Source organism: Orbicella franksi, chromosome 10 (assembly GCF_964199315.1).
Source record: "Orbicella franksi chromosome 10, jaOrbFran1.1, whole genome shotgun sequence".
Lineage (NCBI taxonomy): Eukaryota > Metazoa > Cnidaria > Anthozoa > Scleractinia > Merulinidae > Orbicella > Orbicella franksi.
In genome coordinates, this window is record NC_138154.1 from 20803969 (window position 1) to 20874606 (window position 70638).

Genomic DNA, 70638 nt, shown 5'->3' on the forward strand with positions numbered 1-70638 from the left:
AGCTGTTTCAACTTAGACACGAACTTCGACAACGCCGGTTACTTGTATACAACAAACATTATCACAGCTGTCGTGAATTCTTTTTTCGCGCTGACCGCCGTGCTGGGAAATTTCTTCATCATTCTCGCTTATCAAAGAACGCTTTCGCTTCATTGCCCAGCTAATACTCTTGTGTGTTGCCTAGCATTGTCCGATTTCACTGTCGGTTTAGTGGCGCAACCGAGTTTCGTGGCGCACAAAATTGGAGAGGTGCAACATAACCTCAGTATGTATTGTGTGACTAGGATAGTAACAGAAACGTCTGGGTACATTGCTTGCGGTGTCTCAATTTTGACGCTAACAGCCATAAGCATTGAGCGGTACCTCGCGGTTCATCTTCATCTTCGTTACAACGAAATTGTGACGAATTTTCGAGCTCTGGTGACAGTGGGAATCCTTTGGTCCATACTTGGTTTGGCAGCGGGCTCGAGATTCTTCGTCAGAGACGGGAAAAACTTCAACGCTATAACAGCTCCCATTTTGTTCTCCAGTTTAATCGTCACTGTTTGGGCGTATTCTAGGATTTATAAGCAAGTCAAACGACATCAACGCTCCATCCAAGACCAGGAAAAATCGGCCAGGGTTATCGGCATTGCGAAATACAAGAAGTCAACAGTAACGATGGTGTACATTCTTGGTTTGTTTGTTCTGTCAAATGCGCCTTATCTCAGTGTAGTAGTTGCTCACCGAATTCAGGGTTACACGTATTCGGTGAAAGTGGCTTACATCTTTGCTTCTACGATTGTCTTCATGAGCAGCTCTGTAAATCCCTTGATTTATTGTTGCAGAATCAAAGAGATTCGACAAGCTGTTGTTAAAGTTACAAAAACACTGTGCCGGTTATAAGAAGGAATTCAGAATATTATTCAATAATTTTATTTTGTGTAAAGTACCGTAATTGTAGATGAATAATCGTGCCTGTTTTACCAGCCGTAATTGTAGATGAATAATCGTGCCTGTTATACCAGCGAGTGGTCAAGATCTGCCATCTTCTTACACGTTTACATTGTTGACCGCGCCTTAAAACAAACCTAAGTAGAACAAAGAAATCAAGCCGGGGGGGGGGGGAGACTCCCATGTTGATGTAGCGGGGGTGCCTGTAGGGGAATATGAACTGACGAGAGAGTCCAACGTGCGTGTGACTCAGACAAACTTTACTCAGTCTTGACTACAAACTGATTAAGACCTGCCATGCATTATTATCTTAATACTGAGAAAGAGAAACTAGAGCTATTTAATGATGGTAGAGAGATTGCCATCACGCGAGAGTGCAGTCATCAACACATTACGAAGAGTCCCGTTTTACTTTCTTGAAACAACGGAAGATACCTAGTTATATCTTTATTGGTAACTTGGCTCAGCTAATCCCTGGACGAACTTTCCCGCTGCCCCTTCTGATCACTTAGGAGTTCCGCCCTGGGAAAAGCAACAACCGAGAAATAGCATCTTGACATTGATCATTACTGAAACATAAACAACTGCGCAATAATAAATAAATTGTGCGGAAATTAATATGAAACTTTGTCACGTGTGGCGACTTCAACCTTTCAGACGCTAAGATAAGGAAAGACGGTAAAACTGAAGAGGAAAAAATGTAAAGATCACTCAGCGGAAACAGATCACATCCTTCATGGTGCTGCTTGTGGAATATATCTTCTTAGCTTCCTTCCGTAGTCCGTACCTCCCAAGTTCTAATCCATCTTTACTCAACTTCCTTGCTGAATGGATTAAATTTCGTGTTTTGAAGTGTAAATCTAGTCCTCTCACTCACAGATCAGAATTCTACTAAGTTATCTCCTGTCGGCTGAACCACGTTAACGTTTAGCATCTTTGTTATCTTTTACTTACTTCCTCAGTGGGTGAAAACGGTTAGTTTAACTACTTGGAAAAATAATTTGAAGGACTACATCCTATACTGGGAGTGTGCAGCATCAATGTATAATGGCTAAACAGTTATAACTTTTTTTCATCTGAACACATGAACATGCTATCTCTGACAAAGCAAGTGCAAACATTTAAAATTGTAATTTTCATACGCAGATGATGATGTAATCTACCGGATACCTTGGATTCTGACAACTTTCCGCTTAAGTTTTCTTGTAACAAAAAATTTCTCCCACAATTAGTCAGTATTAGACTGCGACAGCAATTGGAGTGTTCTCCTGTAAGAAGATGTACATTATATTCTGTCTATGTACGCGTTGCGGGCGCACTCTTCTAGATGGCTTTGTTCCCAGACTTAACGCGTAGTGCGTTGCCAACGGTTTCAGAAAGTTCGTCGCACGCTATTTCAAGAGAGAGTTTTTCCTTCAGCGTTTCCTTCGACAAGGTGAGGGAAGTTAGCTTAAAGGAATGTATATTTGCACTAATTATGAGGGTTAAACACAGCTGATAAAACTCTAAATTACTATGCTTCGAAGGGAATATGTCACGATTAAATAAACTAGCTTTTAAGTAATTAGCTCACCCGAATTTTTCCGTGAATGTTAAGTTAGTTAAATTCACTAAATTATGCACTTAATGGTTCTCCTGGTATTCACAAATATTCAGTAAGCGTATTGTATTATATCTCGTCTCCGACAAATGTGTTACTTTATTTTAGTTCGCTTTGTTTGTAATAGAACGTGCAAATTTAACCCCGGTCGGCGCTCGGTTGTTCCTACAGGTCGATTCTATTCGATTCGGTTCGTTTGACTAATAATTTACACTACCCAACAGCCTGTACAGGAATAAAGCTAGAACCAAACGTGTTCGGATCGCTCGAACACAGCTTGCGCGATACCCTTTGATTTGATATTAGGCTAAATTCTTAGCAAGTTTGCTTTTACTGAAGACGTGTTGAGCCCTTAAGAAAACATCGACAATAACATATTCCCGGTTCATTGTTTGTGTTTGATGACGCTTCGAAATGATTATTTCCGTTTGTCAAACACCGCACGTACCGGGTTCGCTTTTGTTTTGTTTCGTTAACTAAATATTTTTTCAACACAGGATGATTTCTTCGAATACAGTATGGCTTTCGTCGGGCTTTAGTCAGTGGAATAGACGGTGGAAATGTATTATAACCGTCTTACTCGATGACAATTGCAAAACCACAGTACATAGTGCAGTCTGTGGATTTAAAATTTAATGATTCCAGAACTTTTTTAAAATAGCACAATTTTAAAGGCGACGATAACTGGAGAGCATTAACTATCGACCTCATTCGCTGGCGGGAATATTTAGAGATTATCCATTGCATTTTGCCGCATTTTGTGTTTGTTCTTGTTTTGTGAGTAGTTTTGTTTTGTCCTGTATGTTTCTTTTAGGTATAAAAGGACAAATCATTCGTTTAATTTACGTTTTTTGGAAACTCCAGACTTAACTCTAAAGGTAACTCTTCGTTTTTTTCGAAAAATACCCTAAATTTTCATGTGGATTATCTGCTTTCTTCTTCATGTTTACAATTGTTTACAATTGTTTACAATTAAACTTTCATTGTGTCCAGGCCCCCAACTATCACAAATGTACATATTTAACAATTTTAAAGACAGTAAGCTTACTAGACAACAGACAACTGTGGGGTGATAGTTGCTGAAAAAAAGTTTTTGTCTTCTTATTTAACAAATAAAGAAGCCTCAGCCGTGTACTACATCGTGATAAAACACAATGGGCATTTGAAAACATGAGGGAAATGTAGAAAACACGAGCCATAGGCAAGTGTTTTCTACATTTCTTGAGTGTTCTCAAATGTCCGGAGTGTTATATCACAGTGTAATACATGGCTTAGGCTTCTTCATTTGCTTTATGATATAGAGATAATGGGGCAAAAAACAATAAAACACCCTTTTCTATGTTTTATACTCTGATAAAACATGGGTTTTTGAACAATCAGAGCATGGGGAGGATCCTATCTATATGATAAAAGCAAACATAAAGCCCAAGTTAAGTTCAAGAGCTTTAGGATATCTTTACATGCAGATTTTAAGAACATAAAATTTCCTGGGCACCTATGAGCCCAATTTTAGGCCGTCATGAACTCTGTTGTCTTAATTGTTCACCACTAAATTTTTCTGTAGTATGCAAGGGCTGATAACTACATAGCATTGTACACATTGTAACTGTTTGGAAATAAAGAAAAAAAACTTTGTCAAATTACATAATTGTAATACTAAAATTTCAATTAACAAATCTCAGTAAAGAGTCTTTCCATACTGCTGGAAATTTAGAAACCTTGATCAAATCATTCAGTTTATGGATTCATTTCAATGTGAGCACTAAAATATCATTTAATGGAGTTAAGCACCATTACAGTATGTATTAGACAATCATGGCTAGTTAGACTTTGCATTTTCTCGTTTGCAGTGCAAGACATCTACATACTAAAACTGACTTTGAATATTTGTCTTCTTCATGTATCACACATAATTTGGCCAGCTGCTAGATGAGAGCAACATGTAGAATACCAACAACAGTAATCTTCATCTTACTGATGAATGTTGTTAGAAATGGCATCTTGTGATGTAAGCGCTGCTACTCTGGAGAATCTTGGTCAAGGCCTCTTTGGCATTCAATTGGAGGTAAGGGAATTGAGCAGTCCCCCATCCATCCCCTTAAAATCTTATTCAGCCAATTAACCAGAAGTCAGTTATTTGTTCAAGTTTACTATTAATATACCATGTACAGTGTTCAGTTCATGCAAGGACTTGTGCTGTTCAATCGCTCATGACTATATTACTTAATTGTCCCCAGTCATGAGACTTTGAAAATGTGACCTTTTTCAGGTGACTGAAAAATTACTGGAGGCAGAAAAGAAGAAACTGACTCAGTTAGAGTTACAGCTTGATGAAGAGACAGGGCGTGGAATAAGTAGTGTAGAGAAGGTCAGTTTAAGTGCATTGACAATTTTATTACAGCTGTGTTAGTATTATAGTATAGGTATAAAATAAAATCTGTCACATTTAAATGCTGTAAAATAAGGAAAGGGTCAGTATTTCCGTTTAATCATCAAAATTGTTGTTGTTGTTCTTTTTAAATTGAAAGAGATTTTCAGCAATACTTTATGACAAATATTTATAGTTAAATTGCTTTCAATTTTCAATGTTTTACTTATTTGATTTTCCAGTGTTAGCTGACACAACAAATTTAATGTCCTGAAACTTTTATTATGACACTGTAGTAATTAAAAGTGTGTACCAATTTTTCCTAGCAAGTAAGCTCAAATAGGGATGCTATGAATGCCATACATCAAAATAATCCAATAACTAAGTATTTGCAAATTCTTGTCTTATATTAAAATTCTTGTAGATCATAGGAGTGAAAGAACCAACACCTGCATGAATGTCTCCTAAATGGCTAAATTTTGAACTCAGTAGCCTAGAATAATTAAAAATGTAGGATTTGAACAGATTAAAAGAGGGCAAGTCTACGGTTTTGTTTAATTAATGTATGTATTCACTTGAATTTTTCCAGGCAAAGGAGTTGACGCGTCAAAAATCAAACTATACGTAAGTATTATTAAGTGCTACATGTATGCTTTTGTACCAGACTGAAGGAGTAATTTTTTTTTAAACAAATTATACAATTATATCTATTTTGAAAAAATATTAGTCAGAGCCATTAGTTATCTTAAGTTGGAGAGAACAATATTCAATGAGTAAAATAAACAACTCTTCACTGTCACTGGACTGTGTGTAAATGTTTGAAATTACATAGACCAGGCTGATTTTATTTTCATTTACAACTAATATACACAGATGAAACTTTAAAAAAAGGACCAGAGAGATATAAACTGCTATCTGCATAATTAGGAAGGTACATGCAATTTACACAGAATGTCATATGCTCAAAATTGAATTATAATTATTAAGACTAAATAAAAGATGGTTTGTTTCAGTTAATGGCAATAAATGCATACATGTACAAAACAATGGAAAAATCATCTTTAATTTAATTTCCAATTATTTCACATTTTAATATAAATATCATGGTTACAGACGTCTTTCAATACAGCATCACCAGCTGGCTAAAGAATATGAAGAAGCTGCAAGAGGATTGTTGAGAAGATCAACCAAGCAAAGGAGGGTAAGCTTAATTCTCTTGCAGACCTCAGATTTGCATAATTTATTTTTCTCAATTTACTTTTTCACAGATTTTCAATTTTGTGATGTAACCTTATAATTATAAAAATTTGAAGTACAGTCTGTTGCTATATTTTTACTCTACATGTACACTGTCTTATTATGAGTTTTAGAAATTAAATAATTATCTAATAATAATTACAGTATTGTTGAAACACTGATGATTAAGATTTCAGAGCTATTATCCTTGTAGCATGTAGACTAGTCCTTTTTCACAAAGGAATTAAAACTAATTTAATAAAAATTATATACATGTACATCTTGGATGGAACAAAATTTATTGAACAAAAGAGCAGAATGATGTGGCAATACATCAGCAAATTGTGCAAAGGTTTATTTGCACATAATATGATTTAATTACTTTCTTACACTTGTCTTCTGTACCTGTGTCCAACTCCACAAGTTTTAAATAATAACCGTTCACAACAACCATCTATTTTGTTACCTGCCGCTTCTTGTAAAATAAAGTGTTAAATTTGATGTACAATCAGATTTTGATTAGTCACTACATTGGTTGTTTGCTTGTACATGTAATCACAAGCAAGCACTTCAAGTTTAAGAAAATGATTTTGTCTTTCTTATAGTCCACTAGAAGTCTTCCATCACTTGGATTTAAGCAGACTGTCAAAGCAAGGGTAACTGTAATAAACTCGTTTTTACATAAGTTGTACAACTGAGTTGTTTAATTAGAGACTATGAGTTTATTTAAATTGTCTCATTGATTCTCACATTTTCCTGAAGTCACAAAAGGTACTGCATGTGCACAATATTGTTGGAAATTGCATCTTATTGAACATTATTTTGTATTCTAATTAAGTTATTCTTAATTTATCCATTTCCATTGATTGTGTAGATAAATATTATTGTTTGAATTTAAGTTGTAGTGCATTGAGATAAAAGTGATAATTTATGATCTGTAGCTCATCTCTGCTTGTTTGACAGCCCACCATCTTTGGAAATCTTGTACAAGAAGATTGGGAAAACCATAATAGCAATGTAAGAGTTGAACAAGATTGAATAGAAGTACACATACAGTCTTTTATTTGAATTTAGTAGCCACTCAGGTGTGATATATTGGAAATCTGTGAATCTGATTCAGTTGATTCTCTCATCATTTTCTATTCATTGATAGACAATGATTGGGTGTACACTGATCTTGAAACTGAAAATTATTCTTCATTGTAGGCTTAAAAATATGTTAAATGTAGGTTTTGTGCTGTAATCCTTTAGAGTGTTTACTTAAACCATTGGACTACTTGCTGTCATTTCCTATGAGTGATAGTCAACTCAGCACACCTCATTGACAATTAATTCACTCATAGAAAACTTAGGCTCCTAGCTCAATTCTTGATTTGATTGAAATGGTTTTGACTGTACTTATTGAAAAAAGGACTTGACATCATGAGGTAACCTTAATATAATTTGTTGTTCCAGAAAATATCCATACCGCTCCCATGGAAGGATTTTATTCTGAACCTCCATACACCCCCCTGGAAATTCCGTTTTAGCTTTATACTTTCCTTATTGATGATTGTTGTTTATGAAACCCCCTTGGAATTTCCAGTGACCTTCAAAAAACTGTGACAATGACCACAAGAGTAATAGACCTTAACTAAGCTATTTGAAAATAGTGGTGTTATTTAGAGTACCACTGTACTGTCTCTCATAATTTTGATGCTTTTAATTAGTCAAGTGAAACTGATCAGAAATAGTTTAAGGTGGCTTTGTTTTTGTTTTCCGTGCCGTAGTCTGTGAAAAAGAATACCACCTTACTTCCATCAAGAAATCCGGCTCATCCATCAGACTTCACAGGGGTATGTAACTGCAGCTAAATGAATAATTATGTCCTCATTATATTGCAGATATGGCAAAATAAAATTTACAGCTTCGCTTATTCACGATTGTAATACATGTAAAGTGTTAACACTAAAAGTAATCATATGATCCAAACCAGTATAACATTTAACCAGTAAAGAAGAGTATGTGATGGAAACCATATGCATGCCCATCCTACATGTAAATTATCGATGTTGCTTAAAATTACATGTACATCAATTGTAAATCTGTATTGTTCAAGTTGTTAAATGAGAGAAAAATTTGTTTGCAGGATGTGGTATTTAAGGATGGACATGTGACTTCCGGTACACTGAGTGGTCTTATTGAACGCTTGGTTCCTCTTCCAAATTATTACCCTGATGTAAGCTAGATTTCTGAAGATATAGTTTATTTTTTTTGTTTCTGGTAGCTACTTGTATAACAATAGATTAATGATCAGTATTAAATATATTGCTACCCTCTCATTAATAGTTGTACAATGTATAATATTATGTATTAGATATTATGTATATTATATACATGTACTATACACTATACACTATATACCATATACCATATACCATATGCCATATGCCATATACTATATACTATATACTTTCTATTAATTTATATTTAACAATTATTCCACAAACACACATTGGATATGGGTTGATAGCTGTGTGCTAGCTATAGTCATCTCACGTACTTAACAAGCAAGTGAATACACAATGTAATTGTTTTATCAAAAAATGCTACTATAATAGAGAAATTAAATTAGACCAGACCTGATGGTTATTTAATTGCTCAGTATACCATGATGGCTAAGCCATTGAAAACTCCTGGATTTAATAACAGTAGTATTTAATAATACTCTGGTATTATCTTTGGATTAACAGTGAAAACCACTTGTCCATGATATTTGAGAGGCCCTACACTTTATAAATTTTAACTCATAGTTGACTGAAAGGTTTTTCTATCAAATTTATTTAGTAGCCAAAAAAAGGATGGGATGAAATACATCTTATTGTTCATCGTGCAAACAGAGCTCTTTTAAGAGGAATTAGAAATCACAAGAAACAGTTTGTGCATGTTGTGGCATTGTAACACAGACAGACTGCTCTACTTCTAGTATGTAGTTCCAGCTTAATCATTTTGGGAGAAAATGTGTTCTGTAATAGGCAATTAGTGAATCTGGACACATGAAATACAATATGTGCATTTTTAAAAATATGTCATCATTGCCTCACCGAGCAGAATAGTAGTTTTAAAACAACAATACTACTAATTGTTGTGATAGTGCAAGTATTAATTGTAATCAAATATAAAAAGTAACAAGACTTAAATAGGCTTGTGCTAACCTTAATATCTATTAATTTTCAGTTGATAGATCACATATCATTGTTTTATTAATAATACTAATATTGCAGTGTTGTCTTCCTATTTCCAGAGAACATATGTGTTTGCATTTCTTCTTTGTTCAAGACTGTTTATACTTCCCAGTGACCTGCTTTCGAGAATCTCAAAGGTTTGATTAATTGTTTATAAATTATTAATTATTGATGAAGTCTCGTTAAAATAGTGTTTGTTTTCTAGCGCTGTACTAAATTGCCTTATACTTGTAAACAATCAATTGATTTCACGTGGTCTGACTACTATAGCAAGTTGTAAATGTTATTACATTTATTGTAAATGCAAATGACAAAATTATAAAAACTTAAGCTACTTTTATTGACATTTGGTAGCAGTTAACAAATGGTTTGAGATAATAATAATAATAGTAATAATAATAATAATTATAATGATGATGATAATAGTCGTTTATATATTAGAACTTTTTCCATAAATGTCCAAAAGTGCTTTACAGTGTGTGTAGTAAAATATTGCATGCATATTTACTTCCTTTTTAATGCTTGATACAATATTGTAAGTAACATACAGTTTTCTAACAAGTGTAAAATATATGTAAGGTAGGTAAAGAAGTAGTGCAATTTTAGTTATTAATTTAGCTTAGTAATTTTAGTTAGTAGCACAACTAGCACAAGTAATTTTAATACTTGTTACAAATGCAGTACTTTTGTTAGTTTCTTTGCCAGTTCGATTGTCATAATTATGTATATACCTATACATGTACATTTATATACTCATTTTTTGTTACTTACTATAGATTCTCAGCCACTGTTCATTGTTTTGTTTATATATTTGAATCTCAGGCTTGTGCTGAGCAATTGAAAAGTGCAACTCCCGAGAAGGTTAGTGGTAGCAACTGTGGTCCCTGAAGTGTTTTAACTGATAAATGATGTAATGGATATTTGTAATCACTTTTTGATGCAGAAATGGAAGTTTAAAGGGTAATTAAACAAGTGGAGGGAAACAATGAACGCTTGAATGAGAGACACTGAGATAGCCTGTAATCAGCAAACTTGAAAATGTAGACTAATTTTTACAAGATGAGCAATCCATAACATATACATTTCCATTTAGCTTTTGGCCCACATGCATGACATGATCATCAGTCTGTAATACTTTGGTGGACTTCTTTAAATTTGGTTGCTGAAGGAACAACATTTTAAGCTACTTTTCAATTTACTGGTGAGGAATTAATCTACCAATATATGAATATATTGAAATGCTTTTACAAATTATAAGTCTTTAATTTAACTCTTATTTTTTTAGGCTAAGGTGCTAGCCTGTAATTTGGTTCAACTTTTGAGGTACGTCATAATACAATTTTTTAAACGGGCTGACTTATTTCAGTGCATTGAACATTTATACTTATATCACCTAGCCCCTATGGTTATTCCAGTCAGCCTGAGTACTCTACGTTTACTCTTGGAACTCTCTGTATGCAATTATTAATTGAAGGGAAGAAGAAGTACAAATAAAGATTGTTGTTGTTTTACAATCCATACACAAATGCACTGTGGTCGGTGTTTGAATCCTTAAGCCAGATCAGGACGTTAAAATCAGTGATTTTGCTTGGTATATGTGCCTTTGCTAAATGCTTGGAAATAGTGACTTTGTTTATCATAGTATTTTATTGTAACTTTGTTTCATGCAGCGAATGGACGGAGACGTTTCCAAATGACTTTAAGGATGAAGTGATGATGATGCATATCAAAGATATTACCAGTTATTGTGCATCACTCACTCTGGTATGTGCAGACCTTGTGATATTTTTCTACCGTGAAAAGTAAATAATTAATTGTTTTCACGGACTAAAAATTTATAAAATGGGACGTATCGTTTGAAATACTGTAGCCTTTGGCGAAAACGCAAAACAGAATCCAGATGTATGTGAACTCAAGTTATTATCTTATTATTATATACTCTTACGATTTTGTCTTAGTTGCTAATGAGACGTGATTCTGTTGTGTAGAAAATTCATGGTAAAAGAAGGAATTCATAAACTTACTGGAAGTGATGATGTGAAAATTTGAGTTGATTAGGATATTATGGCTATCTTTTTTTTATCAACTTTTTATTATATTAATTTGTCCCATTCCTATTTTGCCCCAAGGATTTAAGAAACATGGTTGGCCAGATGACTCAGTCGTTATTCAAAAAAGTATGTGTAGTAAAGACCATTTCTCTTTTCAGTAATAGCTCTTTTTTTCCAATAGAATTTTTTAACGTAAAGCCTTTCTTAGTTGCAAACCTTATGAAAATTGATTTTACCTGTGGAAGTTACTAGTGTTTGCTAAGGAACATTTCTTGTCGTCATGGCAAATGACGTGTCAACTTTCCAAGGGAAAACTCTTTTGCCACAACGTCTATCTGATCAGAAAATATATACAATGTAGCAATAGAATTGGCTCTTTACCATAAGGAAAGCAGCTATATATGTCCATGGATGTAATGAATTTGACTATCTTGTCCAGAAACTAGGACAAATTTTAAAGAAACAGCGTGCCAAACTTCATTTACTTTACTTCCGTTGATCTACTGCTGGCATTTTTTGAGAACGTAGATTAATAAACTTATTTGAAAAATTACTATTTCTAGCTTTCTTGTAATTCTTCTTTCGTAAGATTATATTAACGGTCAAAATTGCGCGTAGTGTTGTAAATGATTTTTCCAACGTTATATGTTCATTTAATTGTTGATAAGACTGTTCCAACTAAATTACAACACATAAAGACTTGCAGTATCAATATTTTGTCTTTGTAGCTAGCTTTATTGGATAAGTATGAGGAGATTTTGTTGAAGGCAACAGCAGCTGCAGAAGATAGAAAACTGACTGGTTCAACAAAATACAAAGTATGTCTGGAAGTAGCGATAACTTGTTTCTAACCTGTGTTATTTGCTTATTCCTTCGACCCGTAGTTCATTCGTTTGTTCAGCTGTACGTTCTTTGGTACAATGTACGTCCGTTCGATCGCTCGTCTTTTCTTTTGTACTTTTGCTTGTCTGTGAATCATCCATTCGTTTCGTGCATTCGTTCACTCCTTCGTTTGTACGTTCATTCTCAGCCACGTACGTTCGTTCGCTGGTATGCCTTGTTTGGTTCGTCCGAGTATTCTAGCACCCTTTTAGACCCATTTTTATGTCAAAACCCGTTGTCCGTTATAAACAGCATAAACCTACGGCATTAGCCAATAAAAATGTGAACGATTTGTAATTATACTGGAATTCTCCTGTTGATCTTTCATACGTTATTTTAATGTATTGATATTTTTGTTGCCAGTGTTGTCTGGAGGTTTGCCCTAATCCTGTGATACTTGCCCAACAGCTATGTCACATTGAGATGGTAATACTACATGTATCTTATCAACATCATGTAAATAACTAACTTCCCTTCCTTATGGGGTTCCCTTAAATTAGTCTCTGGCCGTTTCCTAATATGTACTCTTAGCAGTTCGGAAATCTCCATAGCAAACAGAAGGAGGCCAAAAAAAAATTGCCTGTTTTGTTGTACTTTAACGCAGCTCCATTTCCCATAACATCTAGCTGAAACGGACAAGATGAACTTAGCATACTGACTTTACTATACAGATAAGAAACCTTTCAATCAACCTACTTGTACATGTTTTTTACCAGGAAAGACTTGCCAACATAGGACCAGAGGAGTTTGTGCAAACTTTCATTCCAAGAGATGAAGCGGATTTGAGAGTAAGATCAATCGACTTAAAAATATTAAAATGTTTGTTGTTCTATAGTTGGCGTTTTTCCCGCTACAGCGCGCTCATTCATCGGCTAGTTCATGGTAACATGACATCTAACAATGAAACTGTTTACCGCCAAATGCCATGAGCGGGCAACTTTGCGAAAACTTTCACGTCAAACGGGAAACAGTTCACTGTTACCCGCGAAATGTTGACCGCTGTTGCACGTGATCCGAGCGTGCAGTTGAAGGTGGCCTGATGCTGTCGCTGGAATCCCAGCGCGTTTTTCGAATCTCAGTGTTTCCCTCGCCTTCCTCTCGGGAAACATTGAGATTCTCGGGAAACAAAATTCACTGTTCCCCTCTGGACCACTCATTAAGTGTTAATTTTTACATTGACACATTGACATGAAACAATGTAAAAAAGAGCAGCGATTTCGTCGAGAAGGTCTCCTCTAACACCATCTACCCGCAGGAGATCATGGTTTCCTTTGATGTCATTTCACTCTTTACATCAGTACCGACGACCCTAACACTGCAGGTTACTAGGAACAGGCTGGAAACCGATCCGACCATCTCTGAAAGAATCAATCTGTCAGTGAACAACAACACGAAATGTATTTTGTCACTAATTTGATCTCGATGATGTACAGATAGTGGACCGCTGTTCGCAGTGGTCGCGAAGGTTGTTTCTAGAAGCTTGGCATTTGATGCGTTACCAGAATTATATTAATGAGCACATCCAGATTCCAGTCAAGTACACTATTTTGGCCAATCCCAACTGGGAATCTCGCTCATTTCTGAAGACCTCAATTACATCTTGACGCCGTTTTTAACGCATATTTTTTTATGCTGAAGAAGCATATGTCCAAAATGTCCAAATCAAACCTTTTTTAGTCAGTGACAGCAAATATTTTAATATTTTTATCATGCCTGACTACACATTTACAGTATTTTTAAGATCAAACGACTTGTTTCTTTCGTTGTCACGAAGCTTGAACTCACAGTCCAGGAACAAATACGTACATTCGTAATGTCTCGAAACTGCTTCTAATTATTTCATGAAATGAAACGAAATGAAAGACTTTATTTAAGTGTCAATGGTATTTAGCTTGAAAAAGTAACTGGGGACACTCTTTACATATTAAAATATACCTTAGCGACATAAAGTTAAAATTATTTACAATCTGATTCCAAACAAAAACGCTCAATAGATGAATATTCTGTATGCATCTTCCAACTTCGTTTTTCACTAACGCATAGCCGAGTTGATTATCACTTATAGAAATCTGGACCGAGTTGTGTAATTGCAGCCTTTGGTAAGATTATATCGAGTAAAAGTTTAGAGACCTAAATTTTGGTATTTTTACTTGTAGGCTAAAAATCAAGAAGAATTTCGCTTTCCTTTCAGCGAATAGACAAGGATGGCAGAACCAACCAATGTGTTAATGTTTTGACTCCATGGTGATTTATTTTATTTACAGTCTACACTTAGCTATATCAAGAGAACAAGTAGCTTAGAGGCCTACATCGAATGGTTCAACCGACTGGGTTATCTTGTGGCAACTGAAGTTTGTCTGGTAAGTTGAGAGACAGACTGTATTTATCACATTAGGTACATGTCTTTTTTAGTCACTCACGAGTTGCTAATTAGTGATTAATATGCTTTTTGTTTAGGGAAACAAGAAAAAACACCGGGCAAAAATCGTTGAATATTATGTTGAGGTCGCGACCGAGTGTTATGACAAAGGGAATTTCAACTCAGCAATGGCTATTATTGGTAAGACAAGGTTTGGCGTATATTTCGCGTTTACTATCACTGAATGGTTTGAAACCATGGTTAAACAGAAAGGCAATGAGGAAACCAATTAGGGGTGAAAATTATAGAAGACTGCGGCAGGGATTGCATTGATCGTTTTGCCGGAAATCAAGCTGAGGTGATTCTTCCTCCATTGCCCAGCCACCCAAATCTTCCACGAAAATGGAAGATTACATTTGAATGGTTTCATTGATAGCATATTTATGTTTTATCAGTTAAGTAACCAGCAACAGCTACTTGGCTGAAGTAGCATAATTCTAAAATAAGCTATAAAATACCTGATTATTTAAACATTTGGTTTTAATTACAGCTGGGTTAAACATGAGTCCTGTGGCCAGATTAAAGAAAACGGTAAGTTTCATTCTTATATTTGTATCTAAACCAGGTTTTCTTCGCTTAATCCTTGTTCAAAGTGCAGTAGAAATTTCTCATGAGTTAATCGCTTACCCCTGAGGCTATGTTGAAGTAAACACGTTCCAATTTATGTTGTTTTGTTTTTTATTCCCTACTTTGTTATAAAGGTTATTATATTGCTGTATTGTTGTGTGTATGAACGTTTTACAATGTAACAAAATCTAATCAGAGTGCCCTGTGGGAGACTTGGGTGCCTGAACTTGCCAAGGATTACTGCGTTGTATTGTTGATGAAGACACTTTTCTCCCACGGTGCCTCTGTCCACCCAGGATTATAAGTATTTTCTGATCATTTTCAGTGGTCCAGAGTAAAATGCAGAAAGTTTGACCGACTTGAACGAGAGATGAATCCAGCCTCAAACTTTGCTTGCTATCGAACAATGTTCAAAGTGGCTACCGAAAGCAAGGGGGGAAGGGTAAGTATTATCCTGCGTCCTTAATCTCCCGCTTCGATTCAAAAGAGTGCATGACACTCACTCACTCACTCACTCAATCCTCTTCGTTCCTGATGGAACTTAGTTCATCCACTAGTGCCCGCCACCTGACCCTATTTTGAGCAGTGCGTTTCGCCACGTGAGCTTCTCTCATCTAACGCTGCCATTTTTGTGCGCCTCCAGGTGTGCTGGGGTCTGCGTCTCTTACGCTTCCCTGTGGTAAGACAATGGTGTGCTAATTGTTATTGTTATTTTACTTTCAGTTTGAATTCACGATCCCTTTCTTCAGCTTGTTTGTCAAAGATGTTTATTTTCTTAACGAGGGTCACTCCAACAGGTTGATATATTTTTTCAGTTGTTGTTGCCGTTGTTGTTGCTTTTTCAGGTATGTGATTTCATGTGTATCTTATTTAATCTTTTTTTTTTGGTTTTCTTTTCGCAGACTTCCGAATGGACACATAAACTTCGAGGTAGGTGGTCCTTTATACTATTTTGTTTATTTCAGGTCTGTTGTCTTCAAGGCAGTAAGCATTTTCTAGTGGTTTGCTCAAACGTCACTGCGTTACTGTTAACTTGTCTTGTAGAAATTTTGGCGGCTCTCAAAGTTGATAACAGATTTTGTCACATGGAAGGAAGTAGCTGTAAGTTTTGATTGAGCATGGCCTTTTTTCGTATGTATAAATTTACGTTTCTTTGTCGTTGTTATGGGTAGTTCGTCCTTCCCCATGGTAGTATATACAATGTACCATTGACATAGAGTTGCGTTTTTTTTTTGTTTTTTGTTTTGCTTGTCGTCATGTTATTGTATATCAATTGTACTCAGCGTAACAGCTTACGTAAAACCAGGGTTGCATAGTGCCATTTCTCAAGTTCGTAAACAAGTGAAAAAATTTTGGATAGATAATCTCGAGAGATTCGTTGGTTACCAGGAATGCAGTCATGTCTTTTGTAACCTAGTACCACTGGTTTTTGTTGTTGTTGTTCTGTTTAGCTTTCGTTTTTATTTGTTTTTGTTTTGTTTTGTTTTGTTTTTTTCAAAGTGCAAGTATGATCGCAACCGGACTGTGTTGAATTACTTGATGACTGTACCAGTCTTGTCCGAAAAAAGTAAGTTATCACCGTACGCGTCATACTTTTATTTGCCTGTTCAATGTAATATCAAAATAAAAAATTGTAGTATTTGGACTTTGCTGCCACAAAACATGTACTTTGGTCAGTCAGAAGAATTAAAACGGGCTGAGACACGTCATTTGAGTTCGTACGGATCATGGAAACCTGGTATGTGACAGAATATTATAATTTCATTTTCAAGACCTGGAAAGTCATGAAATTGAAGTGTGAGATATGGAAAGTCATGGAAAAGCAATATACTTTCTGAGAATAAAAAGGGAAAAAGATCAAAAGTTGAAAAAATAACAGACGACACAGAAAACCAGTATTAATTCCAGTAAACAATAAACAATAGCACGCATTCTGTGCATCATAATGTGGGAAAATACCGTAAATAATAGATTGTTTTGACAATACTTTGAGATCAACTGCTTAACATAGGTCGTGGAATACGCCGAAAGCTCGAAAGAGTACGAACCTTGTATTAATCAAGTTGGGTATTTTATTATTATTATTATTATTATTATTATTTAAAATTCATCATAACATTAATTAACATATTCCATACAAATTGGTATACACAAGGTAAAAGTAAGTAAAAGAAATAAACTATTAAAACCTATTTCAACAGTGTTTACATAATGGCTTCCTCCTGGGTTTCAACGTCAATATCGGTATATTACAAGGTAATATTATTATTATTATTATTATTATTATTATTATTATTATTATTATTATTATAAGCTTGTGCTCGAAGGACAAATCAATTCAGCGCTGCGTTTCCTTAGTGAAACATCAACAGGGGGCGTGCTGGAGCTAACGGATGACGTCATGGCCCAGTTGAAAGAGAAACATCCAAACCCACAACCAACAACGTTGGGCTCACTTCTCTTCGGGCCGATTAATGATGATATCCCTGAATCGGTGTACTCAGAGATAAATGGTGAGATGATAAGGGAGGCTGCGTTAAGAACAAAGGGATCAGGGGGACCATGCGGGGTTGACGCTAATGGTTTTAGAAGAATGATGGCTTGCAAATCCTTTAAACAGTCGTCTACAAAATTATGCGAGGCGTTAGCCACAATGACAAGGACTCTATGTACTACTTATATCGACCCTGCAACCATAGAGCCACTGGTGGCAAGCCGATTGATTCCCCTGGATAAAGGTGAAGGTGCAGTGAGGCCTATAGGGGTCGGCGAGGTGATACGAAGGATTATTGGAAAGTGTGTAATGAACGTTTTTAAGGGAGACGTGGTTGAGGCGAGTGGTTCACTCCAGCTATGCGCAGGTCAAAAGTCCGGCAGCGAGGCTGCTATACATGCTATGCGTGCCATATTTGAAGCAGATGACACGGACGCGGTACTGCTCATCGATGCTTCTAATGCATTCAATGCACTTAACAGAGCAACTTCACTGCATAATATCCGGGTTCTCTGCCCTGTAATTGCAGCATATGCCATCAATACTTACAGGAAGTCGGCACGCTTGTTTATTACCGGCGGCAAAGAGATCATGTCAGCTGAAGGAACAACACAGGGTGACCCATTTGCTATGGCCCTCTACGCCCTAAGTGTGCAGCCGCTGATCACAAGCCTGCAGGCAGCTTCCAGTACTAAACAGTGCTGGTTTGCTGACGATGCCTGTGGAGCTGGCTCTGTACTGGAAATCAAGAAATGGTGGGATGTCCTCAACAGCCTCGGCCCAGTCTTTGGCTATTTTCCCAACCCCAAGAAATGTTGGATTATCTCAAAGCCAGATAAAGAGGCAAGCGTGAAAGAAGTGTTCAAGGACACGGCTGTCAATGTGACGGTAGAGGGACAAAAACATCTGGGTGCGGTGATAGGTTCACGGGAATATCTAGAGGAATACGTTAGCGAGAAGGTGACCAACTGGGTCAGCGAGATTACCAAGCTGGCAGAGTTTGCTCTTTCTCAGCCTCAAGCGTGTTATGCTGCTTACACCTTTGGCCTCAAGCACCGATGGACCTATTTTTTGAGAACTTTGCCTGATATTCAAGAATTATTGGAGCCTTTGGAGAATGCCATATCTAAGGTGCTCATCCCTGCAATTACGGAGCATAGGTGCACTCGGCTGGACAGGGACATTCTAGCACTGCCAGTCCGTCTAGGGGGGCTTGGCATGACAAACCCGTGTCTTGACGCAAATCTTGAGCAATCCTCCTCCGTCAAAGTTACTATCCCGCTGGTCCAACAGATCGTGGCTCAATCCCATCAGATGCCGGATGATTCTTTGGTCAAGCCACTACAACAGGCAATGAGGAGTGAAAGAGCAACGGTGCTCCAAGACAGGGCAGAGCATATCAGAGGGGTAGCCCCACAGAAAGTCCAACGGGCACTTGACCTTGCTGCGGAAAAAGGGTCATCTGTTTGGCTGACGGTACTCCCCCTTCGTGAAATGGGTTTCAATCTAAATAAGAGAGAGTTCCGCGATGCAATCAAACTGCGCTACGATTGGCCGGTTGATGATATCCCCTCCACCTGTGTATGCGGTGATGCTTTTACAGTGGACCACGCAATGATATGCAAGAGAGGTGGGTTCGTTACCCAACGTCACAATGAGCTGAGGGACTAAGAAGCCGAACTCCTGAATATGGTTTGTACCGATGTTGAGATTGAGCCTGTCCTACAAGACATCTCGGGTGAACAGCTGGAAAGAGGTTCTAATCGAGCTCCAGATGCGAGATTAGATATTCATGCGCGCGGGTTCTGGGAGAACCAACGATCAGCATTCTTTGACGTGAGGGTTTGTCACCCTAATGCTGATTCGTATAGGGACCTAGAGCTCCAACAGATATACCGCAATCATGAGAACGAGAAGAAGCGTCTTTACGCGAGGAGGGTCTTGGATATCGAACGAGGAACTTTTACACCCCTTCTTTTCACGTCAACAGGCGGCATGGGAAACGAATGCTTGCAATACCATTCCAGACTGGCGCAGCTGATCTCCATCAAGAAAGGAGAACATTATGCTAAAACAATCTCCTGGATAAGAGCAAGGACATCCTTCGCTTTACTAAGATCCGCACTAATCAGCCTAAGAGGTTCAAGAGCTAGAAGGAAAGCCTTTTGTGACTTTAAGAACATTGATATTGACGTTGAAACCCAGGAGGGAGCCATTATGTAAACACTGTTGAAATAGGTCTTAATAGTTTATTTCTTTTATTTACTTTTACCTTGTAATATACCGATATTGACGTTGAAACCCAGGAGGGAGCCATTATGTAAACACTGTTGAAATAGGTTTTAATAGTTTATTTCTTTTACTTATTTTTACCTTGTATATACCAATTTGTATGGAATATGTTAATTAATGTTATGATGATGATAGTAGTATTAGTATATTGATAATAGTAGTATTAGTTATTATTATTATTAAAGATTCGCACAGCTATTGATGATATTGAAGCTGGTTTCGTCATTGGCTCCGGGCAACAACAAGTTGCCTAGGGAGGCCAAGAAACACCCCTTGTTTGCTTTTTCTCTTCTTTCTACATCTCCAGCACCTTTCTAAGAATTCTTGCCGACCCCAACAATGCACATCGCTGGATCAGTCCAACAGGAATGCCCACCTCAATGGCTCTCAGATTGTCCTTCAATCTCAGTGGTATTGATCCCAATGCTCCCACTACCACTGGAATAACCTTTGTCCTCACACCCCACATTTTTCGAACTTCTCTTGCTAGATCTTGATACTTTTCAACTTTTTCATCTTTCTTCTCTCTCACCCCATTATCCTCTGGAATTGCCACATCTATAATCTGACAGCTCTTGTCTCTCTTGTCAATGATCACCAAATCTGGTCTCCTAGCCCCTATTTCATGGTCTGTTCGTACACTGAAGTCCCATAGAAGTTTGTAATCCTCATTTTCAAGCACACTGTCTGGAACATGGTCATACCATCTCTCCTTTCGTTCAAACCCACATTTTCCTGACAGGTCCCAATGGATTGCTCTAGCCACGTTATCATGTCTCCTTTTGTATTCTTTTTGTGCCAGTTTCGAGCACGAATTTACAATATGGCTAATGGTCTCATTACCCTGCTTACAGATCCTACATTATTATTATTATTATTATTATTATTATTATTATTATTATTATTATTATTATTATTATTATTATTATTATTATTATCTGACTGCTAGAGTTTTTGTTCTGTATTTTGTCAGATCTGGCTTTAATGTCGTATGAATGCGAGGCGCCTGAAACTCAGTTTGAGAAAGAAAGACGGAAATCTCTGAGGTGAGTGACTGTTTGTATTATTTTTAGCCAATCACAGCGTATATTAAGGCAGAAACCAAAGATATTTCGTGACGGGCAACAGTTGTTAACGGGTAGAAACAGCTATTTTTGCACTTTGTCTGTTTGTTTTGTCTTTTTGTTTTGGTGAGAACTGCTCAGTATATCATTCTGAAGATTTAAACTGTGGTGACTTTATTGATAGACTCCTTTCTTCTTCTTATTAACAGTTCTGAAATTGCTTTGTTTCTCAGAGCTGAAAGAAATGCTGAAAAGAGATGACACATTATCAACAGAACATCATGATCTACTTGATTAGCCCTCTCTATCAGTCCGGGCTCATTAAAAAGAGTGAAATATAGCACTTGGTGCTGGTTTCTCAATCCCCGTAATGAGAAACGAGGGCGGTTGTGCATTATACGTCAATGCCATGTGAACCCTACACAGCCGATCAAACACAAGGAATGTCATTTTTGCAACATTTGTCCCTGTGCTATACATATTGTATGCTAGGTTTGAAGATGGTAGATTTTTTCTGTGCGTTTTTATGAGCGTTGTTTAAGTTTTCGCGCGCTTAGAATCATGGGTATAGTATCACGGAGGATTGTGATAATCTCGTATGTTATGGTCCAACAGGTTAATACATATTTGTCGATTTTTCTAACGGACTTTTTCTAAAAAGGTCAAGAAAATTTACAATATGTCGTAGTTTTAACAATTTTAGTATTTTTCATATAAACAAGAAACTACCCATAGATTAATTTATCATACCGAATTTAGTAATATGCGAAGTTTCATATGAGTCTGTTGCAAACTCATGAAAATATGGGACCCAAAAACTTGCCAATTTTACAAAGAAATGTATGCCAGGACGACACAGGCGTCGCACATTTACAAAACTTGGCATGATCATTCGACCGGTAGGGCTATTTTTCTTTGAAGGAAAAAAATCGAGAAAGCTTGGCATCGTCAAACAGGCCCATTTCCTGAATCTAGGGGATAAAAATTAGTTTCAAAAAATGTATATTAATATAATTACATTAAATGGCATCTGGAGAATATTCGATAATAAGCTTTCGAGAGATCATTCTTACGGAAAAATACATGCATTCTTGCTGCATGTAGAGTTGAGTGAAAGCGCCAGCCATTGCGTTTTGTGTGAAGCTGCATTGCATCGTCTGGTTTGGCAGCATTTTTGAGCGAACGTGTATCGTTTTGCTACCCAGGGATTGCCGTGTGTACAATCCTATGGACTGTGTTAGATCCAGTGTGTAAAATAATAAACATAATACAAACAAGAAACGACGAGTGAAATTAATTGGAAACAACGAACGTGAGATTCTTGGGGTGATGTTGTTCAAAACGCGACGTATGCGAATTGGCCTCTTTCATTTTCCTCAGTTTTGTTGTTGTTGTTGTTGTTGTAATTAATGCAGAGGTTTTCCACTGCCTTTTTTCATTAATAAAATAGAACAAATAATAATATATTCTTTATCAGACAGTTGGAGCAGGGTTAGCTTGTTTTTGCTGTAAATTTTCATGAATGAATTAATGAATGTTTTTACAAGGTTATAGTGTTTTATAGAGATCTTGTTGCTGTTTTTATGCTTTGGAAGTGTCGAGAGCGAATTCAACTTTTGGTTAAAATTAAAATTTAGGTGAAGAAGAATTTAAGTGAGTTGTGTTGTGCACCTGACTGCGAAGATCATTCTTGTCTTCACAAGAATTTAAGTTTTTCAATTTTTGAAAGAAGTGGCAACGACTTGTTTACCTTGTAAGTATTATTTATTGGTGGACAATTGTTGTTGAATGTTGTTTTATTTATGTTAAATCATTTTTGTAGTAAAGAATTTACCATAGATGCTCGTCTTCTGTTAAAATCCACTGGTTATTTTTAGATGGGCGTTTCTAACTTTTTGTTTCAGTACTTATTTCAGTATTTATTGTAGTGATTTATTTCAACATTAGAGCACTTAATGCAGTTTCCTTTTTCCGCCACAACCAACGTTACTTTTTTTCATTGAAGGATTTTTGAATTAAAAGTGTGAGCAAATATTGATTGTACTTGTGTTTTCTGCAGTTAGCACTGTCTCATTAGTCAATAGTCTGAAAATCAAACCTCTGTCGTTGCGCGATTGTTTTAGCTGAAGTACATTTATTCTGGTCAAAGGCACACTATCATGGCAAGCAAACAGTGTTCGTATTATGAAGTATCTTCGCTCGAGCACGAGATGCTCCACACGAAGACACGACGACAGAATTTGAAAACGTCTACGAGACTTTTTCAACTTGACATCACTACTTTATACATGCCTAGCCCATTGTAACACTCCTTTTATATAGTGTAGCTTCATTGCGCTTGTAAGCTGAAAGAAGGAGGTTTACGCTTCCTTGACTTCAAGAACTCGAAATGTTGGAAAAACCGATGAGCGCGCGTACGTAAATTTCAAATGGCAATTCACTCGGCGTGAAGTTTAATACTCCGTAAAGAAATTACTGGAAACCATTGTTTGTAGCAAATCTCAGTTAGAATTCGGCCTCCTCAAACACAAGATTCCATGTTGAAGTCCTGGAACTACAAACTTAAAGACTTTGGTTAAAATAAAATCCAAAGGCCACTCTTACGAAGATAGACGCAAATCAAAGTCTGCATTGATTCTTCTTTTTTTCCCTCTTCTGAATGCCTTTTGCCTCTAGTTTCCCCACGTATTCGCTCTGTAGTATACCTTACTTGACTTCACGTGCAGCAAATAATCTGACAACACCCTTAAAACGCCAAGATAGAGCGTTTTCACGAGACGTCATCAAATTCTTAAATCCAAAACTAAAGAGCCACTTAAGTTTTTATCCTCATCAGGCATAAGAGGTACTAATTTTATATCTATTTACAACTTTCCGGTTCAATAGCGTCCATCGTTTGGAAACTAGGACATTTTGAATTTCAGAGTTATGGCGGTGCATGACGTAAAGCTACGATCGCGTTTGTCGAAAAATATATATTTATCTCGTGATTTTTAGCCATTTAAGACGTTAAAGTATTTTGAAAAGTACTTATTTAAATGTTTGTTTGTTCAGTGCAGTTAATCAGTGTCCTAGATAGCCAAAGTAAGTTCCAGATGTTAACACTATTTTTCGACCGCCATATTGGTATACCACAGAGGAACACCAACATGGCGGCTCCATACTAGGCTCTGTAAATTTGCGCGGAACATTTCGACGAATATCTCAACTTTGGGACAACGTACACTCCTTAAACTTGGAGAACTGTCTTCTTTATTTACCTTCTATGATATCACAATTTCTTGACTTTATCCACTGAATGGTTTTTGATTTTATCTGTTTTGCACGAAGTTATATAAGTCCTTGCGGGATTATGTAAGGTCCCTAGGGACACATGCCTCTATAAAAGGGAACGTTATTTCATTAAAAAACACTAAGCCGGACAGAGAGAGTATCATAACTTGCGCAAGGTTTACGGCCGGGAAAAGTTTACAAGAATTGTAACTAGAATTATGACATAATTTTCAGGTTGTACTTTTGTATTAGTTCAAGGTCAATTACGATAATTACGGCACAGAGCCTCAAAGTAATTGTAATTCATTTCTTTCAGTTTGACTCTATACTTCTAGACAGAAGGAGTGCAAAAATGAAACTATTTCAAGTCCAAACCATTATCTTTTACTTCATGACAGTGAAAACGCTCTACAGTCATCAAGATCAGTTCACTCTAACAAGGCTTAGTAATCCAGTGCGCCCCTCTCTCCCCGCCCTGAACTTATTCTCATTAACTCCTAAATTATTTTTAAATTAGTGGGGCCTGTAATGAAACTTGAACTTCTTCAATCACGTTACAGGTGATTGTTTCGGTGCGAATGGGTGAGTGTTATTCATTAACTTTAACATCATTTCATCATCATTCACAATTTATTATCGACTAAATTCTAATTTAGACTAAATCCTACACATCACACTGCACTTACTTTTGAAGACTGGTTCCCACTCCCCCTGCTAAATGTTAAAAATCGTTGAACTCATAGGGATGGGAGACAATGATTATTTTGTTAGAATTTGATATTTTGTGCTAGGAATAGACACGTGATCTGAAACGTCGAGACCGTGCATTTGTCCGGACGGGATGACGACCGTTATGATGGTTGTTGATGAAAAGGAAGAGGAACCAGTCTGATTAGTTGTCCCGTTTATAGATGAAGGACCAAAAAGTCCTGGACACGAATTTAAAATTTGCTACCAAATGGCTTGTAGAACTGGACCTTTTTAAGTCAAGCTACACAAAAGCGTTTGCTTTGGATCAGAATGAAAAAACCGAAACATCTGCGTTTACCTGTACCCGCAGAGATTAAATAAAAAGTTTTAAAGTACAAATGTTCTCAGGGATTCTCAAAGATATTTTGGACACGCACCTACAGACTCTAGCCAAGCGTCTATGCATCGACCGGAGGCTTGGTAGCTGAGGTCCGTAACTTGAATGTTAATAAACTATGATAAATAAAAAAATGTGCTTTTCATTGCAAACTGATTCATTCACATGGAGAGGGAAGAGATTGGTCAGTTCCTACATCCTGACACCGTAAATATAAAACTTTTCCTGCTGCTAAATGATTGATATGACTACGCACGGAAAACTTCATACCATTGATGATAATAAATAGCTGACTTAACGAGTTTTAACACTTAACAGAGATTACTACTAAACTGAACGAGCGGCTTTGAAATGACTATGGTAGAACCAAAACCAAAACAATTACATTCAGTTAGAATACTCAATAAATCAGAAACCGTACAAAACCAAAACAAAAACCAAAGAAAATGCCTGATTACTTTCGAAACTCAATTGAAAACCGCTCTAATAATCCATTGCACAAAAACATTCAAAAGAAGCGACTTTTTAAAGTCGCATAAAACAAAAATTCCTAGGCTCGTTGTAATAGTTTGGAATTTTGTACAGAGACCAGACCGATTATATCAAAGAATGGATAGTAGAGTGTCTTTGGCACCGATCATAAAAGAAGGTTGTAATGGGGGATTCCGTTGACATAAAAAGCTAGAAATTTTGTTAAGCAGCAGGTTAGATTGTCATGCTTTGGAACTAACCCATGAACAGGTACTAGGCTTTCGTCACAAAACGAATGTGTTTTTTTGTGTGTTTGTAATCAAAAACAAGAGTACATTTTGCAGAATCATTTCATCGGAATAGCTGCAGTCTTCGTATTCTTCTTCCCCAACTGCAAGCGGACCTCCATCGCCAGGTACAAAATTACAAAGGTTCCAAGCAGAGCGAACCAAACCGCCCACGCTGCCACTGGGGCCACGGCAAGGAAAAGACCAAGGGTGATGTTAATGAGAGCCAGAATAAGACCAAGACGGCCCACATTTTTGTGGAACAACTCCCAGATTAATCGGCCTGTTGTCCTGGTGCCATCAGGGTGTTTATGAGGACGACTGAAAAAAACATACATAAATTAGTGAAGACTCCGCGTGCTCTATCAAAAATACGGGAATCTGATTGGCTCTGTTGCTCCACTGTCATCTACCCTCTGACAGAACACAATCGCGCGCAGGCGTCTTTTGAAAACGTTCAAACTATTCTTAATTTTTGGCTTCAAATTACAATTTGTCGACAATGTACATTAAAAAATCTACTGAAACAACACTACTCGCCCTCGTTTTCCATGAACGATGGACAAAGCGGTTGTGCCTCGTTGGATATTCGCTCACAGAAAACTCGGCTCGCAGTTTTATTTGTCAATTAGCTCGGCCAAGCAGTGTTATCAGTCTTCAAACGAGAGAAAGTTCATTTTTGAGGAGGCCATTTGGAACATCCTTAAAGTTATTTGAATTTTAAGGAACGAGTCATTTTTACCAAAGATACTCCGATTATAAAATCGTAAAACGGCAATCAAAGACTTTTCTGACTTTTGATCAACAAATCAGTGCTTGGCCCCCACGAGGTATATAATATCGGAATAAAGGCTGTTTTAAGAGGTGAAACGCTGTTGTACAGGCTAGGAATATAGCATTCTAAAGAAACGACGAGACCAGTGAATTATCTGTGGAAAATTGGAGATTCGATACCTATTTCAAGTCACTGAGTTGAGTAACTAATTACTGTGTTGTAGACTCAGCTTTAAACCAAACGTTCTCTGGAACAAGGGCGCCCTAGTTGGTGGTTTCCCTCGCCCATTTTACTCTTCGCTAAAAACTTAATCCGTAAAATTACAATCAGATTTCCCCAGGAAAAGCACAATTGCACGACCTTCGGTTTAACATAAAACTGAGTCAACTGTTGAACACTTACACAAGGGCATTGAGAGGTTGTGTCACACCAATGATCATGATGGCTACGCCCAGTCCTCCATGAGCAAACTTCAAATGATCAAACGGAACTGACATTATGGCACAAATAAAGCCTGCAATCGCCAATAGCAGACCCGACACCTGCAAAAGGAAGAAATGCCCATCAATACTTTTTTTTTTTAAATTCACATTTTTAATTAACACAGCCTGGTAGAAGGCTAAGAATACATTATTACATTGGATAGTTTCGTCTGTATTATTTTAGGGGCAGTGTCTTTTCCCGCCAAAATTGTGTACAGCTTGGTTCGCGTCGTGGCATTCTGTAGATTTCCCACCAAAAGATTCGGGGAGCGAAAACGCTTGCCCGTGCTACATGTATCAAGTGAATTCAGTCATAATCGCCTCGGTACGCTTGATTGAACGGATCAAAAGACTCAAGCAGACAAGCATCAACGTTACATCACTGTTGAGAGAGCAAGGGTGTTAAGGATTCCACTTACTTGAAAAATTCTGTGCATCTTAAACCACCATCCTTCTGGTTCTCTGTGCCGGAAGTAACGTGCAATAAAGGCGCCAGCTTGAAGAAGGACACCCCAACCAAGGAACATGAAGATACCATGGAGTGCAATCAGGTTAAAATCTGCAGAGCCACACCCACCAGCAGATGAAGTCTTATCAGCCTCTGAAACATTACCCTCTAGGAGCCAGATGTCATTAAGTGATCCTTCACCACTGAAGAAAGAAAAACATAAGTACATAGTCAGTGTGTCTGGAAATGACATACATTGGAAGCGGGGGGAGGGGACAGGGTATTGCCAATTTTAAGTTTTGTGCAGGTCTTTGATATTTCACATAGGTACTTGGTTGCAATCTTCATCAATCCTACATTATTAACTAAACTAAACGGAAAAATGCAGAGAAACACCGCTAGACTGTTCAGTTGGCTACTTTATTATATTCTAGTTTTCCCTATTTTGGGGGCGTTTTTATAAAAAAAAATTATGCCACTCGCAGTTGAAGTTGGATGGTAATATTTCTTTTATTTTAGGAAAAGAAATTTTCTTACTCTTGGCCTGAGCCACCAAACATCATGATGCCTTGATCTGTTGTTACCATCACATGGCCTGCTCTCCTTGCTGGAAGTGAAGTGCCCTAAGCAAACAAAAATTTAGACCAAGTTATTTTAAAACTGATAATAAAATAATTGAGAAATAAGACATAATATGTATGAATAGTACATTGCCATTGAAGTTGATTACTGTGAGAGGCACAATGGTGTTGCAAAGTGCATTGGACTCCAGATCAAGCTGTCCAGGTTCAAGCCCTGGTGGGGTTATTGTGTTTTGTTTTCAAGCAAGACACTTTACTCTCACAGTGCCTCTCTCTACCAAATACATAAATGGGTACTGGCAAATTAAAAATGCTGTTTGCAATAATTAGACAATGGAAGCATCCTAGTTGCTTCATGCTCTAGACCAGAGCGATTAATTAGCACTGGGCTGATGGGATACTAGACTAGAATACAGGCTTAAACTAAAACAATTATATTAGTCCCCTTCCCATAAGCTTCTAATAACTTGTGTCCCTCACAAGGAATAGGGAGCTTAAGCAAACCACGACGACGACGGCAACGAGAACGTCGCTAAACAAAAGATTTAATGAGCAAAACAATATCCATGCACGTGCGTTATAAATCTTTGTACATTTCTTTGCCGTCCTCTGCAAAATAACGTGAAATGACCAAGTTCTGCGTCGTCTCCGGAACGTGGACTACGAGGGCTAATTTTTCGTATTTTCATTTGGAATTGAACGCTGTCGTTGCATATTTAGCTTAACCACGTTTTTAGAGCCATTGGCGTACTGAACAAATCTGGACAATCGCGAATTTCGCTTGTAAAATGTAAATTCATTTTTTTCTCGGCGTCGTCGTCGTCGTCGTTGCTTAAGCTCCCTAATATCACTAAAAGTTTATTAATTAACAGAGTAATATTTTAGCTATAAATAATGCATACAAAAACTGCATGGAATAACTAGGGCATGTTTGCCAGTAGTCAGATGTACTTTAATTCATTAGATACACCATACCTCCACTTTTTTCCTTTCCCACTCGTTTGTATCAGGATTAAACACAGCTATCTCATTAGCCTCATATCTTGATGTCTTAAGAGAGGAAAAGAATAAACAATAAAATTATACCACTTAACCAGATCAATAAGAGATAAGTATCCCAAGCAGTGCATGTTTCAAGTCCAGAGGCCCGTTTCTCGAAGGTCCCGAAAAGTTTTCGTACCCGAAAAGCCATGGCAAAATTTCAAACCTTACGACTGCAGAGCTGTTTTATTCATATATTCTTAATATGAACAGTGGTTCCTTTCTTACAAGAAGTTTCAGGCGTATACATTTCTCCGTTTTTAGCTAAAGATGAACTAAAAATGGCTTTACGGGCCCGAAAAGTTTCCGGGGCTTTCGAGAAACGGGCCCCTGGTCAGGGTCATTACATTGTGTTGCTAGGGGGTTGGGGGGGGGGGGGGGTGGGAATAATTATGGTCGCGTTATGCCATTAAAATATTAAGCACCGGTCTGAGGGGCCACTAGGCTTGAGCACAGACTTACCACTAACACAGATTTGCTCGTTTCTGCTCCCCCATACAGCACTGCTCGACGTTCAGTGCCATTAAGTGGAGGCAGCATAGCCATTGATGAATACATCCGTGGTGTGGAACACTCCTCCAAGCGAGTCCAGTCTGTTTTGGTGGCATCAAATTTCCAGTTATCTTTGGAAGGACATGAACCACCTGTCATTCCACCCCTGAAAGAAATTTCCAACAAATTTTCATCATGAATCTACTATTTCAAGCTAATTCTTGGTAAGTAACACAAGGAAATTTACAATATTTTTCCATAAAAGTTTGTTCTCAAAAATGACACATTAATATAAAATGTATGTCATATTATACAACCATAAGTTTGTAGCACATAATTTCCAATAAATTTTCATTATGAATCTACTATTTCAAGCTAATTTTTGGTAAGTAACACAGGGAAATGTACAATATTTTTCCATAAAAACATATATTGTTAAAGATGAACCCCACCACTGCTCCCCTAAAAACGGCAAGTATGAACCCCACCCCCCCCCCCCACTCGCCACCCCAAATAAAGACGTGAGATAAAAATATCCCGTATCAAACTTCATCATGTACATAAATCTCTAACACCCACGATGGCCTTAGAGTTTGCCCCTTTCCCACCCGAAAAATGCACCGGCTAAAAAAGTAAAACAAAAAATCTGTCCAAATTGCCTATTTTCTATCCCAAAAAATCGTTGGTGTGCACTCTTTACGCGTAACTGTTGTAGGCTACCTGAAATTCTACCTCCACTGTGTTAATCTAACTTGACCCACATTGTTTACTTTAAAATGTTGCTCAACAACAAGCGATATATCTTACCCCAGACAACCTCCATACATGACAAGTTCATCTGGGTTGGTCACAGTCCCAGAGTGTAGACATCGGGCATGTGGATAGTTAGGATTGTAGTTGTTCGAACCGGAAAATTTTTCTTCCCAAACATCGTCGTCGAAGTTAAACTTGAAAGTGTTTGAGTATCGCGTACCGGAAAAGCCGTGAGTGATGTAAAACCCGTTAACACCTTTACCATCGTTGAAGATTCCACCGGCTGACCCATAACGTTCTTGGGGCTTCACCTCAGAGTTCTTCCCCAACCTCGTCCATTGTTGCGTCGAAAACTCATAGCGAAAAATATCGTTGAAGAACCGCCTCGGTGAGTCAGAATCGCCAGAAAATTCACCTGTCGCTACGTAGAAATTGTCGCCCTCTGTGCCGTAAACCATACTGAAGCGTCGCTCCGGGATGTTGACTCCACCGTCGGTCGTAGCGGCCACTTTCGTCCACTTCTTCGTCCCCAAATCGAAGATCCAGGTATCATCATAATTTTCATCGCCTCTGCCGCCAAAAATAACCAACTGCTTTCTCGTTTGGTCAAACCCGATCGATGAATCTCTCCGAGGCGCAGGGAATTGGTCCGATTCGTTCGTCGCTGAGATTAAGCGCCATTTAAGCTGCGAAGAAACGGCTGGGACCAGCAGCAAGAGAATCAGAGTTCTTAGCATGTTGAAGGCTGTGTAAAAATGATCGATATACAGTGCTTCCTGTATATACTTTTATGCCGTGCGGAATTTACATTTATTGACAGCACGTAATGTTTATATGGTAAATATGGTAATTCACATTGTGATTTGTTCGGGCTTTAATAATATTGGACCGCTCATTTACGTCATCGTGACTTAGCAGAAATGATTTTCGGTCTGCAGCATGCAATCACACTAGCAAAATATCAAAAAGACTGCCGGACGGTTTCCTTGGAAAACATGTTTTAACTGTATTTGACAAGGTTTTGCAATGTAGTTTGGTTCAGGGAACCGAATGAAAGAGAAATGTGACACTCATCCGAAATGAAAACACAGCAAAACCAGTCATCACTCATGCGTTACAAGCGGTCACTACAGCAAAATGTAATAATAATCGAGACATTAATTTTTTTTTTCGTCGCCATTACGCACTGAAACCTTTTCACTCTATGTACGTCTAAATTTATCTTATTTCTCATCGCTAAATGATGCTTTTTTTCTCTCTCTCTTTTGTTTTTTTTTCGTATCCGTTAAAGGTAACACGTGAAATGACGTTGACAGTGATATTTGTGCTTGCTTTGGTTACGGCCAAACAAAGTTAAGATGTTGTTTGAATAATCCGCACCGTCATTTTATAAAACATAGTAATGTGTATTTATGAACCATTTTAATCCTTTGTAAGCATTCCAACTGAAATGCCAGTGAAATTCCCTGAGTGGACGGGAATGCACTGTCATCACAAGCAAGAGGGTCTGTTTTGTTTCATTTCATAACATTTTTGTTTTTTCACGTTGGACTTCAAAATAACTTCTAATTTATGCATCTTTTTTTAAAAAAAATTATGATATAAACTCTTGAATGCTTTTATTATAATTTTACAGTTGTCTGCTTTTCGACGAAAGCTGATTGACATTACGTTCGGTCCATCTAATGCTTCACAGTTCTATCCAGATCTTTTATAAATAGTTCATATTAAAATATACCATCCTGGAGCCTGCCTCGTCCGGTCCGCTCCTCTCTTACGCACTTCCTACCTGTAGGCACATCTGTCTGAAGCTCTTTGTTCACATGTTCCAGAGCCGATGTTGAGCGCCATTACCTTCCCGTTGAAAAAAACTTTCGGGGTTTTCCGGCTACCGACCACTCATTTCTTATACCTTATTACATGAAATTTTCGCGACACGTTAATTTCGCGAATTTCGCGATTTAAAAAAAATCGCGAAATTTAAGTGACGCGAAAATTAAATGTCGCGAAATTAACATGACGCGAAAATTAAGTGACTCACATTATGTCAATAATTAAAAGAGCGACTTTATTACCATTACACACGTTTATAACAATCATTTTGAACTATCCTGTGGTAATGTTCTGGTCCTCTTCATCACTACTGCTTTGCGTCTCCACTCCAGGTAGCACTTCTTTTGTACAATACTCAAACTGTCCATTTACTGGCTCCTTGTAGTGCTGTTCCACCAGTTGCTTAAATTTCAATTGCTTCAACGTTCTTGGTAGATGCCTCCATTCTTACTGTCGCCTCTGGAAAAGAAGTGCTACCGCCTGTTGATCCGTATCAAGACATTTACGCAAACAATTAAACAGCATCAGTCAGGAAACTAGAAGGTAACATTTACTCTTTGGAGTCTGCAGAAAGGAATATTTAATGTACGTGGATGATGAGGTCAATTGACCCCTAAAAACGTGACTTGAATTCAAGCATGAACTACAAACCGTGCCTTGTAGACACTGTGAGAACATCTTTCTTGTTACTGTTTACATAATCAGTTGCGTTTCTGTTTATTTGGACATTGTTGATTAAGTTGTTTGATCAAATTCAGGGACATGTTAAATGACATCGACAAAGAAATAAAGTGTGTCTCACTCAAAAACGCGAAATTAAAGTGAGTCAAAATGAAAACTTTTCGCAAAATCGCGAAATTAAGGTGTCGCGAAATATGCGAACCTCAAAATCGCGAAATTAACGTGTCGCGAAAATTTCATGTAATAAGGTACACTCGGATATTTGGCTATGCCTACCGACTTTTGAGCGACAGATATCATTGGCTCTGAATCAAATCAAAAATAATAAATTTGAAACAGTTGATTCACCGTTTGTAGTGCAATTCACGCTAGAGAAGACGGCATTGCGCGTTTAGACGGGATTATAGATGTACAGGCTCACTTTTCACTAGCAGAGTCGAGCGAGCGAGCGACAAGCAAAACATGCGTCTGGGCCTCAAGTGCAGCTCACAATATGCAGATCCCACTTGACTTCAAACCTACTATTGACAAAGTAAAGGGATGATTAGATCGGGCCTTAAGTCACCCCTCAAGTAGCTAAACAAAAGTGATTGTTTTCAAAAAAAAAGTTTGTAAGTATGGACGTCAATCACTATTTGTGATAGACCGGTTTACGCTTGTGTCGAAAGCAGTTTGGTTTTGCATTTCTCCGCTCAGTGATTCTCAGCCAATCAGAAGGCTCACAAAACGCCTCTTGCTCGTACACTAATAAATAATAATAACTAATCAGCTTCATTTATTGAGGGCAACACACAACAGTAATCACTGAAAAACCAGCTTTGTGAATGGGTGGTGTGACTGGTTTTGGTTTTGGCACTCGACTGAAAACCACTGCACTCTGTTACGAGAACTAAGGAACTTTTTTATTCTAAAGAATTCTGCACCGTAACAGGATGTGGTGTGATTTCCGGATAACTTAGACTCGAACAAAACTTCCTTTAGGGCACTCGGGTGATGACTAAGCCAAAAGGTGCACGCTATATATATTCATAAGCAAACTCAAGTGCTCCTCAAATCGTACGAGTGTTAATGATCAGACAGTGGATGAGTTCAGGCAAGAAACGCTTGGAATAAGTCAGATAAGTGAAAATCTTCGTCTAGCATTCTAACCAATCAAATCATGTGTTGCCAGAGCCACGTTTTCATCGTTCCAAGCCCCTCCGACTAAGAGGTACACGTTTCATTGTCCCTGTGAACTGAGTAGTAGGCTTACTATTCATTGCGTTGACCGTAAACTGTTATATACATGGTACAATACAATCAACACAGCAGAGTAACTGCACCAGTTGTTGGCAATGAATGAAACGGAAGTGGCAATATTGGAGCAGCAGTTAGTCATATCACGGCAGGAAACTCGGTAGGGTATTACGGAAACTGCGGCTATCTGGTAGAAAAAATATACGAGAAAAAAATTAAAAAATAAATGTGACAAATACTTGTGAAAAAATAGTCCGTCGCAATTCTGACGCGGCGTTTCGTCTCGGCCAAGAGACTCTTCAGAGACCTTTCGGAATTTAACAGCAAACTCGTTGAGCATCGGACGCTCAAAGTCCCGTTCGCAAATTCAAGATGTTAGCAGTCTGGCCCGCTCTATCGCACGTTCACGAGTTCGTACAATAAATGTGACAAATACTTGTGAAAAAATAGTTCGTTGCAAGCCTAACGCGGGGTTTCATCTCGGCCAAGAGACTCTTCAGAGACCTTTCAGAATTTAACAGCAAACTCGTTGAGCATCGCGCTTTAAGAAAAAAAAATAATAAAAAAGGCAAGGAAAAAAAGCAAACAGCTGCACATTACTTATATTGAACTGAATATTCGCGACAATTGATGTAGAACTGGTACTAATTTTAGTTTATTGTTTGTTGATATTTATAAGGGGTGTTACTAAACAGAGTAACAAAGTATAAACGAGTAACGAGCAAAGAAGTAACGAGAAACCAAGTAAAGGAAATACAAATTTAAGGGTTAAAAATTGCAAAATTAAGAATGCGTAAAATCGATAGAAACAGTAAACGAAGCGTGTTTGCCAAGGCGCGGAAAGGCATTTCGCTATAGTTTTGATTGATGTATAACGGTCGCCGGCCATTCTTTGTACACATGATACCGCGCCGAAGGAAGGACCCGGATCACTGCAAACTCAAGCAGAACTTTCAAGACTGAGCGTGGCAGTATTGGTGGATCGAGGAAGGCATAGAATTTGATAAAGACCCTAAAAGTTGATTTAGAAAACAGTGTCTTCAGTTAAAACCTTTTTTTTCCTTTTAAAACCGGCCAAGCTGAGAATTCTTGCACTATCCTTGACGCTGTGGGCTCTCACTCCGGTGGTCGTCGTCCCTGGAAATTCCAGTTCTCTTTCGATTTGCGGTGCTATTGTAGGCGATCACGGGAACATTTACACTGAGGTAAACGGCAGCTCGTCGACATAGTACGTAACGCAGAGCGGTAACTGATTTGTTGAAAACAAAAACAAAATCACGGGGTTAATGACAGTGCTGAGCAGTGGAAACAACCATATGATGGTGTTCTCAGTATGGAGCACTTGTCTTCCAGCAAAAAATCGGAATTGGCAATTTGTAGAAATTCATGGACGTGATATCGAGTCAAGCATACGAAACAAGTGACAACCATCAATATAACGATTTTTATGACCTTTCGGTTTTGCTTATGTCGCCGCATGCTATCACCTGGTCCAGGTGTGTTCTTAAAGTGCACCTAACCCCCAAATTTTTTTTTCGCTAAAACAAATCTAGACTTTATTTGAAGCATTTGGGCGAAGAAAGTTTTGAATTTGGTTGAATCCTCGATTTTCTATGCCCTTTCAAAGTCGCGATTAAGTGTTTCACGACCGCGTTTTAGGGAGTCTGGGGCGGCGGTACCTGATGACGTCTACCCAGGAACCAAACACAATAGCGCCTCAGTCAACTCACTGTATTTGCTCGAGAAAATAGAATGCAAAACTAATCGTTCCGATGTATTTTGGGACTAAAACGTCCAAGTTTTGTCTCAGAATCATTTCTTTTTCGTCACTGGAGTCAGAGGTAAGTTTCGATTCGGAAGGCTCCGAAATAAACTTCGATCGAGCACGTTCGACAACTGTGAACTCGCTGCTTAGAGCTTTGAGAGCAATTTGCAATATTTCAAGCGACGATGGGGAAGACGTCTTTGCGGACGAGCTGCTTGTATATTAGGAATGGAAAGCCAGATACGAAGTGGAGGAGCAGGCAAACGAACGGCAGGAAAGAAAACTCAAGGACTGCTTTGGATGGTAATTTCGTCAACTAAACATAAGATTCCCACGCGTGTTTATAGCCCGTTTACATTTGTCCTTACCGAGAATGTATTTTGTCAAGGTTCTGTTAAATCCAGTTTGTGTTTTACTTTCAGTTGAATGCTTCATGTTTATAAGAGCGACGTACGTGTTGCAGTTTTCGAGACTTGATGACCTCCAAAACATTGGCTTCGATCGATTGAAAATCGTATTGTTTGGACCTGTATTTTTGAAGCTGCGGGAAGCAAGGCGGAAGGAAACATTTCATACAATTACCGATTTCACATTGTCACACGTTTTAAGTCGTAACTCCAAATAACCAACGTAAATTGTTCTCAAAGTTTGCAGTGAAATTCGTCGGATAAGCGAAAAGGATATGTTCCCTAAGCGGTCCGCAGATAATGTTACGCGGTCATATTTTCGACGCTATTGCACAGAATCTTTGTCACACTGCTGATTTCCAAACCTTCGAAAAACTCTGTGAGTCTAACAGTTTTGTTATCATGTAATTCTAAAGGATTAATCTTCGACTTTCATCTAAATCGAAAGAGAAATAAGTGTTGGTTAGCGGCGTACAGTTGCGATCTATTTACGTATCAGTATAACGCTTCTTGATCATGACCGGATCACACAACTTTGCCGGTTATGTTATAAATACTGCGGGATTGGAAGATATAGGTTGTCGGTGGTATTTCTACAAATTGCTGGTTAGCTTTAAGCAGAAAATTTATGAAAACAGCGTTCGAAAGTCTGCGGAACAAATTCCAGTGAGAGTTCTTCAATGGTTCTCACAGATTCAGTTCGCTTGTTTCGGTTCGACAAAATCAACCATCGTTTACGTCTTTATTGCACCATTAGCCGATCATCGCCAGTAAATTGTACAGTATACCTTTCTTTAAATCTGGAATATTGCTGCAACAGCCGATAGCACCTCTGGAAGGCGTTTCTGCGCACTTTTCGAATGTGTATTGCACCATCCTGAAGGAGATGAGAGGAAATGAGATATCCAACCTTCCTGGGTAGACGTCACAAGAGCCGCTAGACCCATTCTCCTCAAACTCGGTCGTGAAACAAAATGGCGGTGTTTTGGAGCTATTTTCGAGATTTCGTCGTGGCACAGAAAATCGAGGATTTAACGGAATCCAAACATTTTTTCGCAGAACTATTTCAAATAATAAGTAGATTCGTTCTAGCGAAAAAAAATTTTGGGGGTTAGGTGTACTTTAAGAAATTGATGATTTTATAGTAAAGAGCGCTTAAAAGGATGAGGGGCACACAGTAGCATAAAATAAGATCCACCAAAGAATATATGAACATGAAAGTGTTTCCCTTGACTGAGCAAAATGCTTGTCCTTCTAGATGGCCCCAAGTGATGAGTAGAAGTAGGAGACCAAGTTAATTCCAGGTGCTAAGATCCAAGTCAGCGACAATAAAATCCTTCAAATCTTTGTTGTTATTAGGCTCATCTTCAGAGGGTAATGAGAGGCGATAGATCGAACCTAAGTTATAAGTAAATTACTTAGCAAGGAAACTGTATACGGGGTCATGGCGATAAAAGTCAATGACTGGCATTACAAATCACCCGTCGTAACCTTGATGCTAAAGCAGCTAACATTTTAAAGCCAGTGGAGTATTCTGTTATGATCCACGGTCCCGCCAAGATACTAAATATCATTTCCGAGGTCGCCGTGTTCACTACGTAGCAGTTGACACTGGTCCTCAGTGTCCGTGTCTTGTTATTACCAACAAGATCCGCCACGGTCAGAAGGGATGCAGCTGCTGGGCAAACGACTTTGAATATATAGGGACACTTGGAATTATAGGCAGTGTTATAGGCAGGAATTATAAGCAGTGTTTTCTAGTCTACAAATGGTAAAAATTAAGTACAATTAAAGCTGGTAAAAAGTAAGATTGCATCGGTAAATTTACATATAAAATTGCAATCATCAAAAAAAAAAATTAAAATAAGTTAGTGGTGATGCAAAGAAGCTAAGAATTTTCTTTAAAGCTGATGCCTTGCTGGATTTGTTTTATTAATTTACGGTAAGCAAATACATTTTACATAGTTGGCCAGCTTTCACGTGTTTTCTCTGCGGATGTTTTCATTCAAGTTATTACACGCAAATAAATGAATGGGTTAGGTTAAAGGACCTATAGCTGTACTGTTGACAGTTGCGCGCGAAACTTTATGCCAGTTGCGGGGCCTTTTCGTTTTAGCTGTTGATCAAACTTGTTGCGGATCTACTCGGCTATCGCTTCGAGATCAACAGCTACTTTGACAATATTATGACGAAATTCATGATCAATAACTGGACAGACGCATGAAAATCTGACGTTAATTTGTTAAACATGTATGTGGTTATGTTCCTGAAGTTGTGGTGCTCCGCTTGGCGGCACTTCGGGCCGCCGGAGCTCGTGAAAAGTGAAAAATATGAAAACTTTTGTGTCGCCGAACTTTCAATTTGGCGCCAAAAATGGGTCGCCTGGGCCCGACAACTCGCTCGTCGCTCGTCGAGTGTCGCCAGGTAGGATAATGGTTGTGTTATTTTGAACAAAATATGTTGTTCCTCGTCAAATTAAACCCAGAATTCTCGAGTTAAGTTTAAAAAGAGGCCAAAGCAACTTTGATATTGTCTTTCTTTTTGTTAGCTGTAAAGAAAGAGACTTTTATCTTGTCGTTTCAAAAGGACAGCACAGTTTTGACAGCTGCCTCTCCTTCCTGCGGGCGTAGTCACCGTGCGCAAGGAGGAAAATAATAAATAAATTAAACTCGTACTATCATGAGTCTGACAAAGTGTAAAGGAGTAAACTTTGCCTTCATTTGCACCTCATCCACCATCAGATTTGATTTTCTTGTCCAATTTTCATAAGATAAAATGTCCTCCACAGCATTTAAACCGATATAATCACATCAGGCCAGGCATATCCGTCTCAACATTGTGATATTCTGTCATTGAAGTAGGAGGAAGACAGAATGTTCACTTAAAAACGACAAGTGTGCCGTGTGTATGACTGTCTTTCAGGAATTTTCAACTAACGGGGAAACATTGCATAGTTTTGAATAATGTTCCATCTTTTAATTTATTTTCATCTTTCTTTATTTTCTCGTAGCAAGTTTGCCAGATTTTATCGGCTCTCTTTAAAATCTGCGTGAGCGAAAAAACTGATAATGCGATAAGCTCACAATTTCCTCACCTTTGTTACACGGACTAGTCAGATCCGACTTTCGAAACGATTGTGCCCTTCAAAATTTGACAATAGTAAACAGGAGTTTTAGATAGTGTTTCACCGAGATTTTGTAATTAAAAATGTTTGATTCATGAATGTCTGAGCGCAATGGAATTGCACAGCGCACCTTCCATTTCACACTATCACTTTTCAAACTTTACATAACGATTGAACTTATTGCTTTCTTCTCGTTTTTAACGACAAAAAAGAACTAAAATAACTTTCAATCATAATCCCTACCAGTTATTTTTTACAAATATAAACAATGGGACATATATAAGTATTTCCATTAAAAGCGTCAGAATGTTTGTGGCTGGATGAAAGGATTCTCAAAAGCCAAAAAAAAAAAACTACAATCTTTAAATTAATTTTTTGTACTCTTTACAATTTTCCTATCGCTTTCAGTTTGGCAGTCCTTCTTTTCCCTTCTCTGCTCGGGAAACTGACTTCTTTTATAATTTTAATCACTATCGGGCGAATAGCCGAGATTAAAGCCCATATTAATCGTAACATCCCGAAATGATCACGTATAAAGGCTTTTCGTGGAATTCTCCACAATTAATCAACAGTTACAAAGATTAAAATCTTTTATGCTTAAAGACAATCTAACTAACCATCGAAACGAGGTTTTTGTTGGGAAAGTCCTAACCGCGGGCGTTTCTTGAGGGTGTGCTGACACGATAAATATTTTTATACTTATCAGTGCCAGTGGTTTAGCCAACAGTAAATCTATTGTATTGGCGATTTTGTTGTATACCTTCGACGCCAAGTTTCTTTTAATGATATTCCAGAGATAAGACAATAACATTAGCACCGTCAAATGTAAACCGAGAAATGAAACTAAATCTGATTTGAATTCAACAACAACAACAACAACTTGAAAGCGAGAGCTCACCGTGACAATTGTCACGAACGTTGACTTGATATTGTCTGACCAGGACTTAAAGGAAACCTTTTATTTTACAAACTGAAATACACATATTATATTGGAATCTCTAATACCTACCTGATGAAGCCACGACACCTTTAATGACCTTTAATGGTCTTTAATGGTCCACTTGCCATTTCGCTAAAAGACGTGAATGGTCATGGGTGACGGAGTTCAACGAAAATGGTACCTTTTCTTGCAGTTTAACAATCAATGACGTTTTCAACAGGTCTCAAACTTAACTGTAGCAATCAGATTAATTTTCTATCAACGAATACAGTTATGGCTTTTTTACGAATTATTTATCATTATCTTATTGTCCTGATCCTGAATTCATTATCGATAATACAGTTTCCCGTTGTACATGTATAAGTTCTGTTCTCCGATCCACTACACAGGGCTCTTTACCTCATGTGTATTCCGTATCTACTTCCTTCATCTAGGTGCCACAGCATTTCCACGGCAGTGTGGATTATTTCGAACTCTTCTTTGTTTCTGCATGGTAATCAACTAGGTTTCAGCAAGATTGCACCGCAGAATTTTGAGGATGTGCGCAGATTTTAAAAACCACTGTCAAATCTTTACTCGAAAAAAATCTCTTCATATCGATACTTTTGTTACGTTTCAGTCTAATCCTTGGTGCCATGAAGAATCTGTTTTGCATGTCGTGGTTAAAACCACGAGGTCCGATATTTCATTATCACTCGGTGTAGTCATTTTTTTCCAGGTCGTTGTCTCTCATTCGCACTCTACGTTGTGGCTGACACCATACCGATTGCGGGTGATATGAAAACGCACATTGTGTTTACGCTCAAGGGGAGCTTGCCTTGGCAAGAACACTTCTTTCAATGCATGTCGAAAATCTTTCTTGGCTAATGTGCACAGGACTGGGTTTAACAGCTGAGGGATAAATCAGACAAAAATCAGCAGGCGCTCAAGAAAAACTGGTAGTGGAGAAAACGGGGATGATTCCATATGTGCATCAAGTACCATCAAGAAAAATGGCAACCAACAGCCGGCAAAAATCACCATTGTGATCAGTAAAACGCTGCGTCCTCGCCACTCCTGGAGTACCGATCGATTGCGCTGCTGAAGATTCTTGTTCAATTGAACTATAAAAATGTAACGATCGCAAGCGATTAGCAGAACATGGCAGACTGAAGAAATCGCGGTGAATCGAATAATAATTGAGGAAGATAAGCAAACTTTGATGACATCTCTCACCAAACAGATGACAAGAAGAGGAATTCCCAACAAAGCTGACATGAGATCTGAAAGTGCCAGTGAAGCGAGAAACATGTTGGTGATGGTTCTCAGTGATTTCCTTTTGTGGATCAAGACGATTACGAGGCCATTAACTGCAACAATCAGCAGGCACATGAAGGACAAAAGTACAATCAATGGCGAAGGAAGAAACGTGTCTTCGTCTTCAGCTTCAGTTTCATTGCTTGAACCACTGTTTCTCACCCAGCTTGCGTTAGACGTTCTGAACGATGCCATAAGTAGAGACGTACATGTATAAATGTCGAGCCCACGTAAAGTCTATTGGATTTGCCAGTTTTATAAATTTGAGTACTTGGTCAGGTAGATGTTCCAAACTTCACCTGTTTCGTGCATAAGCAGAGGCCAAACCATAGATCAGGTTCCTTGGACAAATGCCACCGCTTCTGAAGATGTGCCTTTAAATGGTCAGCTTGTAAATTAATACGTTAAGCAAAGAGTTGATAGCTTGAGGTAACACTAAACATTAAAATCACGTTTCCTTTGCAAACACTAAATTCAAGTTATCTCAGTCTCGTGCGGTCGTCAGTTTTGCACTGCGTTATCTGAAGATTTGTTGCGGACCACATATGAAATAGATTCAGTTATTTTAAGATATTCCTATAAAAAGAGCTTCCATACGGGTGGTCTACTAACTCTGTTAATGAGATTGCTTGAAAAGGTACTCGCAAAAGACGACGATGACATCTTGTTCATTACGAAAATTATTTTTTACACCGAGCACTGTTGTGTGACGGCTTATGTTTGAGGAATCGCGAATTATATTTTGGCTACGGAGACATTTGGAGACGTCAACATTGAAATGGAACTTAATATGCAGAAGTCGAAAGCTTTGAATTGTGCGAGTGCCGCTTCAGGCAGCGGCTCTTCTTTGATAGCATATCTCACGTATATCAATAGCAAAATAAATAGTGCAAACACAAGTTTGTTCCATTGATCTTTAAACTGGAATGCACTTTTTAAACATCAGTATTGAAATTTTGCGTTATTATTCTTGTAATTTACTTGTAAAGCGTGATTTATTTTCACATTGTGTTTGTTAGCGTTTCAAGACGAAGCAAAAGGTCATAAAATTAATTCAAGTTATCATGAATTTTGTCCTTAAAAATTGCTTCCTTTCCGGAAAACATTTCGAAGGATTCATTGGATTAACCACTGAGGACACAAATTGAACATTATTCACTCTTAGCGACATTTTAATATAATCTTTGTATTTGCAGGCATATGACCAGGTCAAAATCTTAGTTTCAATCCCAGCTCTATGTAGAAAGCATGTTACTGAAATTGAATACTAAGTAGTTAATTACAAGACAATGGATGTAAAGATGAGCAGGTAAAAGCAAAATTGCCACATAAAACAGTTTCTGTCGAGGTTAAGGTAATTCCTTCAAAATAGAACTCTTCATGGATTTTCTTTTAAACTTCACCTGTTGGCTGCTCATATCGAGGTCCCGGTATTTTTTTAGGAGCAGAAGGACCTTTAATAAACCCCGTAATTCCTTAAATTTTCTGCTGTCAGAAACGTTTATATCTGAACCATTTACTTTACGCTCTGTGGGGAGAACGTTAAGCGAGAATTACAACAATGATGTGTTGCATGAATGTCGAGGAGCAATTTGATGTACGTTTCATGATCATGAAGTCACCCATATTTAGTCGACAGGGATTCAACATGTTCAAGCACTCAGTGATCTTGAGGCCACATATTATCTTTTACGAGTACTTAAGCTATGCTCTCATATTCCGTACTAATTTTTCACTCTGCAATAGAAATTCATCTATATTTACTGTATAGAAAGAAGGTGATCGCTGTATTCAAACTAAATGAAACAATGGTCAGATCCCGTGACTCCTTGTCGAGAAAAAAGCACGATGATTTGTCGCTCGTAGGCCAACCCGTTTAGAAAAAGCCGCTACTTTGGTAATGTGCGCGCGCTAATTGCACCTGATATTATACGCAGTAAGGATGCACAATGCAAGACCAAGCATTCATCTTAATACGAGCTTTATTCTTTGTTGATACTTTGTCTTTTAAATACGTATGAAGAACCTCACAATCAATTTCTAAATGGATTGCTACTTTTTTTGTTTCTTTTCAATAAATCGAGTCCTCATTTATAAAATAAATTTCTTAGATAAAAGATAACTATGTTTACTGTCGATATTGATCGCCACGTCAGCACTCACTGTGGATTTGAATTGGTGATTTCATCACGGCATCTAAAGTCAATAATAAATGGTATAAATGAAACCCCCACGTGATCTAAAATGAAAAACACTTCAACTGGATCACGACAACCTAATGCTACAAGCGTACCAGACAAATTATAATCTATTTATCAAACAGCCCTTGAAAGCACCACATACAAGATACCTGCCTCGTGCATAAAGGAATAACGTTTGCTTAGATTACCTGCTTTTACTGGATTCGGGATATCTCCGTTTTGTTTCTGCAAGAGCGCAAAACGATGAGGCTATATTGGAAAACACTTGATCTTTACGAGGCAATAAAAAACGTCCTTCATTATCTCCCATTATTTTGTTCCAAAATTATGTACAGGTAAGAAGCAAACCTTACACTCAGTTAATATAAAATGTAAAAAGCGGCCAATATAATTTATAATGGACTACTCGACTGTACAAAGGTAAAACGAATGCACAATGGACCTAATCAGATCAATGCAGAATTTTCTCATTCCGGGATCCTTCGCCAACTGATGGTTTAATGCATTATTTGTAAAACTGGTTTTCAGTTTAGGATGGGGAAAATTAAGACATATTTTGTGTGCGCGGTCTGACGGCGTGCGTGGTTCTTAAAATAAGTAGCGCTTTTTCTGTCGCCCATTTCCGGCGGAAAAGGAACGAAAATTTAAGAACTAGATTTTGAGCTTCTTTAATAATAATTTGACGCACTGATTGTAAAGGGCGGTGAAATGTGAAGGAGAATAACAAAACTGGCCGTTGTGGTAAGTTGGGTTTTACATAAATCTTTTGTGTTTTATTTGAGCTAGACTGAAAGTTTTAGTTCGAAATTTTCAGCGATGTTTCTGGTGACGTCAACAAGCTCTGTCACGATTACCGTGGTTTGCAAAAAGTAAGGACAAGAGAATCATAAATGTTGGTGTTCTTTAATCAACGCTCCCTTCAATTCCATGCGAGATTTCGCGCAGGACCTGGTCACATCACTCATTTTAAGGTGCTTATTCCATTCACATCGATTATTTTTCGATCAAGTAAAAATAGATAATATTAAGCGACTATCTTGAGTTTTGTTTTTGTTACGTAGTAATTATGATCCCGGTAGCTGGGAATGATGTTATTACAGATTTTCGAAGCAAAGCGTTATTTAGACCTCTTGAGAGTATCATATGTTTCACTGAAAATGCCATGCGATTCCTTCAGTCATTTTGGTTTTCTAATTGACGAATTATCGGAGCTTGAGCTCCGCGCGATAAACCGAGCTCGCCGACTTTAAACATTTTTGGCGTGATTGAAATTTGGAAAACATTACAGAATTTCGACATAAGGACTGGTCCAAATTTTCTAAGAGTACTTGATGTTTATAAAGAAATAGTACGCGACTCCGAATACTGTTTGGGTTTTTGCAGTGGGCGAAACTTCTCGGCTCGGGTATACTAACAAAACACTTAGTATAATCTGCAGTAACATACAAGGTGAAGGCTATGAGTCAACTGTATAACTGTCCGACATTGAGAAATTGTTGTATAGCTTCAACGATATCTAGACTTTTTAAATCCGCGGAATTTTAGATTCCAAGGACAATTTTTGCAGGTTTCACAGTTTGTCAATTTTCCGACCGAGTTTTAGCATACCGTAAGATTTGCTAGTGAACGTAGAGATCTTTATAGTATGCTTAGGTCTCGAGGGGTTTACTTTAGAAAGTGCTATACTGGGAGGTCCCGACCTGAGGTGTAATCCTGCATACCCTTTAGGATACCATTTTGACTGAAAAGCTACCCCTTTCAAATACCCTTTATTGAAAGAAAGTACTCTTTTCACATATCTATTTAAGAAAAGTGCATCATTTTTCTGAAACTTTGAAATGAAGTTAATGAACACAAGCGGTTTGAATAAGACTTTTGGAGGAAAATCTGTTAAGACTATAGACTGCGGGGCATTGAAGTTATTGTAATTTTACATAGAGACTGGATTTTTACTTTTTCCCACAACTAAGACTTCACAAAGGGAAGTGCAAGCAATTGCTTCTTCTGCTTTCGTATCAAGCTTTGCCTATTGTTTATGTTTAATTTTTTTAAGACAATGAGCCTTTTGTTGTCTGTTCCTTAGGGATTTTTCGTCCGGTTTCACGAAATTATACTCGGGTCATATCGGATTTAGTCGGCAAATTGTCACTGATGACATATTTTCCCTAAGGGTAACCTACTTGGGAAAACAAAGACAAACCATTCGGGGGTGGGTCAGTAAATTTCAAGAGCACGTCAACAGCTTTGACTAAACTTTTGTAATACCGCGCGCGCATGTTTCGGCCTTACTAGCTCAGCCTAACTGAACTTTACTTTTATTTAAGTCGTTAATTAAAATAATTGATACTTAGAATATAGCTTGTATTATCCGTGTTTTAGCAAGCAAGCGGCGGTCAGTAGCTGGAAGCGATGAGAACGGTTTCTCTTTAAATTTACTTCGTGCATGGCTTAATAGTTATTTAACCAATTGCGCATGGATCTACGAAAACCATAAACGAAAACAGAACTGTTGTCGATCGGCAAGAAGAAAAGTTTACCTTTTGCACCTTTCCACGTTTAAATGATTTCGCTGTTCGCTCATTGATTGCTCGACTGCTAAAAAAAACTCAGAAAAGAAAAAAACAATACAGTGAAGACACACCGCTTGATTTTTGTTTTCTGGTCTATTGAAGCAAGTAAACATCGTTGTTGAAGGCAAAACAAAACGTGCGATTTCGCACCTTTTTCCGTTTCAGTGATTTTTTTCTCCGGTTGGCCAAAAATTCTGAAACAAAAATCTTTATCATCACCGCTCGATTTTTCTTTTTTGGTCTCAGAAAACTCAGAAACTCAAAACTCAGAAGAGAAAAGTTGCCTGTAAATATGATTTTGTGTTCGTCCTATTTGGTTACTACTCCTTCCTAGAACTGATTCTACTGCTTCGGGGTAATTAATTGTTAAATTTCACCGCGCGGATTTTAGCTTCCTTATAGACCCTTTTCATAAATTGCTGCCTATTATAATGAAATTCTTTTGTAAGTATTAAAATTAGCCTGACTAACGTCGTTTTTGAGTTGATAATTCAAAATAATTTTTACTCCTAAACCAGTTTAGTGAGGCTAATTTAAATGCATACAAAATAATTTTAAATCGGCAGCCATTTATGAAAAGGGTCTATAAATCTAGTTTCATTAATTTTCAGTTTACTAGGTCGACAAGGACGAAGCATTTGGAATTGCATATGAACGAGACGTTTCAAGTCGTGACGCGGGTCACAACCAGTTATCTAACTTATTGAGAAGATCGATGGTACCTTTGACTGTGAAATATGCCTTTATTTGCACCCCATTCATCCGATTTGATTTTCTGGGCCTCTCCAATCGGATTTTGTCGTGCACACCATTTTAACCGATATGCACACATTGTGCCAGGCATATCCGGTTCAAGAGTCTTCACATTTATGAAATATAAACATTGGAAAAGAATATAGTCTTTGTGACATTTTGTCACTGCTGTAAGAGGAAGAAAGAATTTCCATTTTAAAACGTCAAGCGTGCTGTGTATGATCGTCTACCAGGAATTTTCAACCAACGAAAAAACATTGTTTTGTTTTAGATAATTCTTCCATCTTTTATTTTCTTTTTTCTTTTCTTTCTTTCCTCTTAACAAGTTAGCCCAAGAGAATATGATAATTTTATCGCCTCTACAGCTATATTTTAAGTACTTGAAGCATCTGCATAAGCGAAAAGAAACAGATAATGTGCTTGCCATTACCACGCAGACTAGTCACATCTGACTTTAGAAACGATCGTGCCCTTCAAAAGTTGACAATTATAAACACAGGAAATATAGATAGTGCTTCAAGGACATTTTGTTATCGAGATAGTATTTCCTTTCAAAAGCGTCTGATTCAGGAATGTCTGGGCGGAAGGGAATTGGACAGCCCAGCTTCTATTGATACTATTTCACCCTTTTCATTTCAAAATTTACATAATGACTGGGGTTAAAGTTGTATACTTTTTCTGGCTTTTCACTTCAAACACGAACTTAAAAACGTTCAACACATCATCTCCACCAATCCGACCTGGCAGATCCGTTTCAAAGAGATCATCACAAGGGTTTTCGATGTATTTTTATTTACAGATAACGATATAAACAATGGGACATCATAACATTTTTGTCACTGCACTTGGAAGCAGTATTTCCACTAAAAGCACCAAATTTGCCAAATGTTTGTAGCTGGGTGCAAGGGTTGTCACGTAGTTCAAAAAAGTTACAATTTTTCAATTTTTCTTCAATTAAAAGTTTGTTTTACAATAATTTGTTTCATTTTTAAGTCCTTTTAAGTTTAAAATTTTTCTTCTCTGCTTGGAAAACGTCTATTGTGACTTTTATCGCCATCGGGCGAATTGCTGAGACTGAAACACGTAATCAGGAGGTCGGGAACAATCACATATAAAAGTTTTTCGTGGGAATCTCCACATGAATAAACAACAGTTACAAGAGACAAACATATGTGATCCTTTTTTATTCTCTTATGCAATCTAACTAATCAACAACACGAGTGTTTTTTTTTTGGAATGGTTTAACCGCAGGCGTTACTTGAGGTTCTACTGACCCGATTGATATTTTAGCATATCAGTCGCCAACAATACACTGTATTTATTGCGTTAGCGACTCTGCTTTATACCTTTGCCGGTAGATTTATTCTAATGACATTCTAGAGTTAGAACTACTGTACCATCACATCAGTACCGTCAAATGTGAACCAATAAATGAAACTACATCTGATTTGAATTCAATATACGCAAGCAAAGTGATATTCTTGGTCCTCGCGACAGTTCACTATGACAATTGTCGAGAGCGTTCATGTGTTATCTGACCGAGTCTTTGAAAAAAGCTTTTTCCAAATTAAAGCACACATAAATCAGTTGAAAGCTATAAATTCTAGCAAGTGCTGAGGTCACGACACCTTTTAACGAAATGGTTGTCTTCTCAGTATTTGCTGAAAGGCTTGACTGTGCATGTGAGAGAGGATTCAACTAAAATAACATTTTAAGCATCGATGACGTTTTCTTTCACTGGTCTGAATTTTAGCTTTGAAATTTTACTGAGGCAACCAGCTTTTTATCAACAAATACACTTCCTGCTTCATTTACGAATTATTTATCATGTTCTTCTCCTTCCTTCATCGATTATCTGTAGTTTATTTCCCTAATTTTTCCGGTGCATGATGTGTAGTCCAATCCACTACGTTGGACTCTTTCTTTCAGTTTTTCTGTTTCCCGCACCGGCTTGCCACAGCATTTCCACGGTTGTGTGGATTATTCCAAATATTTTTTATTTTTGGTTTCTGAAATCAGCCACGGTTTGGGAAGATTGCGTCGAAGATTTCGTGAAAGTAGATAGATTACACCACTGTTCAACCTTCACCCCTTTCCTATTGCTACTTTCAGTTTGTTACCTTTCAATCTGATCCTGAATGCAATGTACAATCTGTTTTGCATATTGTGGTTAAAGTTCCCACGGGGTCCGAAACTTCAGTATCACACGATAGAGTCATTTTTCCCGGTCGCCGCTGCGCCGCTGCCGCCTCTCTCATTCGCACTCTACGTTGTGGTTGACACCAAACTGATTGCGGGTGATATGAAAACGCACATTATGTTTATTCTCAAGGGGAGCTTGCCTTGGCAAGAACACTTCTTTCAATGCATGTCGAAAATCTTTCTTGGCTAATGTGCACAGGACTGGGTTTAACAGCTGAGGGACAAAGCCGACAAAAATCAGCAGGCGCTCAAGAGAAACTGGTAGAGGAGAAAACGGGGATGATTCCATATGTGCATCAAGTACCATCAAGAAATATGGCAACCAACAGCCGGCAAAAATCACCATTGTGATCAACAAAACGCTGCGACCTCGCCACTCCTGGAGTGCCGATCGATTGCGCTGCTGAAGATTCTTGGTCAATTGACGGTCACGTTTGTTGCGTTTTAACGAAATGTAAAATATGTGTCCATATAAACAGCACATTAACAACAAAGGAATAGCAAAGAACAGCGCGATACAAGCTAGACTGTATTTTATATCAATTTCTTCGGCTGTTTCGTCAAATTCGGTCAAGGCTGCTTCTTGGAGATTATGCCAAGACAACTGAATAACAGAAGCTGGAAATGACAAAAGCCAAATGGCAAAAACGGCGACCATAGCTCGCCGTTTTGTTACAAGAAAATGGTAATTTATGGAGTGAATTATAAAAATGTAACGATCGCAAGCGATTAGCAGAACATGGCAGACTGAAGAAATCGCGGTGAATCGAATAATAATTGAGGAAGATAAGCAAACTTTGATGACATCTCTCACCAAACAGACGACAAGAAGAGGAATTCCCAACAAAGCTGACATGAGATCTGAAAGTGCCAGTGAAGCAAGAAACATGTTGGTGATTGTTCTCAGTGATCTCTTTTTGTAGATCAAGAAGATTACGAGGCCATTAACTGCAACAATCAGCAGGCACATGAAGGACAAAAGTACAATCAATGGCGAAGGAAGAAACGTGTCTTCGTCTTCAGCTTCAGTTTCATTGCTTGAACCATTGTTACCCAAACAGCTTGCGTTACATGTAATGAGCGATGCCATAAGTTCAGACATGTAAATAACGAAACCACGAGAAATCTACTGGATTTGGCAGTCTTATAAATTTGAGTACTTGGTTTGGTAGATGGTCCAAACTTCACCTGTTACGCGCATAAGCAGAGGCCAAACCATAGATCATGTTCCTCCAACCAGCGCCACCGCTTCTGAAGATTTGATTAAATAAAAAACGCTTTTAAATGGTCAGCTTGTAAAATTATACATTAAGGAAAGACTTAATAGCTCGAGGAAACACTAAACATTCAAATCACATTGCGTTTGCAAACACATGATTTAAGTCCTCTTAGTTTTGCGTAGCTTTATCTAAAGATTTGTTGCGGACCAAAGATTAAATGAAATAGATAATTCATGTCACTTTTATCGTAAAATAACTTACTCCTTCCCGATTCTATCAAAATGGAGATTTTTGAGTAGATTTCATGCCAGTTATTTTAAGATATTTCCATAAAAAAAAGCTTTTATGCGGGCTGGCTGCTAACGCTATTAATGAGATTGCTTGAAAAGGTAATCGTAAAAGACAACGATGACATTTTGTTTATTACGAAAATTATTTTTTACCCCGAATGCTGTCGTGTGACGGCTTATGTTCTAGGAATCGCGAATTCTATTTTGGCTACGGAGACATTTGGAGACGTCAACATTGAAACTGAACTTAATTTGCAGAAGTCGGAAGCTTTCGATTGTGCGACTGTCGCCTCCGGCAGCGGCTGTTCATTCGAAAACGATCTCACGTTTACCAATAGCAAAGTAAATAGTGCAACCTCAAGTTTTTCCATTGACCTTGAAATTGGGATGGAATTTTGAAACATCAATGTTGCAATTTAACGTTATTATCGTTGGAGTTTATCTTTAAAGGATTTAATTCACATTGTACTTTTTTAACGTTTGAAGGTTAAGGAAAAAAATAATTGAATTAATTCAAGTTATGATCAATTTTGTCCATAACAATTACTTTATTTCTGGAAAACGTTTGGAAAGATTCAAAGGATTATTCAGTAAGGACACAAATGGATTATTATTCACTTTTCGTGGCATTTTAAATCACCTTTGTAGCTCCAAGCAGATGACTCGCTGAAAATCTTAATTTCACTCCTGTAGCTACATAAAAAACAGTCGAAAATAAAAACTAAGTAATTAATTACCAGACAAAGGATGTAAAGAAGAGCACGTAACAGCAAAAATTGCCACATGAAAACCGTTTCTATGGAGGTTAATATATGCGTTATTCTTTGTTTAGACTAATGGATTGCTCCTTGTTGTTGTTTTATCAATCGTGCATCCTTACAGCGCACGCAAATTCACACGCCACGTCATGCATCGGGCGCGCGCGCGCGCTAAGTACTAAAATGTACAATGATAGGGCAGATGGCCATTGCTATAGCTTTGCTTGGATTTAATGATCTTGGACACTCGGTAACCCAAACTTACAATCATTTCTACATTGTCCAGAAATGAACAAAAAATCAATGTGGGAAGTTCAAAAAAAATTTAAGATTTTTGTCCACGGGACATCGAATCCTGCCATCTTGCGGCTGCAAGGCGTGTGAAACTATGGTCGTTAAATGCGAACTTGTTCTTTAAGGAACCTCACCAGTTGACTAAATTCACTTCATAGGTCCACTTAAACAATATTTTGCAGAGAACAATTCACTTTAAAGATCTAATTGTAGTATTTGGGGGCTTACAGACAATGTGGCCTTATTCGCTAACGAAGCCCGATTTTTTCAGATTTAGGGTGTTCGTCAGGGCATGTTCTCTCTAAAACGAAGTCGGTGAGCCCCCATTTTTTTTTTTTTTTTTTTTTTTTTTACATTTCTGAGATGACTAACTCATCATCATCTTACAGTGGTAAAAGCCTCAGAAAAATATCAATGTTGGAACATTTTCGCGCGAACATCCTTAATGTCGTTATTGATTGCCTCGTCAGCACTCGCCATGGATCTGGTGATTACATCACGACAGCTAGTGTCAATAATGAAAGTGTAAAATACAAAAAACCCATAAAGTAAAGAACCTTTCACCTGGATCACGAAAGCCTTAATCTAGGATGCTATGAACATACCACAAACACAAATTATTCCACCTTTAACAGACAGTATGCAAAAGAACTAAATGCAAGATAGCTGCGTCATGTATAAAGGAATAACTCAGTGTACCGTATTTTACCTACTTCTACGGAATTCTGGCTGTCTCCGTTTGTTATCTTCGGGAACGCCCAATGATCAGGCTACCACAACTGAAAATGAAACCCTGCGATACAGCTTTGAATCCGTCAGAGTTATGACTATTTAACTGATTTGCTCGTGCTTACTTTCTTACCTACCTGACAACCTGCTTAATTTCTTACTGACGTACGTAAGTAGTTAAGCACGTTAATATGTACCGTAACCAATCAGGAGGCCGTACATATCATTAAAAATGGCGAAAAAGGGCTCTCGACCAATCAGATTGCAGCATTTTGCTCATTAGCATAAAAGGCGCGAAATACCGTTATTTTCTGAACACTTCGGTGTGTCCAGCAGTCTTTTGCACTATGTCATGCGCATGTCCAAATAAGGCGTCGACCAATGCCTGAAATCGAGGTTGTGACGCGCGTGCCCAAATAGGGCGCTAGCCAATGCCTGAAATCGAGGTTCGTGTGGGTGTTATAAAAGGGTTTGCAGGAGTATCGAGTGAGTATTGTTGTTTTGAGATCGGCGACAAGAAGATGTCTTCAGAGGAGAGCAAGACGAAGGTGGAGGTGATTAGTATTCCTTCGGGAGCGTTACCGGCTGTCATTCCGAGAGAGGAGTTTGCATCGAGAGTGTTGGATGCTGTTCGTGACGGTATTCTTGGAAAGATAATGAAGAATGCGGTTTCTGACGCCCTGGATGCCGTTCTGAGGAAAGAAATTGTGAAGCTGGCGGATGAGGTGATGAGGTTCAGAAAAATGCTGTCTGAGAAGATGCTTGCTGACCAGTCCATCTCGTTTAAAGACCCTGTGTGTTTGGAGAAGTTGCCGGAGGGAATTGAGGACGGATGGGAAGCGTGGAAGAGCAGTTGGGACAACAGAGACGAGTTGGCGTACCGAGCGTTTATCAAACAAATTGTAAAATCACCACCACCACCACCAGAATCAGAGGAGTGAAAAAACATTTTTATTCATGCCTGTAACACTAATAAAGATCCTTTAACGAGAGAATGTACATGGTTTGTTGCGTGATTTTTTTCATCGTCTCTATAGGGAATAAAAAAGAAAAAATTTAATGCCCCGACCAGGAATCGAACCTGGGTCTTTGAGGCCACAACTCAACGTCTTAACCATTAGACCATCGAAGCGCTTACCTCTTTAGGACTTGGTTTTGGGGTTGTCATGGGGAGGCAGTCCGAAATTCACGGCTTTGCAATGAGGGCAGAGTCTTTCGGAGGGTTTCAACCGCTCAGTGTGGAGGGCTTTACAGGTTCCGTGAAAGAATTGGTCGCAACAGGGTGTCAGGAAGTAGTCTCTGATACTGTGTTTGAAAGTGTATCCTTCCTTGCACCATAGACATTGAGGGTTAGGAAATCGAGACATGGAGTCTGAAAATAGAACAAAAAACAACTTTTTATTGGTCATTCCACTTATTACAGGGTGGGACGTGTGCACGGTCCTATTGACCGGCGCCCTCTTTTTCTTCGGGATATCAATCAATAAACGATTATTATAGTACTTTCAACCATTGTGACCAAGTAACGATGCGAACCATGATCGACGCGGAGGACAAATTACCCAACGTGTAAAAAAGAAATGTGAATTAAAAATGGGCGGGGCGAGGTTTCGATCCTCGGACCTCTGGGTTATGAGCCCAACGCGCTTCCACTGCGCCACCCTGCCTTTCTTAGAAACTGAAAAAATAATGTGAAATAAAAATCGGAGTGTGTTTTTTACAAAAACTGTGTCTGTCTTTTTCTTAGTTTGGGGTCTGTCCATGAATCAGTATGGCTTCGGCGACTCCTCGTGGGTATTCGTCGATCCATTGAAAGAACTTGCAGGTACGCTTGGGACACTTGAGATAGAGCCTGTCTGGGTTGGACTGGGAGTGGGAGGTGGCTAAGACCAGGGACTTGCTGCATAGACATCGGAAACGAGCCGGGTCGATGTTCCTGTAGCAGGGGTGGGTCTGTTCTTCGACGCGTCTCAGGTAAGTGCCCACCTCTTTGACGCCACAGGTCACATAACACTTGGTGTAGAATCTGGAAGAGGGGCATCGGTAATATTCCCAGGTACCACCGTCTGGGGTTCGCACGCTTCCGTATGTCAGGGGTACCATGCAACGTGGGCAGATGGAATCTTGTGGTTTCAGTTGGTTCAGGAACTGATCGGGGTCGAATTCCTCCAACACTTGGACTTCGGTGAATTCTCCTCGGTCGTCCACTTCAGGGGGTACTTCTACGAGGTCGTCTTTCTTGAATTTGTCGAGTCCCATGGCTTCCAGGACTTGCATGGTTCGAGGAGGTGAGTCTCTGATCACGGTCATGCATCCGCCTTGAATGGCATGTAGCTTTTCTGTATGATGAAGATAGAGTTAGTATCCCATCAAGGTGTTTTCACGTTGCATGGTTTCTAGGATATGGGTGGTTTTTCGCACGTTCTTGGGGGTCGGTCTTAGTCTTCGACGTCGATGGTTACTTTTCATTTCTAGTTTAACTTCTTGGCGTTGGATCGAAAAGGCGCTCCAGGGTTCAGAGAAGCCTTTGAGAGGGACAGTGGTCCAACTGACCGAGTCCGGGGTGATCTCTTTGAGGAGGACGCGTTCGTTGAAACGGAGTCTGGCACGAGGTTTTTTAAATAACCATCTATCTAAAGTGGATTGTAGTTGTTTACCTTCTCTTTCCACTCTCTTGGGTAAGTGCAGTTCCAGGTTCTTTTTGTTCAATTTTTTCTTTTTCTTGACGGGCTCGACGTGTGAATCCATGACGACTTCTGCTGAAAAGTGACTCGTGATAGAATGCGTGGTTCGACTTTATGGACGTTTTTGACCAATCAGTGACGTGTGGTGTGATGGGATCATGTGACGGTCTTCGTTCCGATTGGTTTAGAAATGAGCGCGTGATCCGTGAAAGTACGCGTACGGAGTAAATGTGGATCCACGGCGCGGGTATAAAAGGAGCCCGTTGGACGCAGTGAAATCATTCGCGGTGATGAATCCTAGGATTTTGGATGAGAGAGACGTGCAAGAGATCCTTGAAGATCTTAGACAACAGTTGAATCGAGCTTCTGACGTTTTGGATAGAATCGAAAAAGAAGGCGAAAGACCGTTACACGCGAGGATAATTGAATTGGAGTTACGTCTTGTCTCTCCTTTGTACTATAGGCTCCAGAGGCACTTGATTGACTGGGGTGTGCGTAGTTGCTATCCTCATTTGTCGGGCTTGGAGATCACGAAGCGAGCGGATCGAGAAGGAAAGAAGTTTAACGAGTTTGTCTGAGGGTGTCAAGATGACTTACTATAGCAACTCGAACCAGATTCGGGACCTCGTGGAACAGATCGTGGATCTGAAGGTACACACTTTAAGAGATCTCGACGCCATTCCAGATGCCAAGGTGGACCTGTACATTTTTGACAATCTCTTCGAACCGTCAGGTCGAGTACCCGATAGTCTGTGGTCTTTTCAGCTCTTGATGAGACGTCGTCCTGACTGGGGTGGTACGATTTTGGAGATGATGAAGAATAACAAACACGTGTTTTTGTTTTTCGGTGAGTGGTGTCGCGTGATGTACCGAAGTGGTAGCGGTCAATTCAAATTCATTCATTGTAGTGATCCCACCCTGGACGCCGAGCGGGCCTGTTTGATCGCCACGGATAACCTCACGTACAGGATGAGTGAGGCCATCCGTGATCTGTTTGAACCCTTGCGTTTCTCTCGTGACCTATCACGACGGGTGTTGGAGGCAGACGAGAGTCCCATGGTGAAGTCGTTACTGACTTTCAGCAAGGGAGATTACAAGGAAACGTGTCTGAAGTTGGAAGAGTTGATCTACGATATCATGCATCAACGTGATGTGTGGAAGGATCGGTTTTTCTTTCGTGCCATGGACACTGATCGGGAGGACCTGTGTGGTGAGTGTAAAGAGAGTATGCGACAAGCATTCTATGCGAAGGGGGACGAGCAGGAAGCCCTGAAGTGGAGACCCGGTAAAGGGGAATGTTGTTGGAGAAATTGTAAATATTATGCCATGGATACCTACGAGGAAGACTGTGATGATGAGTATGGACGAGATCTTAAGAACATGGAACATGTTGATTACTTTACAGATTCAGACTAAGTCTTTTCTTCGCCTTCTTTTTCGTGTTATCCAATCAGAGTCGATTTTTCGTAAGAACCAATCAGGCACGACGTTTTTGTACCTATAAGAAAGTGTGAATAAAGAATTGGGTTCAAATCATTATGTCTCATGCTTTGAGTTGGTTGATCTCGAGAATGTGTACGACCCTAGCCGATCGATGGTGTTGGACGACCTTGTGTTCCAAGTGCACTAGTGTCTACGAGCGATACGGTCGGGGTGAACCCATCCCCGACCATTTCAGCGATTCGCCCTTGGAGGTGTTTGACTATACCGACGTCGAACCCAACGTGATGCGTTTTGTGGTTTATATCTTGTGGTTGAAACGGCAACCCGATTCATTTAAGAAGTATCTCGAGGTACGGGAGCAACGTTTCGAGTTGTGGAGACAGTGCGTGTACAAACTTTTTCGACTATGAAGAAGAAAAGTCAAAAGAAGAAGCAAAAGCCGCTTTCGACCGGAACGTTACTGGGACGGTATCGGGATCCTTCCAGACCCGGTAGTCTGGGCGGTCTGACGCGATTCGCCCAGGCCAATAAGATCTCGGTACGACGTGCTCGCGAGGTCCTGCAACGGGATTTGGGGTACACGTTGCACAAACCCAGACGTCGTCGTTTTCCCACGGTCCCGGTGGTGGTGTTCGGCATCGACGAGCAGTGGACGGCCGACCTGATCGAGGTGATCAATATTTCGAGGTACAATCGAGGGTATCGTTATCTCTTGACGGTGGTGGACGTGTTTTCCAAGCACGCCTGGGTCCAGCCCTTGAAGAGCAAGACGGGTAAAGCGGTGACGGAAGCCATGGCTAAGATCTTGAAAGGCGGTAGAAAACCCATCAATCTCCAGACGGACGACGGGAAGGAATTCTACAACAAGACGTTTCAGGATTTGATGAAGCAGAAAGGTATTCATCATTTTTCGACGCGCGGGGATACGAAATCCAGTGTGGTGGAACGGTTCAATCGGACCCTGAAGGAACGTATGTACCGGTACTTCACCGTGAAGAATACGATGACGTATGTGCCCGTGTTACAAGATCTGGTCCGAGGGTACAATCGATCGTATCATCGCAGTATCAAGATGGCTCCCGATCAAGTGACTTTAGCCAATAGCGAGGACGTGTGGGAGACTCTTTACGGAAAAAAGAAAAAAGGGAAAAAATCGAGACGACCTCCACTGAAAGTCGGGGATCGTGTGAGACTGAACAAGAAGTTCCGTCAATTCAAGAAAGGGTATTTACCCGGTTGGACCGAAGAGGTGTTTGTGATACGCCGAGTGCGTCCTGGGAAGGTCACCACGTACAAGGTGGAAGAATGGGACGGCACGGCGGTCGAGGGCACGTTTTACGCGCAAGATTTGCAAAAGGTGGACGTGAAAGACGACGATCTGTTTCGCATCGACAAGATCGTCAAACGAAAAGGGGATAAAGTCTTGGTGCGATGGAAAGGTTGGCCAGTCAAGTACGACAGTTGGGTGGATAAAAAGGGACTGTACGTGACCCAAAAGCCCAAGACGAAAAAATGAAAGACTTTTACGTGCAGTTGCTGAGCAATGCCAGCACGAGCGAGTTCACGGACAACAAGGCCCACAGTTTCAAGAACCGTCTGCCGTATCCGCTCCTGTTTGAATCCGACAAGGAATGGAAAGTGGGATTGGCGAGCGTGTCTTACCCGATTCCTCCGTCACGACCGCATCAAGTACCCGTCACTCAAGCGCACGACTTTGAAGACGACGACTACGTGTTCGGTATGGATTGGACCATTGAAACGTTCAGGTTGCAGGACGACGGGATTACGTGGCGTCCATATCGTTACCCCGTGACATTTTACGTCACCGGGAAGGAACTGAACAGTGTCCGACACAAGGTGACGAGCGGTAAATCTCTCATGCAATACCTCATCCATCGTTTTCACGAACGGCTGTATCATTACATGGATCGCGCCAACGAAAGTCTGCGAGCGCCGGACGGGAAAAAATACTACCCCGTGTTCCGATGGGAGGGGAACGATTTGATTATCGACAACACCGACACGTTCCTCGACGAGTCCGGAGACAGAAAACGTCCCAGAGTGTATTTTGGTACTAAACTGGTCAAGAAGTTGGGTTTGATTCGCGAGGAATCGTATTACTCCGTTCACTTGGACGTGAACATGATCAAGGTCTTTCCCAACGACAAAGTCCCGTCTGATTTCAAGAAAGACTGGACCAACCATGACAGCAATCGATCTCGTGAATTTTGGAATTTGGACAGTCACGGGACGTTACAGCTCAGTCCCTATTGCAACTGGCGCTTCAGTTACTTGGACGAGGAATACGCCAAGACCTACAATCGTGGAGTCGTCGTTCATCCGGACCTCCCTCCGCCTCGCAGTCCCATGTACCTGTATTCGAATGTGGGTCGTAGCACCATCACGGGGAATCGCGTGACGGATCTCTTGAGAGAAGTCCCCCACGACCCGACCAAGACGACGTACGAGCCGAATCAGATTCAATATAAACCCGTGCGCAGCAACGTTTTGGATATAGTGGAGGTGCAATTGGCCGAGAACGACGGACGATTGGTGGACTTTACATCGGGCGTGACGTCGGTGACATTACACTTCAAGTATGAATGAGTCTGTCGACGACTTTTACGTGCAACTGATGAGCAATGCCAGCACGAGCGAGTTCCCGGACAACAAGGCCCACAGTTTCAAGAATCGTCTGCCGAACCCGTTGCAGTTGAGAGAGTCGGGCTGGAAAGTGGGTATCAGCGACCTCTCGTTTCCGTCCGCGACGCGTAAGATGGACTTGAAAGATTCTCTTCTGTTTGAAATCTGGTGGATCGACATGGTGAACGCCTCCATAAACCTATACACGCAGGTCTCTGGAGTGACGCGAGAAAGCGATTTGGAATTCACGCCTAGGACTGGTACCGAGTTACTGAACGCGATACGAGATCGATACCTGCATAGGTTGAGATCTAGAACGGATGCCGACGTGACGATGTACAAGAAAAAGAGTAAACCCAACGATCCCACCGAATTGCTGTACACGGTCATGCATCGGGCCGAGCATGGAGAATGCGTCCTGGACAATTCGAGAACGTGCCTCAGCCTCCTGATCAATGGTAAACGCGTCTACCCGCAAATGAACATCGGCATCGAATTGGCCAAGAAGATGAAATGGGTGAAGATGGGAAGATTACAGAACGGACAACCGGGTTACGTCTTGGGACCCCACCTGAGGAAAGAATTTCCCACGGAAGTCGTACCCACGGCCACGGACTTGTTCATAGCGCAGAATGACGGGGACGAGACATTTTACAAGATCGACCCGGACACCTTACATTTGAGTTGTTTCATCAATTGGGTGTTCACGGACCTGGATCGCAGTTACGAGGAAGCGTTCGGTCACGAGCGTCGTTCCTTGTTCGTGTATTCGAATGTGGGACAGAGTATGGTGACGGGAAATCAAGTCACGGACATGTTGAAACAGGTGCGTTACGATCCGGACGTGGTCGACCTTCAACCGAGACACATTCTATATCTACCGGTGCGCACGACCTTTTTGGACATTGTCGAGACGCAGGTATCTGAGAACGACGGGCGACTGGTGGACTTTGCGTCGGGCGTGACCACGATCACGTTGCATTTCAAGAAAGGATGAGTGATTTTTACGTCAGCTTACCCAGTCACAGCAGTAAGAGCGAGTTCCCGGACAACAAACCGAACCATTTCAAGATCAGGTTACCGCACCCCTTACGCCTGAATGGAGACGGAGGCTGGAAAGTGGGATTGAGTAGCATCGCCATGCCGGATGCCCACGTGAGGCTGCCTTCCTTGACGCCGAACGATCCTGATAAAAAAGTCACCTTGGCCTTTTCCGCATGGAGACGCATAGAATCGACTAGCCACTACATGTATGGAGAAGCTTACTTCGATACGGAGGACCTCAAGAAGGTGATTCACAACGTGGACGGTGTTGGACTCATGAAATCCATGATCGCCTATTTCGATCGACAACGCGTCTTCAAGTACAACGGACCCAAATTAGGATCCAAATATGTCACGAGTGATGGGAAAAGAACCTACGTCAGGTTCAAGTGGGAAGGCGAAGACCTGGTCACGGACAACGAAAACATCTTACGTCCGATCAAAGACATGCCTGCATTACACATCAATGTCGACCTGGCTTGTAAAATGGGATGGCTCGAAAAGAACGCCAGCGGTTATAATCTGGGGCCTAACTTGCAGAGCGAATTCTTCAAAGATGAAATTCCCAACATTGGTGTCGCCGGGGACTTACACGACTCGGATGGATTACCTGTTTTTTGGACGGTCTCAACCTATTCAACGGGAAACAGTTATTTGAAACTCAGCATCTATTGCAATTGGCGTTTTCTGAACCTGAACAAGGCGTTCGAGGTGGTGGTGGGAAACAGGTCGCGCTCTTTGTTCGTCTACTCGGACGTGGCTAGAAGTGGCGTGGTGGGAAATCAGGTCACGGATTTACTGAGAGAGGTCAACTTGATCCGAAGAGGTGCGGGTGTCCAGTATTTCGAGCCTTACCACATTCAATATATTCCCGTGCGCAAAGACCTCATCGACATAATAGAGGTGCAAGTGGCTGAGACAACTGGAGAACTGACGACCTTTGGAGCTGGCAATACGATCGTGACGTTACACTTTAAGAAAGAATGATCGGCGGAACGCTGGTACGATTTCAGCCCGATAAAATAAAGCAATCCGGAGACGGATTCGGCATGGCTTGGAGAGGTGTCAAGAAACGCGGTCCCGGCATTCTACGAGACTTTATCACCGAGGCTGCCACGGAGGGTCTGAAAGGTTTAAATTCGGGCGGTAAGGGAGGAAAGCCCAATTGGAGAGGTGGACTCGCCGGGGTCAAGAGAGGAGCGACACGAGCCGTGAAACGTAAAGCGACGCAAGAGATCAAACGGGCGTTGGCGAAAAAAGTGAGAAAAGACCTCTTTGGAGTATGAATCCCATTTACTCGAGGCGCGTGAGACTTATTCCGATACGACGAACGTATAAAGGCGGATCGATCTTCCCGTCCCGATCAAAACGCCCGAACTATCGTTGGGTGCAGTCGGCCCTGAGACGGAGACGAAGACGACGACGTAGACGATGACGGACCTCGTGGCTCATGCCCGGTCGGCGGGGGTTCGTAACCCTCGCCTGAACATGTTCAGTACCCCTCCCACGGATGTCAGCATGTCGTCTCGACGGTTGGTGAGAATCAACCCGTTCAATACGGGGATCAACCCCGTGACCTTCCAAGTCGATCCTCAAGAAGACTTTATCGACTTGAACGAGAGTTTCTTCGAAGTGGAATTGACCGTCAAGAAAAGTAACAACACGAATCTGTTGACAGCGGATGTCATGGGACTCGCCAATAATCTGGCCCACACCCTCTTCAAACAGATCAATGTGAGATTGAATGGGACTCTCATCAGCCCCCAGACGGATACTTACCACCTCAAAGCCTACATCGAGACCCTGTTGAACCACGACCGAGACGACGGTGAATCGATCCTGACACCCAGCGGATGGTACAACTGTCTCGGTGTACCCGACGACGGAGATGCCGATGAATTGACCGCCAATATGTTGGATTTTGGCACTCCTCATGCTCATTATACTGCTTTACCTCAAGATCTCAAGAACGTGGTCCAGGGACGAGCCCAGTTTCTAGATGGAGAAGCCGTGACTTTGAGGTTCAAACCTTTCCTGGAAGTGTTTCATCTCAGCAAATTACTGTTACCTGGCGTGCAGATCCAGATCGACATGTACTTCAATGCCCCAGCCCTGTGGACCATCCGATGGGACGGTGCTAGTACTCTCAGACTGACTGAAGCCGACGTGAAAGTGAGATTGTTCCTGTCTCAAGTGAGAGTGACTCCCTCGGTGTACCGAGAGATCATGACCAGCCTGAAAGGTGGAAGAGTGGCCACTTACCCCACGGTGAGAGGTGAAATTCGCACTTACTCGCATCCCAACGACAATCGTCATTTCGAGTGCAGCAATCCTTTCCACAGTAAGCTACCTAATAGACTAGTGGTGTTGTTGATGAAACAAACTGCCTTCAACGGAACTGTGACGATCAATCCGTTCAATTTTGGAAAATTCAATCTGGCTTCCATCAAACAATTGGTGAGAGGTGAAGAGTACCCCTACGAGACCTTGGAGCTCGATCACGCTGGGGACAGTAAAGATCAGAGAGGTTACTACAGATTCCTCCAAGCCTCAGGAGCGTTGTGCAGGGGAAAAGGAAACATGGTCCGGAAAGTGGATTGGGGGGACGGCAAGAGATGCAACATGTTTGTATTTGACAACACGGCCAATGGATGTTTGGACAGTCCAGTGTTGAACCCCAAGCAAGAAGGTGAACTGCGTCTGGTGATCGATTTTGGAGCCAATCCGGGAGAAAACCTGACCATTTTGTTGTACGGCGAATTCGAGAATTTGCTGGAGATCAACGAGAACCGAGTCGTCATCTACGACGTGTACCAATGAGAAGAAAAAATGGAGAAAGTAGCCTTGAATAATATACAATTGGATCATTTGGCCCGGACGAATCCGTCCCTACGCTGTGTCTTTTACGGCACGGTCCCTTGCGATCGGCTTCCAAGGACAGTCCCTCAAGAAGGACCGACCGCTTACATCGTGAACACGGACCCTCACGATAAACCGGGCGTGCATTGGATCGCTTTGTGGGCCGACAAGAACAAGTGCGAGATCCTGGACAGTTACGGTCTACCGTTGGACGCGTACGGAACCGCCGAACCGATCCAAGCATGGTTGGATCGTCATTTCAAGTACCAGATTCACAACGGCAAGAGTCTGCAGTCCCTGTTCAGCCAGAGTTGCGGCGGTTACGCCCTGATGTTCCTGATCGACCGAGCCGAAGGTCGGGACATGAACGAGTTCTTGAATCGTTTTAAGAAAAACGAGTTTGTGGAGAACGATCGTAAAGTAGGACACATGGTAGAACGTCTGATCGTGGACGAGTTGGCCTGGCGCAAGATTTGTAAAACCCCGTGTCACCAGGACACGCGCGGTTCCTCCCGAGGAGTGCGTCATTTGTTATAAAGTAAGCTGTTCGAAATAAAAGAGGTTCATTTTTGAAAAAGAGGTTGTGTGGTAGTCATGGCTCTTCAGTTTCAAGGGCATAGACATTTGGACGACGTGATAGCCAGGTTAGAAAAACGCTATGGAAAAGCGGGTGGAAAGACGCCTCAACCCAGTGAGGCTCATTTCAAGAAAAACCAACCGCCAAAACGACAACTCAATCTGAACATACTTCAACCCGCCAGAAGACAAGTGTCTTTTCAACCGCCGTCCGTCCTGGACACCGGTGCATTACCGGCGACGGTGACCACGCGTAGGAAACGCAAGAGAGCCGCCCCTGCCATGCCGAAGCTTTCCGAGAAGGAAGATAGGAAAAGAAGAATGAAAAAGAGGCATTGGTACGAGGACAAGTTCGGAGATTTGAGTAAATTCGCCAAGAAAAAACCTCGAAAAAAGAGATCGGCGCCTGCCAAGAAAAAAGGGCGTCCCAAGAGAGCCGCTGCCAAGAGGGCCATGGCCAAGATCAGGAGTCGGGCCAAGAAAAAACCCATCTGTTTCAATCGTAAGGTCACCCTATTGGGTCTGTTGAAACGCATCCCGGCCGTCAAGACCCCATTGGCCAAGTTGTTCAGATAAAAACGGAACGTCTCGAGACCCTGGACCATTTCATGATCATGGAACGACGCAAAGCGTTTCAATTTCACACGCCGTCGAGTTTGTTGATAGCGGGTCCGTCGGGGTGCGGCAAGACGGTGTTCACCACCAAACTGCTCTTGGAGAACGGCGACTTGTTCCAACAGACACCGAAGAGTATTCATTACTGCTACGGCTCGTGGCAAGACGGTTTCCAAAAGCTCAAGAAGGGTGGAGTCAAGTTTTACGAAGGCATCCCCGACAGCGAACAGTTACCCCGATGGTTTCCTGGAGGGGGTGTGTTGGTCTTGGACGATCTGATGGACGAGGGTGGTAACGACAAGCGCGTGTTGGATCTCTTCACCAAACATTCGCATCATCGGAACATCACGGTGATCTACCTGTGTCAGGATCTATTCCCCAACGGAAAATTCGCCAAGACCATTTCCCGCAACGCGCATTACATCGCGGCCTTCAAGAACCCTCGGGATCAGTTGGGGATACGAAATTTACTTCTGCAATCGTTTCCCACGCAATGGCAGGAGGTGTTGGACACGTTTCGCAAGGTCACCGATCGACCTTACGGTTACATGCTATTGGATCTTCATCCAGCCAGTCAGGACGATCAACGTGTCCTCAGCCATGTGTTAAAAGACGAAGGATTCGTCCGATGCCATCAGTTTGCAACCCCGTCATGTTGAGGAGCGAGGTCGAGTGGTTTCCGCTATTCATTCACCTGTGTAAAAACAGGCTCAAATACATCATGAACCCCCACGAGCTGGACTACGAACCGATGAGACAGGTCACGGAATGCGAGAGTTACCGTCAAGTACGGTCCATCATCAACGCATATAACGGTGAAGGTTTCGATTATTTGGTTCATAAACAACGAGAACTCGCCGAGAAGAAGATAGAAAGAGAAAGGTACATGGATAAAAATGAGCTCTTATGGTAGTGACGATTTCAACTTCTCGGCTCTGGAAGATTATTCGCCTTGGGGGACACCGGCTCGGACGAGTACTCCGATTCCGCCTGCCGCGGGTGTGGGTACGAGTCTGAACACGCCTCCTTCACCGCGATCGTCACTGGCAACACCGCCCCTGCCCAATGTCTCGCCCGTCGGAGTGGGCACCGCTGGCTCGGGTGCACCGCAGACCAACGTCACGGTGGGTGTCGGCAGTGCTGGATCGGTGTCGCGCGCCAATGTCACGGCAGGTGTCGGGGCACCCAGGATATCAATGTCCACACCTTTGGCACGAGCCGTTCGAGGAGGGAAACGACCGAGACGCGTCCCACGTCAAAATACACCCACGTCCTCCAGTGATTCCGGCAGCCGCAGACGAAGTAGCGCTAGTGGTAGCGGTAGTGGAAGAGGCAGAGGCAGAGGCAGAGGCGGAGGTGGAGGTGGAGGCGGAGGCGGAGGTGGAGGCGGGAGTGGTAGTGACTCCACACCGCCTTCGTCGATTCGATCGGGTCGAGGAGGAAGAAGAAGGAGGCAAGGAGACCATGTTCTCGACCAAGCCCAGATGCAACAACAATTGGAAGAGATTTTGCGCCAACAACAGACGGCCGCGGGTCGTCGCATTGCGGGCATCACGACCACCAACACGATTACGACCCCCTATAAAAACGGACAACGTCCTACCGTCACACGCAATTCGACCAGTGTACGTAACTGAGAACAACAACCATGAGAAGACGCCGTCGTCGACAGAAAAGGAGAAAGCAATGGGGCGGTGCTCTTGCGAATGCCCTGTCTGCGATGTTACCCATTGGTAAAGGGGCCGCCTTGGGATTGGCCAAAGCGTTGGGTGGTCGCGCCGTGAAAACAGGCATCCGAGCTGGAACCGCCGCTGCCATTGGTGGTGTGGGAGTGGGCGTGGGTCGAGCGATCCGAAGACTTGTGAGACTTAAGAAAAGACGACCCCCTCGTCGATGAAAAACCATTCGAATCAAGATGTTGAGGAGTGAAGTCGAGTGGTTCCCCTACTTTTTGCATCTATGTCGATGCTCTCGCTCTTACTGGGATGCGACCAGCATGGATCACGAAGACATGAAACGCATCGCGGACGAGTGCGACAGTTACCGACAGGTCCAGGACATCCTGAACCAATCCGTAGAAACCGCCTTCAAGGACGAGATCTGGGAATACAAGCAACAAGCTAAAAGGATCGAACGTCCCGACAGAAAGTCAGACTACGTTTGGCACTGGTTAGAGAAGAGTCATGAGTACTTCTGTCTGTTTATTGGATGAACCTTTCAACACCGTGGTGGATTTGGATTCCCTGAAACGTTTGGACGTCTTGTACGCTTTCTACCACAAGTATTGGTGGTGTCGAAGGCAGATGTTCGGTTACTACAAATTGTGCAACGCCATTCTCAACGGACTGGCCTTACTGACGGTGGCCGTGAGTATCGTCTTGGGATCCGTGTGGAAAGACGGGTACACGGTGGTAGGATTGACGGCTTTCGCCACCTTACTGAAAGGATGGAACGATTTCAAGAAGTATTCGTTCAAGATGGACATGGCCCAATTCGCTTACACGACGTACGAAAAGACGTTGACTGAACTCAGGAACTACGCTTTGGGTGGCGTGGAGGAATTGGATGGGTTTTTGACCAAGATGCAAACGTTGGACGACGTGGTGACGGATTTTACATCTCCCACGTACGACCGATACGTTCGAGACTACGCCCTACGATTTAGGCACGTGCCGCTATAAAAAATGACATCTCGGGCATCCTCTTCATTCAGAACCAACATGCCCAAGAGGTCGAGGAGAAAGAAAGCGTCTTCGAGAAGGCGTAAAACCGCTAAAACCACTAAAAGAAGACGGTACCAAAGGGGAGAAGGGATCGGCACTGTGGTGGCGGGTTTACCCAAGGCGGCTTGGGGTATCACCAAAGGCATCGAAAGCCTGAGAGCCAAACAAGAAGCTAAACATACCAAAAGGATGTTGGAACGGATGAGACGAGGTGAGAAGTGGGATAGCAGTGGCGAATCGTTCCGATGCTCCATCATGTGAAAAAATAAAAGGACGAGGATCGGCGTCGTACACCTCACTCGACACCATGACAGCACGGAGGAGGAGGAGACGAAGAAGGAGACAGAAAGGGGGTGATTTGGCGAGTATGATGAGAGCAGCGGGTTTGGGTTCTTTGGCTGGACCCTTCGGTTTAATGAACAAACATATCCATAAGAACAGGGGAAAGATCGAAGGAGTCTTACGCAGGATACCCTTTCAAACGGCCTTCAGGCGTCGAGGAAAGCGATAAAAAGAGTACACCAATCCGCTCGTACGCATAAGTCCACGATGAAGCGGTTACGACGACAACGTCCTTTCCTGACGCGCGTCCTGAAAGAAGCCAATCGAAACAAACGTCAACGGATGTTGCAATTCGCCGACAAAGATCAGATCAACGCCATCAGCGAGATGGTTCTCAATTTGCTGAAAAAGAGGATCCCCATCAACGCAACGACTTATGGGAAACTGAAAAGACATAAAAACGTTTTGCGAGAAGTGGGTAGACGCAAAAACTCCCTCAAGCGTCGAAGAGAACATCTCCTCACCCAAAACGGAGCGGGGTTCTGGAGCGGATTGCACGGTTGTTTCAAAGCATGTTGTGTACGGTGAAAGGACGCAGTGAGGACGGTTACCCGCTGGAGGGGATCGACGTCATACCCAATTTCCCACCGAGAGAAGACGAGTCCCACAATACCATTCCTAAACTCGTGCAGTTGTTGCAAGACGCCAATCGTCGCGAAGCCCGATGGAAAGACTCGTACGAGTACTTGAACAAGAGGTACCACGACCTGTATCAAGAATACATGGCTTTAAAGTTCAGTGACTTCTGCCAAACCTGTCAAACGAAACGAGATACCACGCCGCCCGGTGGGTGCATCGAGTTGTGCAGGGAGTGCGGTAAAGGCAAGCGAACCGTTCAAAGTCTCGAACTCGAGTTGGAAAAGAAAGACGAATCCATACGGTACTGGCAAGACTGTTACGAGACGGCCTTGAGAGAATTGTCCGAGTTTCCTGACACGACCTTGAGTCAGAAGGTATGAACGAAGTCATGATGGTGCCCGTTCAAGAATTCAATCGTCTGCAAGATTATTACAAGGGGAAGATCAGCCAGAATGCCTTGTTGAACAAAGCCGGACGTCTGGCCGCCGAAGAACATCTCATCCTGAACGACAAACGCATCCCCGACAGCATGGCCGTTAAGATGACCAAACCCATCGCCTCTGAGGAAGGGAAACTGGTGAAACGTATACGGACGGGTAAAAGCGGTCCCATCTCGTACCAGGGAACGACAGAACCCGAAGGCATGGTCGACGCACCCGTCGAAACTCTGTTGAAACAGATCCTCAAGGGAGTCAACCAACCAGCCGCAGCCCCCGTGATCATCCCGCCACAACCCCTTTCTACGACAGGACTGAAAAAGGAGCTGAAAACCCCCATACCCTCCACGTCAGGTTTTAAAAAGGAGAAGAAAACCCCCAAACCTACCATTCCACCCAAACCAGTCACGCTAGGTAAAACTCCCCTATCGTCCAAGAAAAAAGCACCCATCTCCGATAGAGCCAGACGTGTACTGAAATCACTCGGTATCGACTACGACGACGGTGGTTACAGTCCCAAAGGCAAGGCAAAGAAGTACAAGAAGGCCAAACTGTCAGCCGCAGAAAAGTTACAAGCAGGGTGGGAAGATTTCGAAGACCCCTGGAGAAGGGGACTGGACTATGACTCGGATTAAGAAGAGGAAAAAGGCACCTCCACCCCCGAGGAGAAGTACCCGACGTCGCCGTCGCCAACGAGGGTATGGGATCGACATCCAAAAATGGTTGGCCAAGACTGGGATCGAGTTTCATTGGCCCGGTTATCAGTACATGGGACCTGGTACCAAACTGAAGAAACGTCTGGCGCGTGGAGACCCCGGGATCAACCGTCTGGACCGACTGGCCAAACAACACGACATTGACTATTCCAGGGCCAAGAACTTACAGGACAAATGGGATGCCGACACTAAGATGATCCAGGCCATCGACAAATTACCCGGACGTAAAACCATGACAGAACGCATTGTTAAGAAAATCATGCAAACCAAGAAACGTTGGAAATTGTAAAACCTTTTATTGTTGTTGTAATTAAAAGTTACACACGCTTTGTTGTTTTTCAAAAAAGAGTCTCTTTTTTTTCTTTAAGACGAAAATAAATAACGTTCCAATTGATCCATAAAGTCGTTGGAGACTGGGAGATGACACAAGTTCTGCTCTACTGTGTCTTCGCGCTCGAACTGCGCGAACCATCTACCCATGTCGTGAAGCATGGATGTCATCTGATCCAGCTCCCTAGCCACTTCTACGATCCTCTCTTCCATTTCCTGTTCTTTTCGTATTCGTTTCCGTCTTTCCTGCATTTGAGTCACTCTATTTTCTTCTGCCTTTTTTCTATTTTTTCTGATTTCGGAAAGTCTCCGTTTTACAGGGTCTTCTGACTCTGACTCTGACTCTGAGCCTGATGAAGGGTTGGAGGCAGAGGAGGAGGAGGAGGAATAAGACAATCGTCTCCCACGACGTTTCGGTGGAGGGTCTTCTGGTTCCGCTAACGCGCGTTCCAACTCTGCCACCAACCCTTCATCAGGCTCAGAGTCAGAGTCAGAGGAGGAGGAGGAATAAGACAATCGTCTCCCACG

The 70638-nt window shown here is 40.8% G+C and overlaps 7 protein-coding genes, 2 non-coding genes and 1 pseudogene across 15 annotated transcripts in view; 4 read left to right on the forward strand and 6 right to left on the reverse strand.

The window, feature by feature from the left end:
* LOC145500937 (melanocyte-stimulating hormone receptor-like) overlaps positions 1-1028 on the forward strand; it is a 1079-nt gene extending 51 nt beyond the window's left edge. Inside the window, exon 1 of the mRNA XM_081480495.1 lies at positions 1-1028. This exon is cut by the window's left edge and continues 51 nt beyond it. Coding sequence (XP_081336621.1) covers positions 1-885 — 885 coding nt within the window. The 3' untranslated portion in view covers positions 886-1028.
* Positions 1029-2290: 1262 nt separating this feature from the next.
* Positions 2291-24676, forward strand: LOC145500934 (ras-GEF domain-containing family member 1B-like). 5 transcript variants are annotated; one of them, XM_081480490.1, is made up of 26 exons: positions 2291-2368; positions 4456-4598; positions 4803-4901; positions 5491-5525; positions 6015-6102; positions 6743-6793; positions 7101-7154; positions 7907-7972; positions 8266-8355; positions 9421-9498; positions 10184-10222; positions 10647-10684; positions 11032-11125; positions 11491-11538; positions 12141-12230; positions 12658-12720; positions 13011-13082; positions 14559-14654; positions 14752-14854; positions 15204-15244; positions 15606-15722; positions 16004-16210; positions 16325-16381; positions 16781-16847; positions 21040-21112; positions 21364-24676. In XM_081480490.1, the coding sequence occupies exons 2-26, from the start codon at positions 4515-4517 to the stop codon at positions 21389-21391; spliced, it is 1878 nt and encodes a 625-aa protein (XP_081336616.1). In that variant the 5' UTR covers positions 2291-2368; positions 4456-4514; the 3' UTR covers positions 21392-24676. The 5 variants fall into 5 exon arrangements, with proteins under 5 accessions (XP_081336616.1, XP_081336613.1, XP_081336614.1 ...); XM_081480487.1 differs by having other exon boundaries at positions 2299-2368; positions 3348-4598; XM_081480488.1 differs by lacking the exon at positions 2291-2368 and adding an exon at positions 3346-3411.
* Positions 17622-19460, forward strand: LOC145500935 (uncharacterized). The gene has a single exon (XM_081480493.1). It carries the CDS (start codon positions 17682-17684, stop codon positions 19443-19445), a length of 1764 nt encoding a protein of 587 aa, XP_081336619.1. The 5' UTR covers positions 17622-17681; the 3' UTR covers positions 19446-19460.
* An 88-nt stretch (positions 24677-24764) lies between the features above and the next one.
* On the reverse strand, positions 24765-31970 carry LOC145500936 (host cell factor 1-like). Of its 2 annotated transcripts, XR_014051163.1 has the most exons (8): positions 30875-31970; positions 30038-30233; positions 29510-29584; positions 28491-28576; positions 27925-28156; positions 27426-27565; positions 25158-26569; positions 24765-24926 (listed from the first exon to the last, which is right to left on the reverse strand). XR_014051163.1 is itself a non-coding variant. In XM_081480494.1 (7 exons), the coding sequence occupies exons 1-7, from the start codon at positions 31555-31557 to the stop codon at positions 26308-26310; spliced, it is 1674 nt and encodes a 557-aa protein (XP_081336620.1). In that variant the 5' UTR covers positions 31558-31970; the 3' UTR covers positions 24765-26307. The 2 variants fall into 2 exon arrangements, 1 of the variants encoding a protein (XP_081336620.1); XM_081480494.1 differs by having other exon boundaries at positions 24765-26569.
* An 8281-nt stretch (positions 31971-40251) lies between these two features.
* Positions 40252-45384, reverse strand: LOC145500554 (uncharacterized; annotated as a pseudogene).
* Positions 45385-48554: 3170 nt separating this feature from the next.
* Positions 48555-51678, reverse strand: LOC145499894 (melanocyte-stimulating hormone receptor-like). The gene has a single exon (XM_081479414.1). The coding sequence runs from the start codon at positions 50928-50930 to the stop codon at positions 49881-49883; it is 1050 nt and encodes a 349-aa protein (XP_081335540.1). The 5' UTR covers positions 50931-51678; the 3' UTR covers positions 48555-49880.
* A 2501-nt stretch (positions 51679-54179) lies between these two features.
* On the reverse strand, positions 54180-54251 carry Trnah-gug (transfer RNA histidin (anticodon GUG)). Its single transcript has one exon. It is a non-coding gene; the product is annotated as a tRNA-His (tRNA).
* Positions 54252-54714: 463 nt separating this feature from the next.
* Positions 54715-54786, reverse strand: Trnam-cau (transfer RNA methionine (anticodon CAU)). The gene has a single exon. It is a non-coding gene; the product is annotated as a tRNA-Met (tRNA).
* A 12038-nt stretch (positions 54787-66824) lies between these two features.
* On the forward strand, positions 66825-67664 carry LOC145500866 (uncharacterized). Its single transcript, XM_081480403.1, has one exon. The coding sequence runs from the start codon at positions 67167-67169 to the stop codon at positions 67662-67664; it is 498 nt and encodes a 165-aa protein (XP_081336529.1). The 5' UTR covers positions 66825-67166.
* Positions 67665-70134: 2470 nt separating this feature from the next.
* The window catches only part of LOC145500865 (uncharacterized), a 3372-nt gene continuing 2868 nt past the window's right edge, over positions 70135-70638 (reverse strand). For both annotated transcript variants that reach the window (XM_081480402.1, XM_081480401.1), the window contains exon 2: positions 70135-70638. This exon is cut by the window's right edge and continues 2054 nt beyond it. In XM_081480402.1, the coding sequence (XP_081336528.1) occupies positions 70144-70638 (495 nt within the window). In that variant the 3' untranslated portion in view covers positions 70135-70143.

What these genes read in the sequence shown, in the direction of transcription:
- LOC145500866 (XM_081480403.1), top strand. Translation starts at nt 67,167, where the DNA reads ATGAGTACTTCTGTCTGTTTATTGGATGAACCTTTCAACACCGTGGTG.
- LOC145500936 (XM_081480494.1), bottom strand. Translation starts at nt 31,557, where the DNA reads ATGCTAAGAACTCTGATTCTCTTGCTGCTGGTCCCAGCCGTTTCTTCG. An exon ending in GGGAAAGGAAAAAAGTGGAG is followed by an intron (nt 28,577 to 29,509) that starts GTATGGTGTATC and finishes TTGTTTGCTTAG; the next exon opens with GGCACTTCACTTCCAGCAAG. An exon ending in CAACCTCTCAATGCCCTTGT is followed by an intron (nt 26,570 to 27,425) that starts GTAAGTGTTCAA and finishes TGTTTTTTTCAG; the next exon opens with TCGTCCTCATAAACACCCTG.
- LOC145499894 (XM_081479414.1), bottom strand. Translation starts at nt 50,930, where the DNA reads ATGTCTGAACTTATGGCATCGCTCATTACATGTAACGCAAGCTGTTTG.
- LOC145500935 (XM_081480493.1), top strand. Translation starts at nt 17,682, where the DNA reads ATGGCCCAGTTGAAAGAGAAACATCCAAACCCACAACCAACAACGTTG.
- LOC145500934 (XM_081480490.1), top strand. Translation starts at nt 4,515, where the DNA reads ATGTTGTTAGAAATGGCATCTTGTGATGTAAGCGCTGCTACTCTGGAG. An exon ending in CGTCAAAAATCAAACTATAC is followed by an intron (nt 5,526 to 6,014) that starts GTAAGTATTATT and finishes TCATGGTTACAG; the next exon opens with ACGTCTTTCAATACAGCATC. An exon ending in TGGCAACTGAAGTTTGTCTG is followed by an intron (nt 14,655 to 14,751) that starts GTAAGTTGAGAG and finishes CTTTTTGTTTAG; the next exon opens with GGAAACAAGAAAAAACACCG.